Source organism: Marmota flaviventris, chromosome 19 (assembly GCF_047511675.1).
Source record: "Marmota flaviventris isolate mMarFla1 chromosome 19, mMarFla1.hap1, whole genome shotgun sequence".
Taxonomy (NCBI): Eukaryota; Metazoa; Chordata; class Mammalia; order Rodentia; family Sciuridae; genus Marmota; species Marmota flaviventris.
In genome coordinates, this window is record NC_092516.1 from 31,245,211 (window position 1) to 31,317,299 (window position 72,089).

A 72,089-nucleotide genomic window follows, 5' to 3' on the forward strand; every position below is an offset into this window, starting at 1 on the left:
GGCAAGGTGCTTCCTGCATGGGGCAGGAATATTGCTCACAGAGAAGCCATATTCTCACAACTTGAACCCCAGGTCACTGAGCAATGCAGAATTCTGCCTCCCTCTTGCCCACCATCTTGGAACCCCCCCCCCATCATCTTTTATCATCTAATCTTCACTCACTGCCATAATTTGTTCACTTATGTCTCTCTGTCTCTCTCTCTGTCTCTCTCTCTCTCTCTCTCTCTCTCTCTTTCTCTCCCTCTCTGAACTCTTTGAGCTCAGAGATGAGTCTCACTCACCCTAGTTTCCCTGACACAAGGGCAGCTGCCTCATAGCATGTGATGGGAGCAAGCACTAGCCACTTCATCAACAGATAATTCTGACAGTGTATGGATCTGTGCTGGTCCTACTTCTTGCTGCATGTATAGCAGAAGGAGGGAAGGTAAAATGGCAGAGATTTAAATATTCTGTGTTTTCTCTACTCAGAATCTTTGGGGCCTACAGCACAGACATAATCACTAGCACATCCTGGTACACAGAGGAAAGATGCCACACTATCTTCATTCACACTGAGTGGAAGAGGGGCTGGCAGGGGCATGACACAGGGCCAGCTACAGCCAGAGACAAAGTTAATGTTGATTCCTTCAATAATCCACAAGATTCCTTTGTGGAAAAAAAAAGTGAAGAACATCAGAGATTTAAATGTCCTTCATCCACTTTTTCCTTATTATTAGTATGTGGACTAGCATTTCTTTTTTCTCTTTTAAATAACAACTTTGTTAAGATATCATTTACATACTATACAATTAACCCTCTTAAAATCTAAAATTCCATAATTTTCAGTGTGTTAAATGATATATGCAGCCATCACCATTGTCAAAACTCAGAAAACTAATTATCTTTTAACTCAACTTCCAAAATCCTTCAACCTACACACACACTACTCTATTTTTCTGTCTCTTTAGCTTTGTATATTTGGGACACATCATAAAAATAGAGTCATATAATATGTAGACTTTTGTGATGTAAATGGCTATCATCTAGCATTTTGTTTTCAAGTGAAATATATATCAGTAACTCAGATTTTATGTCCAAATAATATTTCATTGTATTTATATATTACAATTTGGTTATCCATTCATCATTGATGGACATTTGGGTGAGTTCCACCTTTTGGCCATTGTGAATAGTGCTGTTATGAAAAACATTGTGAAACTTGTTTGTGAACTCTAGTTTTCAATTTCTTCTGGTATATACTCAGGAGTGAAATTTCTGGCTTATACAATAATTCTGTGTTTCACTTAATAAAGAACCACCAAAAATGTTTTCTATAATAGTTGTACCATTTTGCTTTCTCACCAAAAATGTATGAGAGTTCCAATTATTTCATATCTTTTCTAAGACTTTATGTTTCCACCTCTAATTTTAGACATTGTAGTGGATGTAAGATGGCATCTCGTGTGGTTTTGATTTGTATTTTCCTATTGGTTACTAGTACTGAGAAATGTTAGTTACTTTTTTATTTGTTCTGTTTAGGTGTACATGACAGGAGAGTATATTTTGACATATTTATACAAAAATGAAGTACATCTTATTCTAAATAGAATCCCAGTCTTGTGGATGAACATGATGTGGAAATTCACTGTGGTGTATTCATCTGTGTACATAGGAAAGTTAAGACAGATCCACTATTTTAAGGAAATATGTATCCATGGGCTGGGATTGTGGCTCAGTGGTAGAGCACTTGCTTGGCATGTGTGAGGCACTGGGTTCAACTCTCAGTACCACATAGAAGCGAATAAATAAAAGTCCATCCATAATTAATATTTTTTTAAAAAAATCTATCCACGTCTTTTGCCCCTGTATACCCCAAGCATTTGTCTTTTCATTTTGATGTTTAAAGAATCTTTATATATTCTTCACAGAGATCCTTATTAGATTATGATTTGCAACAGGTTTGTCCTATTCTATAGATGTCTTTTCCCTTTCTTGATATTTTTCTTTGAAGCACAAAGTTTTTAGTTTTTTTGCCATTTATTCCTTTCATGGAAGCTACTATATACCTCAACCATTCAAATGAATAAACCAGATTTCAAAATCTCAAATGTATTAATCTCAAAACTGTAAAGTTCATAAAAGAAAAGCAATTGACAGAAGATGCATGCAATATGATGCTATTTATAAAAATGTTAAAAACTCAACATGTCACGGAAACTTCCATTTGAATGATGTGTGATTTATGTGTTTTCCTTTTATTGTTTGTGCTGTAAGTGTCAAATCTCAGATTCCATTGAGGCCATATGGACTCACACAGTTGTAATTTCCTGTAAAGAATTGCATAGCTTTAACTCTTATACTTAGGTATTTCAACCATTTTAAGTTAAATTCTACATACAGAGTCAGGTTAGGACAATACTTTATTGTTTTGCATGTAGCTATTCAGTTGTTCCAGTTTTTTTGAAGAGTCTCTGCCCCATTCAATGGCAATGGCACCTTTCTCAAAATTCCACAGGTCATAGACAGGTGGGTTTCTGTCTGAACTTCAAATCATATTCCACTTATATATATCTTACCCATTTGCCAGTACCAATAATTCTGTGTTTCACTTAATAAAGAACCACCAAAACTCTTTTCTATAATAGTTATACCTTTTTGCTTTATCACCAAAAATGTATTTTTGCTTTGTGTTAAGTTTTGAAATCAAGAAATATGAATCCTACATTTTATTCTTGTTTTTCAAATAATTATGGCTATTTGGGGTTCCTTTAAATTCAATTTAAATTTTAAATCATTTTGTCAATTTCTACAAAGAAGTCAGCTAAGATTCTCTTGCAAAGGTCATTCAAACCTGCAAATTGATTTCAAGAGTACTGCCATTTTGCTGATATTAAGTTTTCTGATCCATGAACCTAGCGTGTTTTGTGATAGTCATGTAGATCCTTTTTAATTTATTTCAACAGTGTTTTATAGTTATTATTGTACCTGTTTTTCACTTTTTTTGGTTCTTTAAAATATTTTTATAATAGATGGACACAATATATTTTATTTTTATGTAGTGCTGAGCATCAAACTCAGTATTTCACATGTGCTAGGCTAGCACTCTACTAACTGAGCTACAGCCCCAGACCTGTTTTGCACTTTTGTGAATTTGATTCCTAAGTATTTGTTCTTTTCAATGATATCATAAATTGAATTATTTTCTTCATTTCTTAATTTCCCTTTTGGACTGTTTATCACAGTGTATAGAAACACAGATTGTTTTTGTATACTGATCTTGTATCCTTCAGTTCTCATTCTCAGACAAAATTGAGAATCGTTGATGTCAATAATTTCTTAACATTATGAAGGATTTATACAGTCCAGGGTAATCCTGATTGACCCCCAGGAGTCCTGTTACAGAAAAACTACTTCCTTTACATTTCAGTAATAACTCTTTCTGACTCTTATTTCCCCCTTCTTCTCATTCTTCAAATTCTAGTTCAATATACAAACTCTTCCAAGGAGTCCACCCCATCTAATGTAAGACTCATTCACTCCTCCATTTTGTTATTGGTTACTGCAAACTGTTTTCATCATCTAAGTTAATATTTTGTTCTTAAAGCATCCCATTTGTAGGCCTATATTTTATCTTTTTTTATCTTAGTTTTCTAAATGTGGTGCTGAGACTTGAACCCAGTGCCTCAAACAGGCTATGCAAGCCCTCTACCATTGAGCCACAACCACGGCCCCTGGAGGCCTATTTTTTATGTATCTTAGTACGTCATCCCACTTAACCACAACACCTTATTTATGCCTTTCATAAACTCCCAGTGGTGACTTGTAGGGAACCTCACCCATGGCAAGCATTCAGTAAACATTTAAGGAGAGACTTGTCATTGAATTATATTTCATGGCTGTCATTTTTTTTTTTGCTCTTTTTAATTTTAAAATTTTACAAATAACATTTCTCTCCCTCTTTCTGTGTGTGTGTGTGTGTGTGTGTGTGTGTGTGTGTGTGTGCAGGCACACACGTGTTTCTCAGTATGCAGAAAATATTTGCAAACTATTTGAAATTTAAAAATAGTAATTTGTTACACTTATGGAACAATGTGGAATCTCTTCTGTGAAAAATGAAAAGTTGTCATTGAGTCATAAAAAGCAAGGTCTTATATGGCTTATTTCTAGGGATTGTTCATTTAATATGCAAATCCTCCCCTATCAGTTAGTTTTGCATATGGGAAACGAGAGGAGAGATATGGTTATCATTTTCTTTAAGGATTCAGGGCAGCCGTGAAGCATAGCTTCACGTATGTACATATAGGGAACTTAGATCTGATAGAAAATAAGTCTCTAATACACCTAGGTGGGGTAGGTACCTTTGGCAAGCTCCTAGTCTTTCTCAGCTGGAATTTCTCAATCTCCATTGACAATTTTCTTCTCTTCCCTCTCCTGGAATCAGAAGATTACTCTGCTGGAGGTACCCTGACAGTAAAGAAACACCTTGGTGAGAATAGGGCAAAAGTGCTCCTCAAATCTCTGTAGGACTCAAATGTTCCCCATTTGCACTTCTCTTGGAAGTAAAGACAAGAGGAGCCTTGGAGGGGGTAAGCATAATATTCCCTGAAGGTATTTTCCATCTTTAAACTGCATTGGTTCAATCAAGAGGCATGACTGGACTCTTTTAGAAGGGAAGGACTACTCATATACTTCAAATTATAAAACCTTCTCAGGGTTTCCTGTGTAACCCATGCATGAAAGAACCTGAGCAAACATCCATGAAGTTCACTTTATTTAGCTTTACAGAGAGTTTGACTCTGGTTTAAATTTTTTAAATTCACCCATTTTTTTTTCTACCACCTCTTAGTAATGCTTTGTTTGGGACAAGCCTTCAATACATGGGACTCTGGAGGACTTATAAGATCCAAACCACAGATATAGTTCATTTTTCCCCTATGGAAATCCAACTACTCTGGTACCATTTGTTTAAAAAGACCATCTTTCCTCAATTAAATGATATTGTCATCTTGATAATCACTCAATCATATACATGTACATATGAATCTATTTTATACTTTCTGTTCTGTTTAATTAGTCTGTATCTATATGTCTCTCCTCATTAATACCACTATTTTTTTATTTTTATTTATTTTTATTTTTTATTGGTTGTTCAAAACATTACAAAACTCTTGACATCATATTTCATACATTAGATTCAAGTGGGTTATGAACTCCCATTTTTACCCCAAATACAAATTGCAGAATCACATCGGTTACACATCCACATTTTTACATAATGCCATATTAGTAACTGTTGTACATTTCCTATCCTCTACTATCCCCCCTCCCCTCTCCTCCCATCTTCTCTCTCTACCCCAACTACTGTAATTCATTTCTCTTCTTGTTTTTTTTCCCATTCCCCTCATATCCTCTTATATGTAATTTTGTATAACAATGAGGGTCTCCTTCCATTTCCATGCAATTTCCCTTTTCTCTGCCTTTACCTCCCACCTCATGTCTCTGTTTAATGTTAATCTTTTCCTCATGCTCTTCCTCCCTGCTCTGTTCCTAGTTGCTCTCATTATATCAAAGAATACATTTGGCATTTGTTTTTTAGGGATTGGCTAGCTTCACTTAGCATAATCTGCTCTAGTGCCATCCATTTCCCTGCAAATTCTATGATTTTGTCATTTTTTAGTGCTGCGTAATACTCCATTGTGTATAAATGCCACATTTTTTTTTTATCCATTCATCTATTGAAGGGCGTCTGGGTTGGTTCCACAGTCTAGCTATTGTGAATTGTGCTGCTATGAACATCGATGTGGTAGTATCCCTGTAGTACGCTCTTTTAAGGTCTTCAGGGAATAGTCTGAGAAGGGAAATAGCTGGGTCAAATGGTGGTTCCATTCCCAGCTTTCCCAGGAATCTCCATACTGCTTTCCAGATTGGCCGCACCAATTTGCAGTCCCACAAGCAATGTACAAGAGTACCCTTTTCCCCACATCCTCACCAGCACTTGTTGTTTGACTTCATAATGGCTGCCAATCTTACTGGAGTGAGATGGTAACTTAGGTGGTTTTGATTTGCATTTCTCTGACTGCTAGAGATGGTGAGCATTTTTTCATGTACTTGTTGATTGATTGTATGTCCTCCTCTGAGAAGTGTCTGTTCAGGTCCTTGGCCCTTTTGTTGATTGGGTTATTTGTTATCTTATTGTTTAGATTTTTGTGTTCTTTGTATACTCTGGATATTAGGGCTCTATCTGAAGTGTGAGGAGTAAAAATTTGTTCCCATGATGTAGGCTCCCTATTTACCTCTCTTATTGTTTCTCTTGCTGAGAAAAAACTTTTTAGTTTAAGTGAATCCCATCTGTTGATTCTTGTTATTAACTCTTGTGGTATGGGTGCCCTATTAAGGAATTTGGAGCCCGACCCCACAATATGTAGATCGGAGCCAACTTTTTTTTTTCTTTTTTTTTATTGGTTGTTCAAAACATTACAAAGCTCATGATATATCATCTTTCATACATTTGACTCAATTGGGTTATGAACTCCCATTTTTACCCCAAATACAAATTGCAGAATCACATCGGTTACACACTCACATTTTTACATAATGGCATATTAGTGACTGATGTATTCTGCTACCTTTCTTTTCCCCTATTATCCCCACTCCCCTCCCCTCCCATCATCCCTCTCTACCTCATCTGCTGTTGTTCAATTCTCTCCCTTGTTCCCCCCCCTTTCCCCTCACATCCTCTTCTATGTAATTTTGTGTAATATTGAGGTTCTCCTACCATTTCCATATGCTTTCCCTTCTCTCTCCCTTTCTCTCCCCCACTCGTCTTTGTTTAATGTTAATCTTTTCCTCATGCTTTTCCTCCCTGTTCTGTTCTTAGTTGCTCTCTTTATATCAAAGAAGACATTTGGCATTTGTTTTTTAAGGATTGGCTAGCTTCGCTTAGCATAATCTGCTCTAATGCCATCCATTTCCCTGCAAATTCTATGATTTTGTCATTTTTTAGGGCTGTATAATACTCCATTGTGTATAAATGCCACATTTTTTTTTATCCATTCATCTATTGAAGGGCATCTGGGTTGGTTCCACAGTCTAGCTATTGTGAATTGTGCCTCTATGATCATTGATGTGGCAGTATCCCTATAGTACGCTCTTTTAAGATCCTCATGGAATAGTCCGAGGAGGGCGATAGCTGGGTCAAATGGTGGATCCATTCCCAGCTTTCCCAGGTATCTCCATACTGCTTTCCAGATTGGCCTTACCAATTTGCAGTCCCACTTTTGTGTCTGATAGAAGAAAAAGTTGCTACGATCTACATACCGTGGGGTCAGGCTCCAAATTCCTTAATAGGACGCCCATAGCCCAAGAGTTAATAACAAGAATAAATAAATGGGACTTACTTAAACTAAAAAGTTTTTTCTCAGCAAGAGAAACAATAAGAGAGGTAAACAGAGAGTGTACATCCTGGGAACAATTTTTTACCCCTCACACTTCAGATAGAGCCCTAATATCCAGAATATACAAAGAACTCAAAAAATTAAACAACTTTTTCTTCTATCAGACACAGAGTCTCTGTTTTGATATAAAGCTCCTTGATCCATTTTGAGTTAACTTTTGTGCTTCGCAAGAGGAGGGGATTCAGTTTCATTTTGTTGCATATGGATTTCCAGTTTTCCCAACACCATTTGTTGAAGATGCTATCCTTCCTCCATTGCATGCTTTTAGACCCTTTATCAAATATAAGACAGTTGTAACTTTGTGGATTAGTCTCTGTGTCCTCTATTCTGTACCATTTGTCCACCCGCCTGTTTTGGTACCATGCTGTTTTTGTTACTATGGCTCTGTAATATAGTTTGAAATATAGTAATATAGTTTGAAATCTGGTATCGCTATACCGCCTGATTCACACTTCCTGCTTAGAGTTGCTTTTGCTATTCTGGGTCTTTTATTTTTCCATATGAATTTCATGATTGCTTTATCTATTTCTACAAGAAATGCCGTTGGGATTTTGATTGAAATTGCATTAAACCTATAGAGAACTTTTGGTAATATTGCCATTTTGATGATGTTAGTTCTGCCTATCCATGAACAGGGTATATTTTTCCATCTTCTAAGATCTTCTTCTGTTTGTCTCTTTAGGGTTCTGTAGTTTTCATTGTATAAATCTTTCACCTCTTTTGTTAGGTTGATTCCCAAGTATTTTATTTTTTTTGAGGATACTGTGAATGGGGTGTTTTTTCTCATTTCCGTTTCAGAAGTTTTGTCGCTGATATACAGGAATGCCTTTGATTTATGCGTGTTGATTTTATATCCTGCCACTTTGCTGAATTCATTTATTAACTCTAGCAGTTTCTTTGTAGACCCTTTTGGGTCTGTTAAATATATTATCATGTCATCCGCAATAGTGATAGTTTAAGTTCTTCTTTTCCTATTTTTATGCCTTTAATTTCTTTCATCTGTCTAATTGCTCTTGCCAGTGTTTTGAGAACTATATTGAATAGAAGTGGTGATAGAGGGCATCCCTGTCTTGTTCCATATTTAGAGGGAATGCCTTCAATTTTTCTCCATTCAGAATGATGCTAGCCTGAGGCTTAGCATAGATAGCTTTTAGAATGTTGAGGTAAGTTCCTGTTATCCCTAGTTTTTCTAATGTTTTGAACATAAAGGGATGCTGTACTTTGTGGAATGCTTTTTCTGCATCTATTGAGATTGTCATATGGTTCTTATCTTTAAGTCTATTGATGTGGTGAATAACATTTATTGATTTCCGTATATTGAACCATCCTTGCATCTCAGGGATGAATCCTACTTGATCATGGTGCACAATTTTTTTGATGTGTTTTTGTATCCGATTCACCAGAATTTTATTGAGGATTTTTGCATCTAGGTTCATTAGAGATATTGGTCTGTAGTTTTCTTTCTTTGAGGTGTCTTTTTCTGGTTTCGGAATCAGGGTGATGTTGGCCTCATAGAATGAATTTGAAAGCGCTCCCTCTTTTTCTATTTCCTGAAATAACTTGAAAAGTATTGGTATTAATTCTTCTTTAAAGGTTTTGTAAAACTCTGCTGTATACCCATCCAGTCCTGGGCTTTTCTTGGTTGGAAGTCTTTTGATTGCTTCTTCTATTTCATCCATTGATATTGGTCTGTTCAAATTGTGTGTATCCTCCTGACTCAGTCTGGGCAAATCATATGACTTAAGAAATTTATCGATGTCTTCACTATCTTCTATTTTATTGGAATATAGGTTTTCAAAATAATTCCTAATTTTCTTCTGTATTTCTCTAGTATCTGTTGTGATGTTGCCTTTTTCATCCCATATGTTAGTAATTTGAGTTCTCTCTCTTCTTCTCTTCGTTAGCATGGCTAAGGGTCTGTCGATCTTATTTATTTTTTCGAAGAACCAACTTTTAGTTTTGTCAATTTTTTCAATAGTTTCTTTTGTTTCCATTTCATTGATTTCTGCTCTGATTTTAATTATTTCTTGCCTTCTGCTACATTTGCTGTTGTTTTGCTCTTCCTTTTCTAGGGCTTTGAGATGAAGTGTGAGCTCATTTATTTGTTGTTCTTTTACTTTTTTTGAGGAATAACCTCCAGGTGATGAATTTCCCTCTTAAAACTGCTTTCATTGTGTCCCATAGATTCTGATATGTTGTGTCTGTATTTTCATTTATCTCTAAGAATTTTTTGATTTCCTCCTTTATGTCTTCTGTAACCCATTGATCATTCAGTAACATATTGTTCATTTTCCATGTGATTTAGGATTTTTCCTTACTTCTTTTATCATTGATTTCCAGTTTCATTCCATTATGATCAGATAAAATGCATGGTATTATCTCCACCCCTTTATATTTACTGAGGGTTGCCCTATGGCATAATATATGGTCTATTTTTGAGAACGATCCATGTGCTGCTGAGAAAAAAGTATATCCACTTGATGATGGTTGATATTCTATATATGTCAGTTAAGTCTAGGTTAATGATAGTGATATTGAGTTCTATAGTTTCTTTATTCAACTTTTGTTTGGAGGATCTGTCCAATGGTGAGGGAGGTGTGTTGAAGTCACCCATAATTATTGTATTGTGGTCTATTTGATTCTGGAACTTGAGGAGAATTTGTTTTATGAACGTTGCAGCACCATTATTTGGTGCATAAATATTGATAATTGTTATGTCTTGTTGGTGAATGGTTCCTTTTAACAGTATATAATGTCCTTCCTTATCCCTTTTGATTAACTTAGTCTTAAAGTCGATTTTATTCGATGTGAGGATGGCCACCCCTGCTTGCTTACGAGGACCATGTACGTGGTATATTTTTTCCTAACCTTTCACCTTCAGCCTGTGTATGTCTTTTCCAATCAGATGTGTCTCCTGGAGGCAGCATATTGTTGGATTTGTTTTTTTAATCCATGTTACCAGCCTATGTCGCTTTATTGGAGAGTTTAGGCCATTAACATTTAGAGTTACTGTTGATAGATGGTTTGTACTTCCAGCCATGTTTGATTATTTATCTTTTTTTTAAATTTAGTTTGTTTCTCCATGATTAGCTTTCCCCCTGCCCTCTGTCTTTACTGAGGCACTTCCCATTGACGGTTTTGGTTATTGTTTTTCATTTCTTCCTCGTGTAGTGTTTTGCTCAAGATACTTTGCAATGCTGGTTTTCTGGCTGCAAATTCTTTTAACTTTTGTATATCATGAAAGATTTTTATTTCGTTGTCGTACCTGAAGCTTAATTTTCCTGGATACAAAATTCTTGGTTGGCATCCATTGTCTTTCAGTGTTTGAAATACGTTGTTCCAGAATCTTCTCGCTTTCAGCGTCTGTGATGAAAAATCCGTTGTTAACCTTATTGGTTTACCCCTGAATGTAATCTGCCTCTTTTCTCTTGTAGCTTTTAATATTTTCTCTTTGTTCTGTATATTGGATATCTTCATAACTATGTGTCTTGGCATTGGTCTACTGTGATTTTGTATGCTTGGTGTCCTCTATGCATCTACAATTGGTATATCTGTTTCCTTTTTTATTTCTGGAAAGTTTTCTATAATTATTTCATTCAGCAGGTTGCTCATTCCCTTGGTTTGAACCTCTATACCTTCCTCTATCCCGATGACTCTTAAGTTTGGTTTTTTTATGCTATCCCATATCTCTTGGATGTTTTTCTCGTGATTTTTTACCAGCCTATCTGAGTTGGCTAGACTATTTTCAAGATGATATATTTTGTCTTCATTATCTGACATTCTGGCTTCTACTTGCTCCACTCTGTTAGTGATACTCTCATTTGAGTTTTTAATTTGGTTTATAGTTTCCTTCATTTCTAGAATTATTGCTTGATTTTTTTATAATCTCTATCTCCTGATAAAGATCCTTAATTTCTTCTTTTATCTGTTTATGTAATTCATTTTTAATGTGTTCTTTCACTGTTTGAATTTGCTGTCTCATATCCTCTTTGAGGTTCCATTCCATCTGCCTAAGGTAATCCTTGAGTTCTTTATTTGACCATTTTTCTGATGCCTCTAGGTCCTCCTGAATATTTAGGCTGTCCTGCATTGTTTGTACTCCTTTTCTTCCTTGCTTTTCATGTTGCTCATGTTATTTCTTGTTCTGTTTGACTGCTGAGTTACTGTTTACTCCTATAAATTTATTTGATGCTTGGGTGGAAAGGTATTAGAAGGGAAGGGAAGAAGTCACTAAAGAGAATGAGAGTAAGCAGGTAGAATTCAAGGAAGGGGGAATAAGGAAATTGAAAAGAAATGAAAAGACAAAAGAAAAAAATAGAAAATAAAAAAAGAAAAAATTTTTTAAAAATTAAAATTAAAATTTAAAAAATAATAAAAAATTTTAAAAAATGTAAAAAACGACAAAAAATGAAAATGAAAATAAAAACCCAAATTAGAAAAATTAATAATTGCAGTCTTAGAGTTTGATTAACTTCTCTTCCAGTAGGTGGAGCTGTTCCCACCGGGCCAAGCTTCTCCTCTCAATACACGGGAACCAATCACTGTGCAGCAGCTCCTCCTCCCAGACTAGGCAGGTCTCCAATCCTGAGTGCCTAGGGCCTTCTCTTGTGTCTAGTCACTTCCCCACTTTTCCTCAAGCCAGGCCCGGTGATGCTCACCACAATACTGGCTACACACCAGGTCTGCTGCTCTTGGGAGCCCTATTTTCAGGAACGACTGTGCACACTCTCCCTGTTTGCCATTCCCTCAGACCCTAAGTTTGTATAGCTTGGGGCTGAGAACCCTCAGCGAATTTTGCTTGCCCTCCAGTAGACACACCCCCAGTAGCTGGTGCAAGAGACCTCCGTTGTCAGCACTGGTGAGAGCGGTAGCCTGGAGTTCCACGCAGCGGGTCCCGCGCCACTCCTGATTCCCTCAGTCTGGCTATCGCGCTCATGGGAGAGCTGGGAGGGGCCCTTACGGGAGAGCTGGGAGGGGCCCTTAAGGTTTCCCCGCTGTTTGGAGAGGGAAGGCTAGGGTGTTACACACCTGTCGCCGCCGGTTTCAATGGAGTTATCTCCTCCACCGCATTCTGGTGACGTCAGTTCTCTGCCATGGTGGTATCCCATGCAAATGGCGACAGTTCGTTCCCTTTGCTGGGTGACCAATGCAATGGGTGGGTCCTGACTGGCTCTCCCAAGCCCTGTTTCAATCCTGTGGCCACTGCCTATGAAGGCTCAGTTGGCATTAACCTCCGTAGGTTCAGAAGGGCCGACCAGTTGTTTCAGCGGGATCGTTTAGTGCTGAGTCACAGCAGTTTGTCTGCAAGAAGCAGGCGAACAGGAGCTTGGATTCAGCTGATCCAGGCTCGGTGTGTGTTCTGAGAGGCCCAGACTGTTCGCCCCAGTTCCACATCAGCTCAGAATTGCCTAGTGATCCTGAGCAAACAGCATTTAGACGGTTTACATCTCCCTATGATCTCTCTGCGCCCGCCGCCATGTTGGATCTCTAAATTCACCCATTTTAATTAATTTTTTTTCTTTGTGGTACCAGGGAACAGAGGGCCTCATGGTTGCTAGGCAAGTGCTCAACCACTGAGTCTCATCCCCAGCTCTCTTGCTACAAATTTAAATTTTTAAAAAACCCACAAAAGCCAACATGATTTTATCCCAGGCATGACAGTGAATAGATGCTCATGAAATATTTTGTTGAATGGACAGATGTATATATAATTTCACTATCCAATCATGACACAGCTTATAAAATAAATGGAAGGAATCCCAGACAAACAAGGCTAAAAGTAGTTTTCATATATTTTTACAGCTTTATTATCTGAAATTTGCATTTTCTAATTGTTTTTGTTTTGGTGCTTCATTTACTACTTTTAAGTATGCTAGTTTTCAGATTCCTCTTAAATTCAGCATGGAATCATTACTTCAGCCATAAAAACCAATGTTCTAAAGACTGTGTCAAGAGAAAAGCCTTTAAAGTAGAATCTGAATCTCCCTAAAGATTTATGCTCTTTTCTTAAAGAAGGATGCATGTCAGAACAAAAGGGTATCTCTGGAGTGTAAAATTCTCTTCTCTGTGAATAAAAAAATTGAATTGAAGATAAATTGATGCTGCTCTTGAGTTACTAGTGATGCTGGACCTTCTCTGGGCTTGGTCAGTATCTCTACACAGAACTCTGTGTTGTGTAACAGAAAGGAGGTGACCACCTCATTGCCAAACATGAAGACTCATCCTCTCTTGTTTTCTTGGGACTCTCTCCACCACTCTCCATACCCTCACCTCTTTATTCCCTCCCTTATAAATTCATAAACACTGCATCAAGAACTAAAATGGTCTATGAGTATACATTTTGTATCATCTACCCTTTCTTTCAAAATACCCTTTACTTCCCATGACTCTGATGTTAAGCAACAAATTCTAATATTACACTTCATAAATACACTCTAGTGGCATGATTTACATATGTCTTGTTGATAACTAATAATAGAAAGTTCCTTATATATTTATCTTAATATGTTTAGAGTGTCACTGATCATTATATGTCTTCTTTTAATGGGATTTCTAAAGATATTTCTCTAATAATATGAATGACTGTAGTATTAGAGTATTAGAGAAATGTATGTGTATATATATACACACACACACACACACACACACACACACACACACACACACAATGCTGCTTGAATTCCTGCAAGTAAGTTAAAATAGTGAAGTTATATGTAAACTACTTTATTCTTGGAGGAGTCAGAGAACATCAGGTGTCTAGATTCTTGAAAATTCTTAGAGATTTACCCAGAATAACATCTACATTTGGGACTAACACGGGTATAGTCATTGGGAGATAAAATCTCTCCTCAACATTCTCCTCAGAGCCTTAGCTACATCCTTATTCTGGAGAGTATAAATCAGAGGATTCTGTGTGGGAGTAATGATGCTGTAGAACACAGAACCAACTTTGTCTTGCAGTGGAGTGCACTGGGACCTGGGCCTCATGTATGAGAAGATGCAGGAACCAAACCAGAGAGAGACCACAGTGATGTGGGAGCTGCAAGTGGCAAAGGCATTTCTCTTACTCCCACCTGAACGCATCTCAATGACACTGTGCAGGATGAAGCCATAGGATGTAGAAACCAGGATGATGGGGAGGAGAAGAAGCATGATGGTGCTGATGTACACTGTGGACTCATAGACACTTACATAAACACATACCAACTTCACGACAGCTGGATACTCAGTACAAATGGTGTATTTTCCGAATCTCACAGAAAGGAAAGTACATCAAGATGAAAGTGTGAATTAGAAAATTCAGAGATGCCCCCAACCATGATGTGAGGGCCATCATCATTGCCACCTTCCTGCTCATGAGCACAGTGTAATGCAGAGGATGACAGATGGCAACATACCTGTCATAGGACGTGAGAGCTAGCAGAAGACACTCAGCACCACCCAGAGACAAATAGAGGAAGTGCTGGGTGGCACAGCCCATGAAGGAGATGGACTTCCTGCCAGACAGGTAGTTGGTGGCGATCTTGGGGATGGTTGTGCAGACGGGCATCATGTCCATGAGGGAGAGCTGGCTGAGTAGGAAGTACATGGGGGTGTGAAGCCCACGATCCACACAGATGAGGATGATGATGAGGGAGTTGCCATTCAGTGCAACAAGGAAGACCACCATGGTCAGGCAGAAAAGGAAAAGGTGGGTCAAGGAGTCTTCAAAGAGCCCTTCAAGGATGAAGTCTGCCAGAGACATCTGATTCCTCAGCCACAACTCCCTTCTCAGTTCCTAGGGAAACAAAGAGTGGAGACAAAGTGTGATGCCAGAAATATGGGATCCTGTGTACAAGGCAATAAGCACTTTGATCCAATAAAACATTTGTGAAGAGATTTTTCTCTATTTGTAATTATCCAGGAGCTGAAATTATTGAAATTCAGTTTTTTCAAAGCAAGAGAAACCTAAAATTTGTCATCATGATCATGGTCATTTGAAATTCCCAGACTCTATTAAGAGCCAGAATTTATGACTCTTCTTACTAAATATAGGCATATGTGTGTGTAATCATATGTGTGATTTGTGTTAGTGTGTGTCTATGTTTGTATGGTTGTTGGATTATGTTTCTTATTTTACCAGGCAGGTTTTATCAAGAGCATCTGAACCACTAAGACATTTCTATTAATACATGTAATTGTTAAGGGTGGCGTTACAGAACTTTGGCCTTATTTCTATGTGGAAGCTGGTTAAGGAGTTAGTGTACTGCTGTCATGTTTAAGTCTGATGTGGGAACTTTAAGTCTACAGGACAAGCAGTAGAAAGGGAAGAGAGTACAAAGCAAAGCAGACAAGAGACAGATGAAATGCAAAAGCATGAGCTGTGACCCCACAAGAGAAAACAAACAAACAAAAAAGAGTCAGTTCTGCTTGCCTATGGAATTAGGCACTGGGGTTCTTTTTTTTTTTATATTGGCTCCTTTGAATTCTACAAAATATTTGGATTTCTTTTAACATGATTAAAAAGCATAAAATAGGCCTCAATTCAGTCCCCATGCTTCCCTTTTCCCTCTCCTCCTCCCTTCCTCTGATCCCTTCCCTCTACTCTGCTGATCTGCTATTTATTTAGAGTTTTTTTATTAGTTACTTGTGAATATACATCCAGATGAGATCCATATGGTATATTCATATAGGCACATGGGAAATTCAGATTTCTAATGAAGCTAAAAGCACACCCCTAGCCCAGAATTCCAAGAGCCTAAAGGAGAATCCTGGGGAAGGTAGAGCAACTGCAGGCCCAGCCACTGCTCCATACCAGTGAGGTGTGAGCCAGCAGACCAGCAACAATGTATTAATACTACAGGATGACTGCTTCCCTTCTGCCCTCTAATCTACCAGGAAGCTCCTCTAATACCCACCTTAACTAGAAATGACAAATTAGAGGGAATTTGGTGAGATGTAATTCATCCTAGCCAACTCACACATCACAAAGTCACTACAGTCCATCTTCTGTCATTTTGACAGACATATACATCTCCTTCAGTCAGGTTAACCTCCAAATACAAAAATGATACACGTGTAACTAAATACAATACATCCAGCATGAAGGCAAACATGTTAACTTTTTCTCCAGGAGAAAATCCAAAGTTCTTTATTTCGCCTAGGGGAGATATTCATTCCTCTGATACATGTGTCCCCTTTAATATTTTGGAACTTCAAACTTTTCTGGATTTTATATATGAAAAAGATTCCTATGGAAACTTTTGAGAGTTGCCCTGGCTCCAAAGATGGCACCAACCATGCTTCTCTTCCGGTACTAACTTCTTCATGCACCAAGAGAACAGCAGGAAGAGCTGACCCTCATGATCCTTACCCACCAATCAGAAAGTGCCCCGTGCCAATACCCTGCTCTGTTGAATGACCCCCGGCTCTATAAATGTGGAAACCTGTTCCTCAATAAACAGGTACTTCTCCAATGAGGAGCCTTATGCGGTCGTTCTTTCAGAAACAACATTATTACTACCCCCCACAGGATAGATCTTCATATCCAAACAAGGGTTAATCTGTACTTTGGATATCAACTCCTGTTTCCTCACTCAGTCCTGGCATCTGCCCAATAGATCCATGAACAAACTGGCATCAGGGGTAAAGATTATTCCTGGATTCAGCATGATGGACTTACACTCACCAAGGCCAATCTGTCTGAAGCACTGCTGAATACTTACTGCTAATAACAAAGACCACCCTGAGTTCCCAACATCGCACCATTTCCTGGGGTGATCAGCCAGCCCCTCCATAGCACACTGGTGATATTGGATCACATTCAACATTAAAGGAACACTCCTTTTTTTTTCCTGGACTGGACACTCACTCTGGGAATGGATTTTGCTTCATCACCTGAAGTGCTGCTGCCAGAACTAACATATCTGGACTCACAGGATGCTTTATTTGCCATAAGAGTATTCCATGCAGCATTGCTCCTGATCAAGGAGCTTGATTCACAGCAAACAATTGTGCAATATGGCCTGTGTTCATGGGATTTGTTATACTTAACATAGGTCCTCCATCTTCCTGAAACACAGAACTAATAGAATGGTGAAATACCCATGTAAGACTCTGACTCAAGCAACACCTAGTTGGAAACATCTCTCATTGCTGGGACAATGTGCTCCAAGGTGTGATACATGTTGGCGTCTGCATCTAATTTATGGTACTGCTTCTCTCACAGCAAGGATTCATAGGATCAGACCCCAAGCATTCAATGGATAGAAATGAGAGTGTATTCTCTCACTATAAGATTGATGTCTATGACCCACCAACATTATTTGTTCCTGTACTTTTCAGTTATGCTGCTTTAGAAAACTCTTAACTACAAAGCCAGAGATTCTTCTACCCAGACACAAAGTGATTCCATTTTATGAGAGTTGAGATTGCCCTACTGCCACTTTAGCATGCTCACTATAGCTGAATCAACAGGTGAAGAAGAAGGTCACTCTGTAGCATGGAGTGATTGATTCCTACTAGGAAGGGGAAACTCAGTTGCTACTACACAATACAGAGAGGAAGAGCAAGTGTGACACAGGACATTTTCTCGGTGCCTCTTGGAACTCCCAGGTCCTGGGAGAATTTGTATATTTATATTTATATTACACAAATTAAGTGTTTATTTCATTGTCATCCTCTCATCAAACATGAGGTGTGAATAATACCTAAAATCATATCTCAGTATTTAAGTAACTGGATATAAATGAAGGAGTATGAATCAGTAGAAACACAATAAATTTCACACAAAATACAAAAAAGGATTTTTTTTTCCTTAATGAGGAAAGGATTGTATATTTTATGTACTCTTCTTGGGAAAAGTTGACGACGTCTTAGGTTATACATAGAATAGTCATATCCAATTAGGTAGAAGGATATTTTATGTTGTCTTTATTTGAATATTGACCAAAATTTTTTAAAAATGCATGAGTGCTGTGTTGACACAAAACAAAGCAACCTGTGTCCTGGGTAGATTTGTGAGTTAACAGATTACATAAAATGCTGACAAAACTAGGTTTTTCACATTGATTCAGCCACACTTGCCAATCTGCCCTCTCTCCAGTTCTCTCACAAACACTAATCAGAATGAGAAGTTGATCTCCATGGGGAAATTAGACTCAAAAAAGTAATAAATTCATAGAGCCTTGTATAACTTCTTATGTATTACCTCCTAAATATCTTCCTATACTTTCACAGATTCGGAATCACTGATGTATATTAACAGGAAAGAATCACCACCATTGAAGTAAATGATCATGACAATTATAAGAGTGAATACCAGTAATTAAAAATAATTATGTGAATATAAAAAATAAACTTCAAAAATAAAAGCAAAAAACACAGGACTTAACGCATTCTGATCAAATTTCAACTCTACCAGTGAAAACGAGTTCACATTTATTTTTCTTGTGTCCCAAGGTAGCTCTAGGATTATGACAGTCGTGTCACACAATTACTTCCTACTCAGCTTCTGTGGACTAAGAGAACAATTTCAATCCTGGTTCCCCTGATTACTCCTGTTGGGAGTGGCCCAGGCTCCAAAGACTAACTTCCCCATCCCCCGAGAAGAGCTGTGCAAGGGTGAGCCCTGCTGGCTCACAAGATCCTTACCCACCAATCAGACTAGCCCTGCTGGCCAACATGATCCTTACCCTCCAATCAGACTAGTCCTGCTGACTCACATTATCTTTAACCACAATCAGAAAGCACCCCATGCTAACTGTCAAACCATTAAACTGTTAAACTGTCATAACTGTCAAACCACCCTTGGTTCTATAAATATGCAGAGCTGTTCCTCGATAAACGAGCATTTTCTCTGATGATGTGCCTTGTTCATTCTTTCATTGGTGCCAAAATCCAGGAGGGGGAATGTCTCACTGCTCGAAAGCCCCATCTCTCAAGGCTTGCCATTCTTGTCCACTCTTTTCTAGTGCTGCTACTACTCACACAACACTGGCTCTTCAATAGGTGAGTTTCCTTATCAGGTATCCAACTTCAGATGGGCTGTACACAGGGGCATTGACCATGATTGTCCGGCAAACCTCTGACACCCAATCTGGAGGAGAAAACACACCCCACCACCACCTTCACTGTCATGGTGGACTCTCTGGAGCCCGGTTCTTGAGCAGGAGGTATTGAGGGGTGGAAGAACAGGCACTCCTCTCTCTCTCTCTATCTCTCTCTCTATCTCTATCTCTATCTCTCTTAATCAACATTGTCCCTCTCCTGAACTATAGGGGCCTATTCTTCCCTCCCTGAAGACTCCCCCTTATTAAATTCTGCACACAAGATTGGCCTTACTATCAATTAGACAATCAAAGTCAATGGCCCCCAGGAGGATCCCTAGATCTTGCAATTCTCAGAGATCTCTGTTTAACTTCTGCAAGCTCTCAAAAAAGTGGAAGGAGATCCCTTATGTTGAGGCTTTTTCTCTTTTCTTCATTCTCACCCCGACCTATCTGGCAGATGAACCCCCTCCCTACCTACCTCCCCCATCAGCTCCGTCCAGCCCCTCAGGTGATCCCCCTGACTCAGCCGAAACCTTTATTCCCCCCAAACTAGGTCCCGCTCCATAGTCCCTCAAACCATGGCCCCCTTAAGAGAGATTGCTGGACCTGAGGGCAGTATCCAGGTACATGTCCTGTTCTCTATGAATGACCTCAAGCAACTCGAGCAAAGGTTGGGCTCATTCACCACAGAAGAGAGTTTCAATGGGTCCCCCAGGCTTATAGCCTCACTTATATGTTATTGGCTAATACTCTCCATCTTTAGGAACATACCAGTGTCTGGGATCTTGCCAGAGCCCATGCAGATGAAACTGAGAGTTAATCCCAATCACCCTCCAGGGCCACTTGCTGCCCCAGATAATACACAAGCTGGCATACAGAGTAGGGACTGATTCTCTGCATGTATTATTGCTGGGCTCTAAAAAGCAGCCTGTAAGGCTGTCAATTTCCAAAAATTACAAGAGACCCCATCGGAATTTCTGGATCAACTTATGAAAGCCCTTCAGCAGTAACCTAGATCCAAAAAACCCAGAAGGCCGTCATGTGCTTATGACATATTTCCTCTCGCAGAGCTACTCCAACATCTGGGCCAAACTAAAAAAGCTCAAACAAGGCCCTGCCACCCCCCAGACTGAGAAATTTCAGATGCTCACCCAGGCCCTGCAGGGTGCTTCCTTGGTTCGCTGCCCATCACCGAACCCCCCCCCCCCACCCACCGGGGCTCCTGCTTCAAGTGTGGCAAGGGGGGACATTGGGCCAGGGCATTCCCTGCACCATGCACTCCATGTACTCCTTGCCATAAATGTCAACAACAAGGTCTTTGGGGTTCTGACTGTCCTAGATCCTATAGGAGGCCTATGGACAGGGAACACTCTGACCTTCTTGGCATGGCAATCAAAGATTGATGGAGACTTGGGTCCTTGTCCCCAGCCATAATGATCAATAGACAGGAACCCAGGGTGCAGATTCAGGTGGATAGGCACAAGGTTGACTTTCTCCTTGACACCGGGGCTACCTTCTCAGTCCTGATAGAATTCTGGGGGCAAACAGTACCATCCAACTCTCCTATTGTCAGGGTAGGAGGAAAGATCATCTATCCAAAAAGGACTCCCCTATTACTCTGTTCCATAGACAAATTCCCATTCTCTCAGACATTCCTAGTTATTCCCCAATGTCCAGTTCCTTTGCTCAGTTGAGATATTCTCTCTAAATTCAATACAACAATCAACATCCAGGCTCCTGGAATCAGTCTGGCCCCATAATCAGCCTGTTCATCTTTTCTGGCCCTTTTGGCAGAAGATGGGCCATTCTGCTCCACTTGCGAGGCTGACATGAAACACCATACCTATGAACCTGGTTGACCCAATTGTATGGATTACCCACATCTCCTCCACAATTTCCTGCCCACCAGTAAAGATCCTAACATCTTCCCCAATCAGGCTTAATTCCCCCTGTCCACAAAAGCTCTTCTGGGCCTGAAATCTATTATTCAGGACCTTCTTAGCAAGGGGTACCTCTGTCCTGCTCATTCCCCTTACAATACTTCCATACTAATGGTAGAAAAGCCCAATGGGTCCTATCGCTTAGTTCAGGACCTATGATTCATCAACACCTCCATTAGGCCCATACATACTTTGGTTCCCAACCCATACATCCTGCTGTCTTAGATCCCCCACACTTCCATCCACTTCCTCGTCATAGATTTAAAGGATGCTTTCTTCTCCATTCCCCTTGCCCCTAAATCACAAGATCTTTTTGCCTTTACCTGGACAGATCCCACCACCATCACCCCCAGTGCCCTGAATCCACCCTCTTGCAATTGTCTGGCAAATCTCTTTGCCCACTTGCGGGGAGGAAAGCACCCCACCACAGCCTTTAAGGCTACTGTGGCCCTCATGGAATCCTTCCTTGGGCAGATCCAAAAGTCCTAGTCCTCTCACCTTTAAGACTCGGCTGCTAGAGAGACACTTACCCTCCCCTTCCTCTCTCTTGCCCTGCCTCTCCACTCTTTCCAGCCCTGGGAGTATCCGGCCTCTCCAGGAGAGGTCCCAAAAAGCCTTGGCCAAGGTCTCCCATGGCTCTGGCTCCAGCTGGGACGAGAGCTCCAACTGTCAGGATTCAGTGACAACCAATCTCTGCAGCTCGAACCTGCCACTTAGGCACTCCTGATTTTTTGGCTCTAGTGGGTATGCCCCTTTTGCCAATAAATCAGTTTCCTCCTTCTCTGCATCCTCTTCCGTCTTCCTTCCATAAATTATGTGTCCTCTCTGACGGTTGACTCTCCCCTACAATGCCTCGTAGATCAAATATAGCACCAAGGCCTGGCCCATGTATCCCTTAGACAACCAAAGCAGATGGTCCCTTTTTGGGTCCCTGGATCCCTCCATTCTAAGGGATCTCTACAATTACTGTGAGCATTCAAAAAAAATGGGTAGAGATCACTTATGCCCAGGCTTTCTTCTTGCTCTGATCCAATCCTGTTCTCTGCACCTCTTGTAAACCTCTATAAATTCTTCTAGCCCGTCCAAAGGGCACTCAACAGATGACACAGTTCTCCTACTTTCTTGGCCTTAAAGGGATATTGGGCCTCTCCACAAAAGGCCCAAATAGCATGTAAAGTGGTCACATATCTCTCAAGGGGAAAAGGCCATTACAGTAGACAGAAAACAGTTTATTGGGTCTATACCTACACCAAAGACCAAATATGACATACTCTTCTTCTTGAGTTTGGCTGGGTACTTCAGGGCCTGGATTCCTATCCCTCAGTTCGAAGGGATCTCTACAATTAATTTCTCCCTCCTCACCAGGCTACTATATAATCTGGCCAAGGGTCCCCAAGATGAACCCTTACCCTCAGTGGCAGGGAAGCCCTTTACAATCCTTAAAATGGCCCTCCTCCAGGCACCCACCCTGCATCTCCCCGACCTCTCCTGACCCTTCACCCTCTATCTACCTGAGAAACAGGGACAAAGTCTGGGCGTTCTGGGTCAGGAATATGGACCCACATTTACACCAGTGGCCTACATATCCGACCCCACCATCAGGGGCTGGCCCCCATGCCTCAGAGCCCTAGCAGTGGCCCATAACCTCCAGAAAGAAGCACACAAGATTACTTTGGTTCCCCGCTAACAATCTCTTCTCCTCACTATCTAAAAGATTTTCTCACTTACAAGGGGCTATAGTCACTTCCTCCTTCCAGGGTTCTATCCCTCCTTGTAAATCCCCCCATCTCTTTTCAGTCCTGCTCTCCATTAAATCCTGCCTCCCTCCTCCCATCTTCTCCCTCACAAGATCCCATCCACAAATGCCTGGAGGTATTATAGACAATTTTACCTTGCCCTACCACCATTTCTGAGGGACCCCTGCCCTCTTATACATGAAGGGGTTAAAGTGGCGGGGTGTGCTGTAATTTCCCTCTCATCCATCATAGAGTCAAAACCTCTCCCACCCAATACCACCAACCAACAAGCTGAACTCAGCTGCCACAAGGGCATTCCAGCTAGTGGAGGGAAAAACCCTCTCCCTAAAGAGGGCTATTGACCACCAGAGGGATGGCAGTCATTAATTCCACACTCATTTCTGGCCTACTATCCATTGCAAGGCCCATCAAACTAACTCCTCTCTTACTATTATGGGGAATTCCAAGGCCGAACAAGTGGCTCAATCAGCCACCCTACAGAGCTTTACCTCCTCTCCTCTACTCTTCGTAACCACTGGGGATCAGCCCAAGATCCCCAACAACTCTTCCAGTTTCTTCACTCTATTCCATTCTAGTCCACAGAGTCTGACTACTTTCCTTCACTCCTTTTTCACCCTTTCCCCACGCGATAAGACCCTCCTACAACAGATCACTTCCACTTGTCAGATCTGCCAGAGAACCAATACCAATACTCCATTAAAATCTAAACCTTTCCCTTCTCATCAGGCCCGCAGTCATACCCTGGCTGCAGACTGGCAGATTGATTTCACCAACATGCCCCCAGTAAAAAACATAAAATATCTTCTTGTATTGGTAGATACTTTTTCAGGATGAGTTGAAGCCTTTCCCACTTCTAACAAACAGGCCTCTACAGTAGTTGATCTGTTGCTTACTCACATAATCCCCCATTTCAGGATGCCCACTTCTATCCAATCAGACAATGGCCCAGAATTCACCTCTCAGATAATTCAGGGATTGGCTCATGCACTCTCACTCCCTTGGCGTTTCCATTGCCATTACCAACCCCAGGCTTCCGGAAAGGTAAAAAGCACCAATGGCTTCCTTAAAGAGACCCTCACCAAGCTCACCATTGAATTAAGCCTGGACTGAGTAAAAGTGCTCCCCTTGGCTTTATTGCACATTAGAGCCTTGCCAAAGAAGCCTTCTAATCTCTCACATTTTGAAATCCTGTAAGGCCGTTTCCTTGTTCCTCTCGGATTGTCTACAGAACCCCTACACATCTCTATAACCTTTGCCTTGCCCCTCCTCTTCCATCTATGCTCTGAACTCTGGCGCTATCAAGACTGGCTCATTCCTGACCCCTGGCTCATTCAAAACCCTACCTCCTTAACACCTGGTCAAATTGTTTACTATTTCTGACTGGGGGAAAAGCCCGCTCTAAAACCAAAATAGTAGGGTCCTGCTCAGGTGATTATGTGCACTCCCTTGGCGGCCAAACTCAAGCTGTTTAATAACCAACTTACCCTGTGGATTCACATTTCCAGGCTTAAGCCCGGTGCTCCTACACCTTCATCAGAAGAGCCAATGATCATCACCTGTCATCGAGTACTCTTGTCATCCCTCCCCACAAGAACCCCTCAAGCTCCGCCTCTCCCATGTCTCCATTCTTAGCCCAATACCTAAAGCTCCCCCTCATTTCTGGCCCCTCTTAGGTCCTCTCTTTTCCCTATGTCTGGAGATTCAAAGAAAGTGACTCTAAGGGCCCCCTCCAGCCAGATCCCCTTCTCCTCCTTACAGAACCCCTACTTGCTTGGATCTGGCCAGTAGTGGGACCGTTGTGTGTTGTCCTTCTGACAAACCACTTAGGTGTCCAGAGCATGGTGACCACTGAGTAAGTGTGAACTACTTTAATAATAAGAGAGCACTTTACCAGTTACCTTCTGTGCCTAAGGAGGAATATGTGTGTTTTTTTTAACCTCCCAGTTTCACAATAATTTTAAGTATCAGTATTTAAGGTTGAGGTGTTTCACATAAAACCTGGAGAGATCTGACTACTCTCAAAGGGAAATCTAGTAACAATGGGCCACCATCCCCCCTTGGCCACCTTGGTTCAGAACGTGGGAGAAGCTGCCTTCTTTATTACGAAGCCAGTGTTTTCTTGGTGTGACTAGGGAAAGCTGGGAACAGTGATAAGTGAGAGAAGCAAGCTGGTTTGGAAAGCTCGGATATTTCGAGAAAGGTAAAGAGAGAAGCAAGCTGGTTTCAGAGACACCCAGATAGGAGAGAGTTTGAATAGAGAGGGGAGGGAGCTAACCCAAACGCTCAAGCCCCCACTCAAGGCTGAACACTTAACCCCCTTGTACCAACAAGTCAACTTGCAGACCCAGAGACCCCATTAGATTTGGGCTATAAAAACTCCCTGTGCCTGTTCCTTCCCTTTGTCATAAAGTTCATTCAGACTCAGGTGGGTAAAAAATTTCTAATCAAGCTTTTAACCAGCTTCTCCTCAGGAATTATCAACTCCTGACAACTGATGATACCTACAGTAGAAACCTATGCTGAATGGACTGACATCATCATGGATCTGTGGTGCAAGAAACCTTCATTGATCTGGTTCCTGAATTTATACCGGTCCTCTCTGCCATCCTGTGGGGGCTCCTTACATCTCTCCTCTCTGATTATCCTACACCACCCCTCTCAGCAGGAATCAGCTAGAATGAGTCGATGCCCACTCTCATTTAATAACAAAGAGGGGGGAATATTGGGAGTTACCCCAGATCCAAAGACTAACTTCCCCATCCCCCCAAGAAGAACTATCCAATGGTGAGCCCTGCTGGCTCACATGATCCTTATCCACCAATCAGACTAGCCATGCTGGCTCACATGATCCTTACCAACCAATCAGAATGCACCCCATGGCAACTGTCAAACCATTAAACTGTTAAACTGTCGTAACTGTCAAACCATCCAAACCATCTTACTCATACCTGAGTAAGAGACTAAACATAATAGCAGGTTAATCCTCAATGCTCTGAGAGTCCAACAAAAATCCTCTTTGCAGTCTCTGTGGTTTTGGATCACTATAGCACCCTCATCATAGATTTACCCTCATTCCCTAGTAGTAACATATAAGTATGTGTGTGTTATACAGTTACTAAGCTCCTTCCATACCACAGAGATGTTTCCTCAACAGTAATCAAAGGGGTCAGAAGAGGCCAGACTGGACTGACCTGAGCCAGTCATGAGGGAAGAGGTGCATGCTCCATGAGGATGAAACATCTTCCAGGTCCTCAGGACCTCTGATATCAGCAGAGGTGAATAGAGATCTGAAGACCAATGGGATCAGGGATTCCCACTCAGAAGACATACCCTGGATCTCCTCTGGGCACCTTTACCCAAGATAGCAATTAACTTGGGCTATGTGCACTGAAGTGAGTATCCCATGGTGTGTACTTGAAGTTTGTTTGCAGTGGAGGGGGAACTGAGTAATTTGGGCAATCTGGTTTTGAAGATAACATGGGAATACTCTCTCTAGGAGCTAGTTAATAATACAGAGTTAATTCCTATAGTCCCTGATTTGTTCATTACAGAATCCAGGTTTCTGTAGCCCCTTTCTGTGCTACTCTTTTGAGAAGACAGTCTGAGTGTCTTCTTGCCCATTTGCCACTTTTCTGTCTTGTTCCCATGTGTCGTACTATAGAAATGATAGTAGGTAATTCCCACACTCAGTCTTGTTGGTGCTTCAATTCTATGAACCACACAAAATAGCATGTCAGGAGATTTTATATGGACCAATAGAAAGAACCGTGCACTTTCCCACATTTCATTTACTCCCATGTTTTATTCACTCACTGTCTTCCTCTCATCATGAGCATATTTGAGCTATTCCTGTTTATCTTTTTTCAACTCAGATATTAATATGCCTTGCTTCACTGCACTTGCCTTGACTCTATATCAAGGCTTGTTGTTTAAGTAGAGGAAACGTATTAATGTTTGCTTCAAAAGCTACAGGCTATTACTTTTATCTGGTACCTTCCTTCTATCAAAATTAAAGTGAGATAGGTGGACTAGATAAAGGGTAATGAGAAGCGGGAGATGGTACATGATAAGGGAAGAACAGCAGAGTGAATCTGAACGAACTTTCACATATATGAATATATGTAAAATACATATTTGATTATACCACATACATGGATATTTCCCAAGGAATCTCAACATAATGTATATCGACAAGTTTCTATTTAAAAACCCTAAAAGTAAATAGCAGAAAGATGAGTAAAGTAGAAGAAAGAAAAGGGAGAGGGAGGAAGGAAGGGAAAGGGAAATACTGCAGACTGAATTTGGACAAATTACATTCCATGCTTTGTAATTATGTCAAAATTAATCCTAATGTTAGACATAAATAAAAAGAAAAAAGATGCAACCCATTCTTTTTTATGTCACTTGCATTGGATATTGATTAATACAAATCCTAAACTCAAGTTGACATAGTTTTGTCTGTAACTCCTAAGGAGTAAAGACCCCTCATGCTTGTTATCACTATGTAATCAGTACACTTCTTGGAATGCAGCGGGCACTCATAAAATATATCTCAAACAATGAATAAATCATTATAAATGCCAAGACTGCCTAAATTAAAACTATATTCTGTCATAAAGGGAGGTACCAGATAAAAGTAATAGTCTGTAGGTTTTGAAGCAAGTGATAATATGTTTCCTCTACTTAAACAACAAGCCATGATATAGAGTCAAGGTAAGCTCAGTGAAGCAAGGCATTTTAATATCTGAGTTGAGAAAAGAGAAACAGTCTGAGTGTCTTCTTGGCTAGTTGCCACTTTTCTGGTTTTTTTCCCATGTGTGGTATTATAGAAATGATAGCAGGTAATTCCCACACTCAGTCTTGTTGGTGCTTCAAAACAAGAAACAAGAAGAGTTCAAATATGCTTATGATGAGAGGGCAGTGAGTGAATAAAATATGGGAGTAAATGAAATATAGAGAATGCACTTTTCTTTCTATTGGTCCATATAAAATCTCCTATCATGCTATTTTATGTGGTCCATAGAATTGAAGCACCAACAAGACTGAGCATGGGAATTACATGATGCCATTTCTATAATACGACACATGGTATAAAGCAGTAAAGTGGCCACTGAGCAAAAAGACACTCAGACTGTCTTCTCAAAAGAGTAGCATGTAAAGGGGCTACAGAGACCTGGATTCTGTAATGAACAAAACAAATCAGGGACTGTAGGAACAGTTACTCTGTATTATTAACTAGCACCTAGAGAGAGTATTCCCATGTTATATTCATAACCAGATCCCCCAAATTACCCAGTTCCCCCACCCCTGCAAACAAACTTCAAGTACAGCACCATGGGATACTCACTTCAGTGCACAGGGTACAGACTAATTGGTATCTTGGGTAATGGTGCCCAGAAGACATCCGGTGTGTCTTCTTAGTGGGAATCCCTTATGCCATCGGTCTTCAGATCTCTATTCACCTCTGCTGACATCAGAGATCCTGAGGACCTGGAGGATGTTTCATCCTCATGGAGCAAGCACCTCTTCCCTCATGACTGGCTCAGGTCAGGCCAGTCTGGCCTCTTCTGACCCCTTTGATACTGTTGAGGAAACATCTCTGTGGTGTGGAAGGAGCTTAGTAACTGCATAACACATACATACTTGTATGTTACTACTAGGGAATGAGGGTAAATCTATGATGAGGGTGCTATAGTGATCCAAAACCACAGAGACTGCAAAGAGGATTTTTGTTGGACTCTGGGAGCATTGAGGATTAAGCTTGTGTTATGTTTACTATCTTACTCAGGTAACATGAATGGCCATTCCTATTTCCCAGGTTCTTGATCTGGTAATGGAAGGAAGTTCAAATATAAGTTCAGAGTCAAGAAGAAACATATGCACCACAAGAGGTCCCAACTAGTAGGGGTCATATGTGTTCAGTTTTACTTAATCTGTCTGACAGGGCTCAAAATAATGAACACAGATTTTGAGAGGGTCCTAGAACACCATGTCCTATTGTTTGTGTGATGCTCCATCACTAGGATAATTAGTGCAAACCATGATGAGTGAGCTGGACAAATATTCTCTCTGGTATTCTGCTAGAAGATGCAGCTTCCAGGGTTAGAGGAGGAGTCTGAGGAGTACTTCAGCAAGTGCTTGTGTGGAAGACCTATAACCAATGTGTGGCTGGGAGGATGTTCTTCTCTCTCCATTTCACTTCTGTACACAAATCTCTGCAGAGCAAATTGCAAGTAAGATAGTGTTGGTGCTTGAGGTGTTCAGAAGCCTTTATTAGAAACTAGGGCATTGTGAGGTTATCCTTTAGTCAATGGTGTTATTTCATCAGCACATGAGGATGCTTCCTGAGAAGATAGAGAAAAACATAATTTAAGGGATACAAGAATGGGTTGCCTAAGGAAGGAAGAGAGAAGAGAGCCAGATCATGGAAAACTTGTGCCAAGGAGGTTCATAGAAATAGTCAGAAACTAATGAAGAAAGAGATGTGTGTGGATAATTAGGTAGAAAAGATGTGTGCAGATCATGTTGACTGGGTTGGAGTAATCAGGGGAACCAGGGTTGAAATTGTTCTCTTAGTCCACAGAAGCTGAGCAGGAAGTAACAGTGTGACACGATGTCAGTATCATCCTACAGCGACCCTAGGACAGAAGAAAAATAAATGTGAACTCGTTTTTACTGGTAGAGTTGAAATTTGATTAGAATGCATTAAGTCCTGTGTTTTTTGCTTTTATTTTTGAAGTTTATTTTTTATACTTACATAATTATTTTTAATTACTGGTATTTACTCTTATAATTGTCATGAGCACTTTCCTTCATTGGTGGTGGTTCTTTCCTGTTAATGAACATCAATGATTCAGAATCTGTGAAAGTATAGGAAGATATTTAGGAGGTAAGACACAAGAAGTAATGGAAGGCTCTACTTAGTTTATGACTTTTTTTGAGTCTAATTTCCCCATGGAGATCAACTTCTCATTCTGATTAGTGTTTGTGGGAGAACTGGAGAGAGGGCAGATTGGCAAGTGTGGCTGAAACAATGTGAAAAACCTAGGTTTGTCAGCATTTTATGTAATCTGTTAACTCACAAATCTACCCAGGACATAGGTATGTTTGCTTTGTTTTGTGTCAGCACAGCACTCAGGCATTTTTAAAAAATTTTGCTCAATGTTCAAATAAAGACACATAATATATCCTTCTACCTAATATGATATGACTATTCTATGTATAATCTAAGATGTCGTCAACTTTTCCCAAGTAGAGAATATAAAATATACAACCCTTTCCTCATTAAGGGAAAAAAATCCTTATTGTGTACTTCGTGTGCTATTTTTTCTATTTCTAAGAATTCATACTCCTTCATTTATATCTAGTTATTTAAATACTGAGGTATGATTTTAGGAATTATTCACACCTCATATTTGATAAGAGGATGACAATGAAATCAACACTTAATTTGTGTAATATAAATATACAAATTCTTATCACCATTAAGAATAAATGCACAAAGTATGGCAGTCTGTGTTCCTGAGGGTTGTCCACATGGTCATTACTGGTCTTTATAACTATCCCATTTCACTCCACAGTCCAAACTGCCTTGGTTCACATCTGGTTATTATTCCTGGTCAGGTGGGTGACCCAAACCTTCATCTCTGAAGGATCTGAGCCCTTATCAGTGTGACCTCACTTGGGATTTAGTTTCTTATTGCCCTCCATCACAGGACCGGGGAGTTTGAAGAGACACCGAGATAATGTTCTATGTCACACTTGCTCTTCCTCTCTGTATTGTGTAGTAGCAACTGAGTTTCTCCTTCCTAGTAGGAATCAATCACTCCATGCTACAGAGTGACCTTCTCCTTCACCTGATTCAGATATAATGAGCATCCTAAAGTGGCAGCAGGGCAACCTCAACTCTCAGAAAATGGAATCACTTTGTGTCTGGGTAGAAGAATCTCTGGCTTTGTAGCTAAGAGTTTTCTAAAGCAGCAGAACTGAAAAGTACAGGAACAAATAATGTTGGTGGGTCATAGACATCAATGTTATAGGGAGAGAACACACTCTCATTTCTATCCATCGAATTCCTGGGTTCTGATCCTATGAATCCTTGCTGTGAGGGAAGTAGTAACATAAATTAGATGCAGACATTGAGCATGTATCACACCCTGGAGGACATTGGCCCAGCAATGAGAGGTGTTGCCACCTAGGTTTTGCTTGAGACAGAGTCTTACCAGGGTATTTCACCATTCTATCAGGTTCTGTGTTTCAGGAAGATGGAGGACCTATGTTAAGTATAGCAAATCCCATAAACACAGGCCATATTTCACAATTGTTTGCTGTGAATCCATCTCCTTGATCAGGAGCAATGCTGCATGGAATACTCTTATGGTGAATAAAGCATTCTGTGAGTCCAGAGATGTTAGTTCTGGCAGCAGCACTTCAAGTGAGGAAGCAAAATCCATACCCAGAGTGAGTGTCCAGTCCAGGAAAAAAAAGGAGTGTCCCTTCCATGTTGAATGTGGTCCAATGTCATCAATGTGCTATGGAGGTGCTGGCTGATCACCCCAGGGACTGGTGTGATGTGGGGAACTCATGATGGTCTTTGCTGTTAGCCATGAGTATTCAGCAGTGGCTTCAGACAGATTAGCCTTGGTGAGTGTAAGTCCATCATGCTGAATCCAGGGATTAACTTTACCCCTGATGCTATGTCCAGTTTGTTCCTGGATCTATTGAGCAGATGTCAGGACTGAGTGAGGAAACAGGGGTTGATATCCAAACTACTGGTTAACCAATTTTTGGATAAGAATCTCTATCCCATGGGTGGTAGTGATGAGTATTTCTTTCTTGTTGCCATAAAAATATTTTTCATATATATCATTCAGAAAATTTTGAAGTTCCAGGATATTAAAGGGGACACATGTATCAGAGAAATGAATATCTCCCCTAGGCAAAATAAAAAACTTTGGATTTTCTCCTGGAGAAAGGGTTAATGTGTTTTCCTTCATGCTGGATGTATTGTATTTAGTTACACAGGTATCGTTTTTGTATTTGGAGGTTAACTTGACTGGTGGAGGTTGTGAATGTGTGCCAAAAGATGGACTGTAGTGATTTTGTGATGGGTGAGGTTGTCTAGGATGAACTACATTTCCCAAAATTCTCTCTAATTTCTCAATTCTAGTTAAGTTGGATCTTAGAAGAGCTTCCTGGAAGATTAGAGGGCAGAAGGGGAGCAGCCATCCTGTAGTACTAATATGTTGTTGCTGGTCTGCTGGCTCACACATCACTGGTATGGAGCAGTGGCTCGGCCTGCAGTTGCTCTACCTTCCCAGGATTCTCCTTTAGGCTCTTGGAATTCTGGGCTAGGGGTGTGCATTCAGCTTCACTGGAAATCTGATCTAAATTTCCCATGTGCCTATATGAACATACCATATGGATCTCATCTGGATGTACATCCACAAGTAACTAATAAAAAACTCTAAATAAATAGCAACAGAGTATAGGGAAGGGATCAGATGAAGGGAGGAGGAGAGGGAAAAGGGAAGTATGGGGACTGAATTGAGGCCTATTTTATGCTTTTTAATCATGTTAAAAGAAGTCCAAATATTTTGTAGAATTCAAAGGAGCCAATACAGAAAAAAAAGAACCCCAGTGCCTAATTCCATAGGCCAGAAGAACTGACTCTTTTTTGTTTGTTTGTTTTCTCTTGTGGGGTCACAGCTCATGCTTTTGTTTGTCTGTATCTTGTATGCCCTGCTTTGTACTATTTTCCCTTTCTACTGCTTGTCGTGTAGACTTAAAGTTTCTATATCAGACTTAAACATGACAGCAGTACACTAACTCCTTAACCAGCTTCCACAAAAAAATAAGGCCAAAGTTCTGTAACACAACCCCGAACAATTACATGTATTAATAGAAATGTCTTAGTGGTTCAGATGCTCTTGATAAAACCTGCCTGGTAAAATAAGAAACATAATCCAACAACCATACAAACATAGACACACACTAACACAAATCACACATATGATTACACACACATATGCCTATATTTAGTAAGAAGAGTCATAAATTTTGGCCCTTAGTAGAGTCTTGGAATTTCAAATGACCATGATTGTGATAACAAATATTAGGTTTCTCTTGTTTTGAAAAAAACTGAATTTGAATAATTTCAGCTGCAGGATAATTACAAATAGAGAAAAAAATCTCTTCACAAAAGTTTCATTGGATCAAAAGAGCTGATCTCCATGTACAAAGGATCCCATATTTCTGGCATCACACTTTGTCTCCACTCCCTGTTTTCCTAGGGACTGAGAAGGGACCGTGTGGCTGAGGAATCAGATGTCTCTGGCAGACTTCATCCTTGAAGGGCTCTTCTATGACACCCCGACCCACCTTTTCCTTTTCTGCCTGACCATGATGGTCTACCTTGTTGCACTGAGTAGCAACACCCTCACCATTCTCCTCATCTGTGTGGATCATGGGCTTCACACACCCATGTACTTCCTGCTTAGCCAGCTCTCCCTCATGGACCTGATGCACATCTGCACAACCATCCCCAAGATGGCTACCAACTACCTGTCTGGCAGGAAGTCCATCTCCTTCCTGGGATGTGCCATCCAGCACTTCCTCTATTTGTCTCTGGGTGGTGCTGAGTGTCTTCTGCTAGCTCTCATGTCCTATGACAGGTATATTGCCATCTGTCATCCTCTGCGTTACACTGTGCTCATGAGCAGGAAGGTGGCAGTGATTATGGCCCTCACATCATGGTTGGGGGCATCTCTGAACTCCCTAATTCACACTTTCATCTTGATGCACATTCCTTTCTGTGGGACTCGGAAAATACACCACTTGTACTGTGAGTATCCAGCTGTTGTGAAGTTGGTATGTGTTAACATCACTGTCTATGAGTCCACAGTGTACATCAGCACCATCGTACTTCTCCTCCTCCCCATCATCCTGGTTTCTACATCCTATGGCTTCATCCTGCACAGTGTCATTGAGATGCGTTCACCTGGGAGTAAGAGAAATGTCTTTGCCACTTGCAGCTCCCACCTCATTGTGGTGTCTCTCTGGTTTGGTACCTGCATCTTCTCATGCATGAGGCCCAGGTCCCAGTGCACTCCACTGCAAGACAAAGTTGGTTCTGTGTTATATAGCATCATTAATCCCACTCTGAATCCTCTGATTTATGCTCTCTGGAATAATGATGTAGCTAAGTCTCTTAGGAGAGTGTTAGGGATACAGATCACCCAGTGATTGCACTCGCAGTTGTCCCAAACAGAGAATGGAATAGAATAAGCTCCTTATGTTGATCTGAATAAACCTTTCAAGAATCCAGGTCTCTGATTCTCTTTGTATACTGCAAGAAATAGGTGGCTTATGTATAAATTCACTGTTTTAACTTGGTCTCAGGCATCTAAGCATCATGGGGCACATTTCACACCCACAAGAGAACTAGGGAATAAGATTAAAAATCTCTCCAAAGAAGACTTGCAAAGTTCAGTGACACTAAAACAAATATAAAATAAAGATCTAAGGGCTTTTCCCATTAATATTTTCATCCACAAAATAGATAAAAATAATGCCACTCAAGAGTATTTATGAAATATAAAATAAGAAGACCTTGCTTAATATCAGAAGCATGGGACATGAAGTGAAGTGTTTCTTGAAAGGAAGGGTGAGAGATAAGTTATGTTGTGAGACTTGTAGAGTTTCCTGAATCAGTAAGTTTTTAGAAGGGAAGTATTATTACATAAAAAGTAATAGTGCCTGTATACTTTTTGTAAAATATGTATATATTTTTAAATTTGTTTTTATTGGTTCTAAATGACAGTAGAATGTGTTTATGCACTTTGATATGTCATACATAGATGGGATAAAATTTCTCATTTTTATGAGTGTACCTGTTGCGGAATCATATTGGTCATGTAGTCACATATATACATACAGTAATAATGTCTGTTTTTTCTACTGCCTTTCCTATCACTACATTCGCTTTCCTCCCCTCCCATAACTTCCCTCTACCTAATATAAGGTAATGCTATTCTTCCCTAGTGTCCCCTGCCTTATTGTGAATTAGCATCTGCATATTAGGGAGAACATTTGTCCTTTGGTTTTGTGAGATTGGCTTATTTCACTTAGTATGACTTTCTCCAACTTCAACCATTTACTAATAAATGGCATAGTTTCACTCTTCTTTAAAGCCGAGTAATATTCCATTGAGTATATATACCACATTTTCTTAATCCATTCATCTATTGCGGGACACCTAGTTTGGTTCCACAGTTTAGCTATTGTGAATTGAGCTACTATAAACATTGATGTGGCTGCATCACTATAGTATGCTGATTTTGAGTCTTTTGGGTATAAACCAGGGAGTGGAATAGCTGGGTGAAATGGTGGTAAAATACATATATTTGACAAATATTTACTGAGTCCTTTTTATGGCTATTATCTAAGTACTCAGTCATATATTTGGAATTTGCATCTATGAAATTTTTCATTCATTTTTAATATATATTTTTAGTGGTTGATGGACCTTTATTGTATTCATTTATTTATATGCAGTTCTGAGAATCAAACCCATTGCTTCACACATGCTAGGTAAGTGCTCTACCACTAAGCCACATCCCTATCTCCAAAAATTTAACATTCTTTAAACATAAATTTATGATTTATTTTGTCTGTATTGGTCCTGCCTTATCAATTCGTGATATTATTATTTTTTTTAATTTCAAAGGTTGAAAATACTTTTCTGTTTTCTGAGAGTTTCTAGTCTCACTATTTGGAATCATAACTCTGTGGATTAGAGTCTGTCACTTGCTACCACTGTGATGTATTGTAAATTAGTCTCTCTAGTCACATTAATCTCAGGTCTTTATCTAGAACACTTGAGATTATGAGTTGAGAATATTAGTTCTGAGCAGATAGATGGATTCTGGGTGATATTAGCAGGAAATAACTGTGTTGAAGTGATGTTGGAATGATGAGAATATAGCGGGGGAGCCCATCTTGAAGTCTATGTCCCCATATTCACCTACTATAAATTGTGGGGAGCCACAATGAATGACCACACCTTCCAGTCATGATGCCTCAGATTCTGACCAATTACTGCATTCACTGTGGCTTGCGCGGGGTCTAGCTCAAAGCAAGTGTTCTTCTTTGTGGGATGTTCCCCTAGGGTTGAGTTTCAATCACCTTTCCCTTGTATTCCTGCACCTTCTGAAGGTTTTTGGATAGAACTTTCTAAACAAGAGTCCCCCAATGAAAGATCACCTCTGAACCTGTTCCCTCTCTCTCCTCAGCCTCTCCTGACTTTCTCTTGCTCTCCCTTTTGGAGATCCTGAGGCTGAGGACTGGGGAAGCCATCATGAAGATTATGTAAAAGTAAATTGTGTCTATGTTTTATTTGGCGTCCCTGCAAATTCACATCAGTGATCTTAAGTTCAGCTGCCCACGCTGATGGGGGCACCAGGTGGCGCCCGGAATCAGGGACTGCTCAGAGTGAATTTCCAGGTAGACTGAGTGAATGTACTTTAGAAATTCATTGAACTGTGTTTTGGGGTTGTAGAAGAAGAAAGCATTCTGAGAGTCAGAGATGTTAAAGAAATAATGGGCAGTTCCATGTTTTCAGAAAAAGAAATTTACTTAATGATCCTGGAGATTCTAATCAACTGGAGAGGAAAACAAGTCAGGAGGGCCCAGCTGGCTCAATTCCTGAAACAGTTAATGACATATGCCTGTGGCTTAGTGATGAAGAGTCACCAGATTTGCGTACTTGGGAAAGGATAGGTAGAAAAGTTCTAAAGGCTGCCTCTCTGCCAAGCTATCTAAGAGTACAATAGAAAATATTCAAAAGGTCTGAACTGCTTTAAGAATGTTTCATTTTGAATATGGAGAGGAGGGGCAGTGGTCTTCAGAAGACTTGTTAAAAGGGCTCCAGAAAGCAATTAGAAGTTTGGAGTCAGAGAAGTGGCCCACGGCTGCTCCCAGGTGGTTTTCTCTATCTGTAGTGGGACTGAGGGCCGAGTCAATTCTCACCCAGTCTGTAGCTCACGTACCACAGACAGATGACCTTAGGGCAAGACCTAAAACCAAACATTCATTCACAGCTGTACCAGACAGAACCAGTGATTTAGAAGTGTGCCAACTGAACTGGATGGTAGGGGTGTGTGCTAGAGAGGAAACTAGCCCTGATGGGGTCTCTGTGAGGCTGACTCAAGATGGAGGAGAAGAAAATGGACAGAAAGATACTGGTGAAGGTGAGCCACAATATGAGGAAACTCAGAGGGTGAGAATGATCTAGAGGAGGTTTTGGTAGATTATGTCTGACTGTCGCCACACCCACCATTTGGATCTGTCCACTCTCCTCTGGGAGAACAAGGTTTAATAACTACTCTGAATTGGCAGTAGCCATGCTTACACCCCTCCACCATTGCCTTAGAACAGCACAGGAAGCAGGGGAGGACATTACAGGTTTTCAGCTTTTTCCAATCTTTGAGCAGATTAACTAGTAAAATCAGTGTGTCTGTATTCATGCTGCAGTTTCTTTTAAGACTCTAAAGGAGCTCAAAAAATGCTTGCTGTCCAAATTCAACTTTGTTCAAAGTCAACTTGATTCCTTATGCAAAGAGCCTTTACCCCCACATGACTGGATTTCTATGGCCAAATTTTTTTATGGAGGAGGGGGCAACTACTTCCATTGGTGATCTCACTGAACTGATTATTGCACTGAACAGGCTGAGAGACACTGGAGACAAGGCTGTGATGCCCCCTTGGAGATGTTAACTGGAACTGGAGAATTTACAGATCTGGAAAGGCAATTAAATTATTATCTTGCCATAAATGGTCAAATTACTGCATGTGCCAAAAGGACATGGAGAGAGCTACCTAATTGGGGTGAATCAACTTTGAATTTTAGTCAGATCAAACAGGGGTCAGAGGAGCCATTTTCAGATTTGGAGGAATATCTATACCAGGCAGCAAAGAGATCAATAGGAGACTTGGATGCCTCTGAGTACCTAGTCAAGCAGCTAGCATTTGAGAATGCTAACAAAGTATGCAAAAAAGTGGATGTGTAACCGATGTGAATCTGCAATATGTATATGGGGTAAAAATGGGAGTTCATAATCTGCTTGAATCAAATGTATGAAATATGATATGTCAAGAGCTTTGTAATGTTTTGAACAACTAATAAAAAAATAAAATAAAAATAAAAATAAATAAATAAATAAAGTTTGTCAAGAAATCCTTCAACCCCATTGAAAAAGGGGGATGGTCTCCAAGTTCATTGCCTTTGTGTGGATGTGGGTCACACACAGCTACAGGGCGTAATGCTCGCCGCAGCTTTAAAGCGGGTATTACAACCTCAGTCTCAGAGGTGCCATTCTCATGAGTGCTGTTCCAATTTTGGTAGAACTGGGCAAATGGCTTGGGACTATGGATCTCTGCACAATAGGGCAGAGACCTCTCCCATTTGCACAGGTGGCACTAACAGGTAGATGACTGCATGGCATGGGAAGTTTTGGATAGATATGGCAGCGGTGGTTCACAGCCAATTCAGCCTTCACCTCTGCCTTCTTTGGGGCCAGAAAACTGAGAGCTGGGCCTGCTCTGGGCCCACCAAACTGTAGGGGCACTGCAATATACACTGGAAGAGGAGTTGCAGACTCTGACGTCATCAGGACTGGCCATGCCAGCTCATCAGTATTAGCAGCCAACTCCACCTAGACTGTACACTATGATCAACCTTGGGAGTTACTTTAATGCCTGAAATGTGGCTAAACGAGTCCCTACTGGGGTTCATGGACTATTACCCCAAATAGCATAGGCTGAGTTTGGGGGTGAAACTACTTTAAAATGGGAATTCAGGTGCTGCCAGGAGTGATTGATTCAAACTTTAGAGATAAAATTGAAATTATTGTGCAGTCAGAGCCCGCTACTTAGCTCTCTTTAAGAGATGATTGGCACAGCTAATACTCCTGCCTTGTCACTCCATGGATGGCCCAGAGTAGACCTCAACTTCTGGGTCCCCAGACCAAGTGTACTGGGCTCAATTAGTTCAGCAAGAATGCCCTCTACTGGATCTTAAAGTTAATCATAAAAAATTCAGGTACCATAGATACTGGGGATGATAGCTCTGTTCTATCTAGTAGATTATGGCCTAAGAGGTGGCCTTTACATATTGCGCCTGCCAACATGGAGGGGATAGGTCAGATCTCTCAGCCTGCACAAAGTGCTCAATATCTTCACTGGGACAATAAAGATGGTAACTCTGGAATTTTCAAGGCTTATGTTTTAGACTTCTTGGAAGTAAATTTGTGGGGCTATGATATTCTGAGCAGCTTAGGTTTGTTAATAGTAACTTCAAATTTTATCATGTTTTGGGGGGGACTTAATCAAACATTTTTTCCCTAGGGAAATAGAGGAAAATTTACAAGGGTATTTACCTACAACTCAATCTTCCCAAGAGAGACTAACTAATGCACCCAGCCAAAACTTTTGATAGTTCCCCTAACTTTATCCCCAACGCAGAGAACAGCAGAAAAAAATTCATTGGCTCATAGAAGAGCCAATCTGGGTTAGTCAGTGGCCCTTGGCAGGGGAAAAACTTTAAATACCCACATGTTAGTTCAGGAACAACTTCAGGCAGGCCATTTACAACCTATGCTCAGTCCTTGGAACAACTTTGTAATTAAGAAAAAAATCTGGCAACTGGAGATTATTACAAGATCTCAGGGTAATTAATTGTGTTATCAAGCCCACGGAGCCTTACAACCAGGGCTTCTTTCTCCTACAGCTATCCCTTTGGATTATCTTTTAATAGTAGTAGATTTAAAAGATTGTTTCTTTTCTATACCATTATGGCCAGATGACTGCAAAAGATTTGTCTTTAGTGTCCAAGCAATAAATTTTTAAAAAACCAGTTAAAAGATATTGCTGGAAAGTGTTGCCTCAGAGAATGTGTAACAGTCCTACCCTTTGTCAAAATTTTGTGGCATACACCATCATGCCTGTGAGGGAGAAATTTCCTGATGCATATATTATTTACTTTATGGATTATATACTTTGAGCTCATGTTAATTAGATGTACTCCTAAATTTCTTTGCCCAGTTAGAGACCTCACTCACAGCAATGTGTTTGTGCATGGCACCTCAAAATGTACAGAGGATATCTCCTTTTCAATATCTAGGTCATGTGATTGAAGGGCGTAAATTCTGTCCTCAAAACATACAAATTAGAGTCAAGGAGTTGACATTCTTAAGGATTTTCAAAAACTATTAGGTGATATAAATTGGCTGAGGCCATCTTTAAATCCAACTCCTTCAGATTTAAGTCCTTTATTCCAGATATTACAGGGAGAGCCTTCTCCAGCTTTTCATCAGCTCAGAGCAGAAGTAAGAATGGCTTTGAGGAAAGTTGAAATTGCTATTAAAAACGCTCACTTTATTAGAATTAACCCACAAGGGCCTTCATATTTATTGATATCACCACTACTTAATCTCCTACAGGAGCAATATGGGAGTTATTGAGTGGATTCATTTAGCTTACTCTTCTCAAAGGTCTTTAACTCCTTTTCATGATTTTGTTGCTCAATTAGTTATCAAGGGCAGAGTTTTATAGCTGGTTGGATCAGAACTTAATATTATAATCATTCCATTTTCTGCCCAACAGAATGATTGGCTTTTCCAAACTTCTAATAATTGGCAAGTAGCTTTTGCTAATTTTCCTGCTCAGATAGAAAGTCATTATTCTTGTGATAAAATTATTCAATTTGCCTTTGTAACTACACTTATTTTTCCAAAGATTGTGTATGCTCATCCAATAGATGGAGCACTACTGGTATTCACTGATGGCTCAAGCTCAGGGAAAGCAGGTTTTATAGTCATGCTCATAGAGAGGTGGTACAAACCTTATCTTCTTCTGCCCAATGAGCAGAACTTCAAGCTCTCATTTGTGCTTTATGTCTTTTTTGCAAATGAGTCCATCAATATTTATCCTGACAGTTTATATGCAGTTTGAGTTGCAAAAAATATTGAAACTTCAACTATTGGGTATACACCATCACAAGAATTATTTAATTTGTTTCATACCCTCCAAAGGACAGTACAAATGCAAAAACACCCATGTTTTATAGGCCCCATATGGCCCCACACTAATCTTCCAGGGCCTTTAACATCATGTAATGATAAGACTGATAAATTGGTTGCTGTTTGTCAGCAAATATCTTCATATGACTGTGCAGAAGCATTGCATTCTTTGCATCATCAAAATGCTCCTAGCTTACATAAAAAATTTAATATTACTAGAGAGCAACTTTGTCAATTTGTATGTCACTGCCCCCAATGTGTTATACACACTCAATTTTTACCATCTGTGGTAAGTACCCATGGATTAAAACCAAATCAGTTATGGAAAATGGATGTAACTCACATTCCTCAATTTAGTAAGCAATTTTATGTACATGTAATTGTAGACATTTATTCAAGATTTATCTTTGCCACAGCTCATGCAAAAGAAAATACTCAACATGCTATTTCTCATTGCTAGCTGCTTTGGCAGTATTAGGATGTTCTTTACAAATTAAAACATAATGCACCAGCTTATGTTAGCTCCTCTTTTCAACAATTTTGCCAAGAGTTTCATGTTGACCATAAAACACGTATTCCTTACAACACTCAAGGTCAAGTTATTGTAAATCGAGGTTGTTTATCTATTAAGCTACAATTACAAAAATTAAAAGGGGGAGATAGGACTAAGACCCCCCCAAATAACCTCAATCATACTCTGTTCAATTTTTAATTTTTAAAACTGTGACTCAGAGTGTCACACTGCAGCAGAGCAACACAGGTCTTTCACAACAACAGGCCCTTTAGGCCAAGTTTGGTGGAAAGATTTACAAACTTGTCAATGGAGAGGACCAGATCCAGTCATAATGTGGGTCAGAGGTCATGCTTGTATTTTCCCAGAAGGAGCTTTTCTTCCTCTTTGGGTACTTGAATGTGCCATCAGGCATGGAGGACCTAGAACCAAGGTTCAGATGACTGAGTATTGACCCAGAAATGCCAGACGTGATTCTCCACCAAGAGAAACTCTTGAAGGAAGAGGGGAAAGAAGATGGCCCAGAGAGACCCAATGGTGAAGCTACCCTCATGGAAAGAGCTAAAGAATCTGATGCTGCAGGCTGAGCAAATGATTCAGCAGCAAGGAAAAACTCAGTCTCCAACAATGATGGTTGCCACAATACTAGCTCTATTGAGCTAGGTTTCCAAGAACTGTTGAGTTTTTAACATTTATATAAATGGCATCAGTATGCATGCATCTACTGTCAATTGCTTTCTTTTGTGAACACTACAGCTTTGAGATTAATACATTTTAAGATTTTGAAATCCAATTCATTCATTTTAATGGTTGGGATATGTAGTACCTCCCATGATATGAATAAACTGCAAAAAACTAAAAATTTTGTGCTTCAAAGGACACTATCAAGAAAGTGAAAAGATATCTACAGAAAAGAACAAACATGTTACAAAGCATAATCTGATAAGAAACTGTGTAAAGAATATATGAATAATTATTTTTCACTTAGTTTATTTAAAAATTCTTTTTTTCTTTTATTTTTAATTTGTTCCAATTAGTTACACATGACAGTAGAATGCATTTTGACACATTGTACACAAGTGGAGCACAAGATGTCCTTCCTCTGGTTGTATATGGTACAGACTCACACCAGTAAAATTCTTAAGCCTCAAAACAAAAATACAAATGCTTCAGGTAATTGTGGGCAAAAGACATGGATAGATATTTCTTCAAAAGAGTGAATCTGACTTTTCATTCCTATGTACATAGTTGAATACCTAATAGTGAATTTCCGTATCATGTACATCCACAAGCCTGGGATCCTAATTAGAATAAGGTATGCTTCATGCTTTTATAAACATATCATGCATAACTAAAAAGAATAAATAAAAAAGTGATTAACATTGCTCAGTATCAGTAACCAACAGGAAAATGCAAATAAAAACCACGTAAGATGCCATCTTGCATCCACTACAATGTCTAAAATAAGAGATGGAAACATGAAGTGTTAGGAAATAAATGAAGTAATTGGAATTTTCACACATTTTTGGAAAGTATATAAATGATACAGCTATTATGGAAAACACTGACAGAAGTACTTTGTAAAGCAGCAATTTCACTCCTGAGTATACACTCAGATAAAATTGAAAACTAGGAAAAAAAGAAAAAAAATGAAAACTAGAGTTCACAAACAAGTTTCACACTAATGTTCATAATGGCATCAATCACAATAGCCAAAAGGTGTAAATAACACAAATGTCCATCAACTGATGAAAAGATAACTAAATTGTAGTATATCTATACAATGGAATATTATATGGCCATAAACATGAAGTACTGATATATATTTCACTTGGAAACAGAATGCTAAATGAAATCACTTTGCATCACAAAAGACCACATATTACATGTCTCCATTTTTATAATGTATACATCATATGCAAAGCTAAAGAGATAGAAAATAGAGTAGTGTTTGTTTAGGGTAAATGATTTTGAAAGCTGACAGTTAAAAGATAATGAGATTTCTGAGTTTTGAAAATGGTGATGGCTGCATGTATCATTTAACATGCTAAAAATTATGGAATTTTACATTTTAAGGAATCAAAAGTATGTAAATAATATCTTAATGAAGTTGTTATTTTAAAAGAAACGGTAATCCACATACTAAATTGAGAAAAATTGGAAGGAGGACATCTGAACCAAGGATGTTCTTGGCTTTTTTTCACAAATGGATCTTGTGGATTGTTGAGGGAATTGACATTAATTCCAAAGGATGTGCTAATGATCGCAACTATGTTGTAGCTCCCCAAAATTCTGAGTAGAGAAAGAAATGTAAAATTTTAATCTGTACTGCTTTACTCTCCTACTACACATGCTGGAAGAAGTGCGACCAGCACATTCACACACTGTCAGAAATATCTGTTGAACAAATGACTAGTCCACGCTCCTATCAAATGCCATGAGGCACCTGCCCCTGTTCCAGGGGAGTTAGGGACACTAGGGTAGTGAGCTCAAGGAGTTCAGTCACAGAGAGACAGACACCCATAATCAGATAAATTACATCAGAGAGTGGAATGTAGATGATAAAAGATGATTAAGTACAGAGCTTCAGCAGGACCAGGGTGTTATAATAGACTCCTGCTAGGGGATCCAAGATAGGTGACCTTGACCTAGGTCCTGCCTAAGCACAGTCTGTGCCCAGAGCTGATTCCTCTCTAGCACATCACATAACAGCAACACCCTGTTCTGAGAGGCAGAAACTTGTCCCCCCTTCTCTGCACCCACTGCTACAGCTTCTGAGAGGTCCTGCACTCCAAGACCCAAGATGGCCCCAAGGACAGAATCTCCCAAAAGGGAATGAGTAAGAATATCCTCAATTAAAACATTGAAAATCTCCTCAAAATGTACTTGGATGGTCTCACAACTTGGTGAACATATTCTCTCAGATTTCCCAAGACAGTATCAGTGGTTGTTCATGGGTCAAAATAACCCATTTTATAAAACAAATGATATGGTAGTTGTAATCCGTATTCTTTCAGGACCTTATCTCCGTTGAGACTGGAGGAAGAAGTGGTGGAAATATTTCATATTTTGTATTTTGCTGATATTCTCAGTACAACCATGAAGAGATTTGTTGTTCCATAGCCTGCATTGTATCTTTCTTTTTAAAATTTTTTTTAAATAATTTTTTTTAGTTGGACAGCATGACTTTATTTTATCAGTTTATTTTTATGTGGTGCTGAGGATAGAACTCAGTGCCTTACACATTCTGGGCAAGCACTCTACCACTGAGCTACAATCCTAGCCCTGCATTGTATCTTTCTATCCCTGCTCAATAGGTACCAGAAACTTCCCATAACCAACATTCCCTATGCTCCACCCTCAACTTCTGAGTGATCACGTTCTTCATTGGAAAACAAGTTTTGACTTACATAATATTCACATTGACGATCAAGCAGATAAACTAATTCTGTTTTCTGTACACAGATGTCCCAGCACCCTCCCTCATCCTAGGAGCCTCTCCTCCTTGGGTGGCCCATTGTGGTTGTGACTCCACACAATTGCTTTTGTCTGTTCAGGGGAGTAGCTCAACAGTGGTAATTTCAGTTCCCTGGCAGGCTACTGGAAGGTCTTAAAATAGCTCAGAACCCCAGAGCTGCCTGCTACTTACTCCTTCACAGTGACAGTCTCGCCTTTCTTCACTTCCTGACTCAGGTACTTCACCAATGCGTCTCCATATTGGTTAATGATGGGGAACATCTAAGCACAAAACACAACTCCACCCACAGTTAGAGGAGAATCGAATCCCTGAGGCTCTGGTTTTCCCAGGATTATAAAGTATGAGATATTTATAATGAATCAAAAAATATCTCTTCTAGGACATAAAGACAAAAGGTCATTTGAAATTTGTCATTAGTTCTTTTTATTTATCCATATAATAAGTTTCACTTTGACATAATTATAAAAGCATGGAAAATAATTTTGCACTTCTCCAATTGCTTGACATGTTGAACATTTTTTCTTATATTCATTGGTCATTCTTGTATTTCTTCTTTTGAGAAGGGTCTGCTCAGTTCTTTTGCCCATTTATTGATTGGGTTATTTGGTTTTTTGGTGTTAAAATCATTGAGTTCTTTTTATATCATGAATATTAACACTGTAAATGAAGTGCAGGGGACAAAGATTTTATACCCTTCTGAAGGTTCTCTGTTTATGCTTTCAATTATTTCTTCTGATGTGAAAGGTTATTAGATTAGAGAAAAATTAATGACAAGTAAATTATTAAGTTCTTACAAATGCGTAAGATGCAAGAGACAGCTGGGGGTGTATCAGTGGAGACTCAGCCCTGCGTGCTCTTTCCACTCAACCATATGGCCTTTATGGGCCATGCCAGTTAGGCAGGATGATGTGGCCAGCTCTGCAGTTTTGAGGACTTGATGAGAGAAGATGAAGAGGGAGGAAGAGGCAAAGCCTTCTCCCACTTGCTTATAGAACACAAGAACTACAATAATACCTCTGGAGCTGCTTTCACCAAGCATTATTAAGAAAATGGCTGCTGAAATTAGCTGATATCACCCTAGCAGATTATGAAGTACACAAGGTCATGGAAACACAGTGGTTTAAAAATGTACTTGACATCCATTCATCAAAGTCAGTAGAATGGGGTAGGCAGAGAAATCCCTGTGTACACTTCTATTGAAAACTCCTAATTGACAGTTAAAAACAAATGAAATCCCCAAGATTTTACATTTGCAGAGAAAGTTAAAATAAAGGAGAGCAGAGATTATATCATTTCCTAATCTGTTCATCTCTCTCTCATCTTTTCTTTTAAATGTACATAATAACCCTCAAATTTATATAAAGGTCACTTTTAATAAAGTGATAAACTTGAAAGGAGATAAAGCTAGGCATGGTGCACATTTTAGAAAGGTCTGACTTAATACCTCCTATGTAGTTTTAAAGGCTCCTAATGAAGAAAAATGGAAAAGGGGGTAGAGGCTGGGCACTGGAGAGAAGGTGAGGCCAAGAGTTTTTGGGTCATCAGAGACTGAGAAAAGTCAGAAGTGACTTTTTGGCCATGAATCTTGACACTTGGTGAAATATGGGACCCTTGGCAGGAGGAGGAGCCCCTAAGAGCTTTATGATAATTAATTCCTAGTAATAGCTCTGGGATGGCATTGTCCTCTTGCCCTGGAGTGCCACATCCAACAAGTCTACCCAAGGGAAGTTTCCAAAATACTCACCCCCACATTTTCCCATACTTTTCATGACATTGGATGTCATACTGCCAAAAACCCTGGGTGGAGAAACAAGAGAATTTATATTGTTATTTTGAAAATATTGAACCCTGCTTCTAATTGAGGAACCAATGATTCCAATCCCTTGAAATCAGACTGGAATATGGTCCATAACTGGCAGTTAGAGGGAAGCCCTTAATTCTAAGACATCCAAAGGCAAAGAAGAGGAAAATAAATGGGATACTAGAAAAGGGAATTTAGAGACCATCTTGAATTTTCTTTAAGTATTGTACATATTGAAGAAATTATCCTCTTTTTTTAGACAAGGTATTGCCATGTTTTCTATAATGACCTTGAATTTGTGATTCTCCTGCCTCAGCCTCCAGAGTGGTTGGGACTACCGGTGTGTGCCACAGTTTCACTAATTATCCTTGAGTATGAATATGAAGTATGAATATGAAATCTACCTTTCTGTATCATTTTCTCATGTGCAAGGACTGTTTCTGAAATCCTGCCAACTTTGAATCATTCCCTCCACCTGGATGTGAAAAAAACCAAAGCTGAGAGAAAGTGAGTGCATTTCCCAGGGACATTCGCAAGGACACTTCACTCATTATTTTTTCCCAGATCTTTTTCATTTCTCTCATGAATCTCCCTAGAATACTGGGGAAATTAGGAAGTTCAAGGCACCAGTCACCTTTAAGTTAACCATGTTGATGTGATTAGTTTAGCTGGCTTTTTCACTACTGTGACCCTGACAAGAAACATGTAGAAAACTAAGATTTACTGGGCTCACAGTTTCAGAGGTCTCAGTTCATACATCTCTGTTGCTGTGGTCTGAGGTGAGGCAGAATAACATGGCAGAAGAGTGTGACAGAATAAAGCAGCTCAGGACGTGGCATCAGGAAGCAGACAGAGACTCCACTAACCAGGGACAAAATGCATACCCTGAGGCCAGGCCCCCAGTGACCCACCTCTTCCACCAACACCCTACCTGCTTACAGTTGCCCCCAGTTAATCCTTATTGAGGAACTCCAACTCACAGTGAGAGAAAGTGAGCACATTCGTTTCTTCCCAACTCCATTTAGAGAGCCCCCCTTACCCCAAAGTCATAATGGTGAGCTAAGAGAAGTTGAGACTCCATGCTCCAATTCTTAGGTTTATACTCAATACACATTCCCAGACTTGAGTGCTCCTGCAAGGTCCAGCCTGGCATTCTGCCAGGGCATTTCATTTGCATGGCTCTTTGGTATGTTGGCCCTTCCTTAATGTAGTATTTCCCAGTCTAAAAAGGGTGTGTGTGTGATATTTTGATGTTACTTTGATGAAGATATTTTGCTTAACACAGTCTATTCAATCACAGAAGGGCCCACTTGGAGCCTCTGGTGACATTTTTTCTTACAACTTGGTAATAAAACTTTTGGGCTTTTCCTTCTTTGCATGCCATGCTCCCAGTTCAACATCCAGCCATTCTTTAAAATTGACTTCATATGGATCCTTGGAAGCAGTAATAATATTCTTCTGTTGAATGGCAAATGTACCATTTTGAAACAATGAGACTTCCCACTACCTCACACAAATATGAGCCATGTTGAGTGTCACCCAAGTCTGTTGTCAGACAATCTGGTTGAGTTGAGCCAGAGGGAAGACTGAGTTCCCTATGTCCTCTGAGTGCCACAGCAAGGAATGAATGACTGAGGAATCATCTCCAGGCCATTCTCCCTCTCATTGAGTCTGTTCTGCCAACTGGTGATGCTCAGACAGCAGCGCAGAGCCAGGCATGCTCATGTTCACCAAGGTGGCCAGTCACAGCACAGTTTGTTTATTGACCCCCATGCATCAACTCCCTTTGTATGAAAACCCACAAAGGCTGGTGATCCTTTGGCCTGGCTGGCCAGCAACTCAGATGTGTCATACTCACAGCCCCATGCCAGAGTGTTCTATGTCATACAACCCCTGCCCCACCATCCCAAAAGATGAGAGAAATATGGAAAAAATAAATGGTGTACAAGAGAGTCCTGGCAGCTATTTTAACCATGAAACAGCTAGTTCTGCAAAAGTGGCCACGTAGTGGCAGAGGAGAAAACTGTGGCATGGACAAATGGCCCAGCACGCTCTGTAATTCCTCTCATCTACATGGAGGGGGACCCTCCAAAGTTCAGGAACTGTCCTGTTGACTGAGAAGAAAATATGCAATATAAAATAAGAACCCATAATGTGTTCCAGACAGTTTCAATAAGAACTTGCTGCTGCTTTTTAGAGGAGAATGTTTCAGGCAGTGTAGTTTTCATATATTCTGTACAAATCCTGCCATTAAATACAATAAAATTCAATTACATCAACTCATTAGAAAATGTTATCAGAGAGGATTATGTTGCCACAACACCCTGAATTAGTACTTTTCTTTTAGAGACTCAAAGCCATATCTCTATTTTCCTTTTTCATGCTATTGTGATTCATTATTCTTAAGAGTGAAATTGGGACAGAAGTCACACATGGCCTGTGTGGAATCTCTCCTACCCACACATCAAAATATCCTCTTTCCTTCTGTTACATGATGCCAGCATCCCATTAAGAGCAATTTCCCTACTAGATGGTATAGATTCATGCTTTCATGCTGGAGTGTAGATGGAAAGAAAAAAGAAAAGCCCAGTTGGGTTTGGGGTGTTTTTCAGGCTTCTAGTAGATTTTTATATGGGGGGTAAATAAGTCTCTTTATGATGCTAATCTCCCAGAGAAAGGAAAGATAATACAAAAGGAAAGAATAAAATTTCTTAAAATTTCTGTCAGTTTTTTCTGTTCTAGACACTCATGATTTAGATGTAAAAAGGTCTATGAATTTCAGGGTGGAAAAATTGAGTTTTAGGAGGGAGTGATGTGCTAGGAAAGGTTCACAGAAAAGAGGGAATTGTTCAGTCAGCCTCCCAGGGAGTCTGAGGGGCTATGGTGCATTGTACAAATTGTTCTACAGCCAGGAGGGTGCAGGAATCACCATATTAACAGGTATAGTCCTTCAGAATGTCTTTTTCCAGAAAGCCTAGAAGATGAAGAGACAAAAATCCAAGCAAACTGGTTTTCCCCAGAATTCTCAAAGCTTAAAAGGGCGAGGTTCCCACTGCATGTGATAAGAACTTACCCATTAGCTGTATATGGTGAATTCTGGTTCATCACTCTAGGTGCAAACTCAGAGCCAATCAGATTATTCCTGGGAACACACCTCACCATAAATCCCTAAACCCACAGGAATATGGATTTCAGGACAGGGAGGAGCTCGAGCAGTCTGCCTAAGATCAATAGAAAATTCTTAAGGGTTTATAGCAATTTCAATTCCATCATCTATTTTGATCTTCCAAATAGTAAAGGAAAACAGGAACCTGATTAGGCCACCAACTCCAGGCTTCTGGAGGAGAAAAGGCTGGACAGTGACTCACAGATAGAAAGCATAAGGCTGATAGCCAGGAGGACCCGGGTCTCTACAGAAGAATTCAGGGTCAAGTTCTTCACCACTTTCCTTCATCAGTTTTGAATTCTGTATCTTTCTTTCAGCCATATGGGCTGCCCTTTGCAGAAATGTGCCTGCACAGTGTCCCTTCTGTGACAAGCTATGATTCAGTGAGGCCAGTTTTGTGCTGGGGAAGGAGGTGAGGCCAGAGATGAATCCAGTGGAAAAGCCACCTTTGCATCTCCTGGAATTAGAGGGGTCAAGTGTCTTCTTTGCAGTTGGCAAAGAATCATGCACTCTCCTACTTTGACCTTTGTTTGAAAACAGGGACTTAAAGATGCTGCCTTCGGTAAAGACAAGGACTCTGGGGCCTGCAGCTGTACAATGAGTAACTAAAAGCAAGATAAAGCTTGGCATTCTGCCTTCATTCCATATCCTTTTCTAAATATTTGTGACTGCTCAGCTCTGCACATAAACATGTTAATAATTTAAGGAGTGCTCAGTTAAAAACTAGCAATAGATTACAAATTTATCTAATCTATCTTATCCCCCTTGAAGATTGAGGCAAGACTGAAGGGGCATTCAACTCTCCGCTTTTTAAAAAATATTCTTTTTAGTTGTAGATGAACAAAACACCTTTGTTTAATTTATTTATTTTTATGCAGTGCTGAGGGTCAGACCCAGTGCCTCACACATGCCAGTCAAGTGATCTACCACTGAGCCACAACCCCAGCCCCTCAACTGTCAGCTTTAACAGTATATTGTTTCAGAACCCCAGGGTGGTTCCCAGAAGTCTTCAGTCATTGTTCATTTCCTTCCAGGAAAGTCAGAGACTTTTAGACAGATAAACAAAAGGAGTTTATTCCCTTAACAGGAGCAATCATCTCATGGGACCACACTGCCTCTTTTAGGATTCCAGGTCTGGTAGATAAACATCCTGAACAATAAATAAAATTTATTCCTTTCAAGTGATAAGGACTTCTCAGGAGCCACCTAACAGTGCTAGAAGTGAGATAGTTTGGACAAGACTGCTTAACAATGCATACCTCTTCCCCACTGTCCCGATTCTGTTTCTATTTAAACCTTCGGGTCATGCCAGCACCTGAAAGACATGACTTAAAACATGGATCCCCTTGTCTTTCTGGTGTAGCTAAATTGACTAAAGTTCTTTTCTTGATTTTTGCGATTACTCTTTGGATTTTGGGGGATGTGGTGAGTGGCTAGACCTGGATTTTGTATCTGGCATGGGACTCCTGTAATTCTTTCAATTTTTATTTTGTGGAAAATTAAGAAATCACTGTGTAATCAATAGTGCCAAAGGTTATGTGATATTATGAGAAACTCAAGTGAAGCCACTGGCATTAATCTCCTGTTGCTGTATTTTTGTTTTTGTTGTTGTTATAGGTGGACACAATATCATTATTTTATTTTTCTGTGATGCTGAGGATCAAACCCAGAGTCTCATGTATGGTAGGTGAGCATTCTATCTCTGAGCACAACCCCAGTCCCATACCTGTGTATTTACAAAACATGAGAACTTTGTCAACACAAGCTCCATCCATATATCTTTGCCCACACAGGTTCCTCTGCCTAGAATATTTTTGTGCCTCATAAAAGACTCCTGCTGAGCCTCCAAAATCCAGCTCTTATAGCACCTATTTTGGTAGAGTCTTTCCTTACTAATCTCAAAGAGTAGGACAACTTATTCTTTGTCTGTAATCCTCAAGACTCTATATGCTGAGGTAGGAGGATCATGCGTTCAAAACTAGTGTCAAAACTCAATGATACCATGAGCATCATAGCTAAAACCTGTATCAATAAATATATATCATATATCATATAACATATAATATATAATATATATGTGGAATGTAGTAGAAAGAATTGGTCATTACCCTATGTGTATATATAGTTACATGACTGGTGTATGTCTACATCATGTACAACCAGAAGGATAAGAAGTTGTACTCCATTTTTGTATAATGTGACAAAATGTGTTCTTCTGTCATGTATAAATAATTAGAACAAACAGTAAAGTGTTGGGGATGTGGCTCAGTGGTTAAAAACCTCTGGATTCAATCCCTGGTAGCAAAACAAATAAATAATTAAATAAATGAATAAAGGCTGCACCATTAGGAGTTGAAGATGGACTACAAATATGTTTCTTGCTTTCCAGAATCAATAAGGGAGATAGGGTGGGAATATGAAATCTAAACTAGAGATACAGTAATAACTACCTCAGTAGAGTGTTACAAATTATGTGCTTCAAAAATTGCAGAAGGACACTATGAATATACTTTTCCAACAATGCAAAAAATCACAGTGGGTTAACTGTATCTATCTTACTATTTAATTTGAATTTCTGAAAAAGCTCCATGTATTCAGTGATTGTGATGATCAAAAGATTGAGCTTTGACTTTCACTGATTCAGTACTATATATCCCCTTAAATGGGCATAGAGGCTTCAGATAAATTTTATAAGGATATGTTTATTGACTTTCTCATTATAAAACTTATCACAGCATATTTCAAAGAACGCATCATATATCAATGTCACTACAAAAGCCACCACAACCACCCTCATTTTCCTTAAAAATTGTTGACAAATTTGGTGATAATTATTGATTCTCTGATCAGAGCTCAAGAGGAGCTGCCAGGACTAACTGGCAGTGAGAGGAGAGAGACCATTAGACCCAGAAAGGGTGAGTCTTTACATCTGGCACTGAGGTGGGCACCTCCTTTCCATCACAAAATAGATAATACTCTGCAAAGACCTTGAGCAAGCTCAGCAAAGGTCCAGCATCTCTTATCATTCATCAATTGAGGAATATAGAGTCAATCTTCATTTTGAGTTTTCTTCACAAAATACATTTTTGTTCTCTGATGTTATGGGTCCCAGGCTCTGAGGATAACAATGCACAAATCCTTAGGGAAGTTCAGGCTCCCCTTATTGTTACATCTCTACACACAGCCTTCAGAATAATGGGCTTTTGAGGTTGAAGAAGTCCTTGTTCGGCTAATTTCAGGGGAATCTGTAACATATAGACAAGCATTTGGAGAAGCAATGAATGAAACACCAGGAACCAAAACAGCAAAGTAGAGAAGATACATTATGCCCAGAAATGCTCCACAAACATAAAACTACTTTTAGTATCATGTACTTTGAATTCATCCTACTCATTCTCTAAGGTGTGTCATGATTGGATAGTAAAATTATTCATTTATCTGAAAAATTATTTCATAAACATTTATCCTGTACAAGGCCTGAGACAGGGAGGTTCTATAGGTTCCGGTGAGGAGATCTTCTCTCAAACATCAGAACCCTGTGGTCACCACACCTCACGACTGTGCACAGGGTCTCTCCAGGAGACTTGGAGATGAATTTACACTGTGCTCAAGTTCACTGTCCACACACTTTGGTCTTCATAAAGCCATAGACTTAGAGCCCCCATGGTGATGAACTCTAAAAATCTCAAAGATGGTGCAAAAGTGACTCACTGGACTATAAATCTAATAATTTAATGATGAATAAGCATATATTTTTCTGTGACTAGGCCCCTCTGTTTGGAAAAACATCTTGAAATAAAACATTATTTATATGAAAATCTACTGACCTGGGTTTCCTTACAAGTTTGGAAGGAGAAGTTCTGCATTACTTTGACAAGAGCAACTTTCATGTTCATGAGAGCAAACCTCATGCCAATGCAGTTTCGAGGGCCATTTCCAAAGGGCATGTATATGTACGGATCAATGCTGTCCTTGTTTTTCTTACTGAACCTGGTTCCACAATAGATGACAAGTCAACAAAACATTAAAACCACAACAGTTACTTGTTTCAGTTGTGCCTTAGACACCCACAAGCAGTGGTGTAAAAGATGATTTCTGGGCTGGTCATTGAAATCCAGCTGTGGTTTTGCTATGAGAATTGTTAAGCTATGGAGTTTTTCCACCTTTCTCCCCCTTAGCCTATAGGAGTTTCTCCACCTTTTTCCCCCTTAGCCTATAGGATCTTTGGGTCTTTTTGAGATGAGATAAATGCTATTTCAAAGGAAATCATGGTAAATTGAGACAGTAAAGGAAACTAAACACACATAAAATATAAGGAGTATAAGAGTGAATACATAAAATGAAATGAGACAGTGGTTATGTAGGTTATGGCACATGCTATAAAATTTGAAAACACAGACACACACACACACACACACACACACACATGCATACACACAGAGTCATGGTGCCATATCTGAGGAGAATTAGTTTTAGCATCGGAATAAACAAAATCCTGCATGATCAAGTCTCTTATAAAAACAATGGGGAACTACTTGTATAACCTATGCACATCCTGAAATATATTTTAAATCATCTCTGGATTGCTTATAATAACTAATAATATTTAAATACTACATAAATACTTATTGTATTAGACTGTTTAGGGGAAACTGACAAGAATAAAAGTTTATTTAATAAGTTGAAATTATAGATGCAAAAACCATACATACAGGGTGAGCACAGTGGCACACGCCTGTAATCCCAGTGACTTGGGAGACGGAGACAGTAGGATCCCAAGTTCAAAGACAGCTTCAGCAATTTAGCGAGGCATTAAACAACTCAAACCCTGTCTCTAATAAAATACAAAATAGGGCTATGGATGTGGCTCAGTGGTCGACTGCCCATGAGTTCAATTACTGGTACCACCCCAAAAATCATACATACAGAAGTTGAATGCATATATTATCAAGTGCTAACAAAAATCAAATAAAATATCATACAATCTAATTTTGCAAAAATATCTATATATACATAGAAATATGTTTATGAGAACATGATCATATTATTAATTCATGATTATTTAAAGAATTTAACAAACTAAAACGTTTATTCTCAGCAAAAGAAATAATTTGTGAGGTGAATAAAGAGCCTACAGCTTGGGTAGAACATCAATCTCTAGGGTATATAAAGAACTCAAAAGCGAAGCACCAAAAAAAAAAAAATAACCTAATCAATAAATGGGGCAAGAACCTTAACAGACACTTCTCAGAAGAGGATATACAATCAATCAACAAATATATGAGAAATGCAAATCAAAACTACTCTAAGATATAATCTCACTCCAGTCAGAATGGCAGCTATTATGAAGACAACAATAAGAGTTGGCAAGGATGTAGGGAAAAAAGTACACTCATACATTGCTTGTGGGACTGTAAATTGGTGCAGCCAATATGGAAAGCAGTATGGAGATTCCTTGGAAATCTGGGAATGGAACCATCATTTGACCCAGCTATTCCTCTCCTCGGTTTATACCCAAAAGACTTAAAAACAGCATGCTACAGGGACACAGCCACATCAATGTTTATAGCAGCACAATTCACAATAAACTGTGAAGCTAATCTAGATGCCCTTCAGTAGATGAATGGATTTAAAAATGTGGCATATATACACAATGGAATTTTACTCAGCATTAAAAGAGAATAAAATCATGGCCATTTGCAAAGTAAATGGATGGTGTTGGAGAAGATAATGCTAAGTGAAGTTAGCCAATTCCAAAAAAACAAATGCCAAATGTTTTCTCTGATATAAGGAAGCTGACTCATAGTGGGGTAGGAACGGGGAGCATGGGAGGAACAGATGAACTCTAGATAGAGCAGAGGGTGGAAGGGTAAGGGAGGGGGCAGGGGGTTAGCATGGGTGGTGGAATGTGATGAACATCATTATCCAAAGTACATGTATGAAGACACAAATTGGTGTCAACATACTTTATATACAAACAGAGTTATGAGAAATTGTGTTATATATGTGTAATAAGAATTGTAATGCATTCTGTTGTCATTTATTTTTTTAAAAATCAACTAAAATTTTTAAAAAAAGAATTCAGGATAGTGAATGGACATAGCATTCGTTTTGTTCCTTGTCACAAATTCATATCATTTTGCAAGAAAATGTTATATTTATAACAGGAAAACTGCTTAAAATACAAAGACATATATAAAAATGATTACATAGCTACCTGTATGTCATCTATGATAAGAAATACAAGGACATGCTTGGACAACCCTAGCCCAGGGCGGTTCCCTTTCCCAGAGGCCCTGTACCTTTCAGGGCGGAACTCCTCAGGCTCTGGCCAGTACTGTGGGTCTCGATGAAGAACATAGTTTGGCATCATCACCACTGTTCCCTTCCTAATGGGCACTCCATTGATTTCAACATCTTTCTTACAGACCCTCTCAAGTCTGCCAGCAATTGGGAACAACCTGAGAGTTTCATTCACCACCATGTCCAGGTACTCCATCTGTAACACGGTATCATAGGTAGCAGGTGCCTGAAGAGAAAAAAAGAGATTTTTTGAAATTCATGTTTAGAACTAACTTTAAACACAATCTGCGTAGTTTTATTAAAGTGTTAGGAGGTCTCAAGAATAACAGAATGGTGAAGGAGAGTAGTACTTACAATTGCCTAAGCATTATAATAACAATCATGTCCATTTGACAACCATGTCCATGGCCCATTGAGAAGTACAGAGTAGTTATGTACATAAGAGACCTTTGGGACAATCCCAAATTCAGTGTGTAATATCCTCAGCATCATCATGTACTACTTTTTCTCATGTGAGGAAAAGTAACTAATAGAATATGACAATTACACTCAGGTAAAATATGTGAAAGTCACTGTAACCTTTCACTACAAAAATCATGTCTATTTCAAGGAAATAGAACATAGAAAAGAGGAAATAACCCATTATACATCCGGTTTTTTCTTGAATAATCCTGCTTTGAATATATATATACACACACACACTATATCATGTAAAAAATGTTGGGAAAAATGGTAACTTCTACCCTAATACCACCAAAAGAAGGCTAAGATTGGATGGCACCATGTCACACAGTTTCAGTTCCAGAAAACGTTCTAAGGAGAACAGGAAGCCACTCTCAGCCCGACCCTCTGTTGCTGGACCCGTCTTCGGGTTGTTCTTCAGGGCTTCATTGTGATCTCTGAAGAAGCTTTGTGCCCACTTCACTCCAAACCAGCCATGCCAGCCCCAGAGACCAGGTGTCTTGATATCTGATAGACTCCCTGTTTAGGCAGAGGTGTGAGGACAGCAGGCACAACATGTGGCTAATGCCTGGTGTGACATTGGAGAGGACACAAGGTAGAAGTAAAGTGTTTGGCTCAGGAGCCAGAAAACCTGACTCATCCCTTGGCAGCTTCTCTCTAATACATGACTAGAGTGTGAAGATGTGTGAAGCAGAGCAGAGTTGGCCTGCCCACCAAGCCCAGGCTCACTCAGCAGACAGCCAGGAAGGAGCTCATGCCACAGCTCAGCAGAGCCAATGATCTGGACACTTGAGTGACACATGCTTACACTTCCTAGGTATCATCATGGTAACTGGTAATGGGTACAACTGAAATTTCACTCTTAAAAATTCCTTGTAGTTTTGGAAATAGCATTTTCTCCAAAATACTGTTTTCTCCTTCATTTGTCTCTTCAGATCTTTTCCAAACAGAGCTGGTGAAAAGAATCAGTGACTATATTTTGGACAAAGCCTCCTAGGAAGTGAAAAGGAGGGAGTCTTGCTGAGGCTCCGCCTCTCTCCTCCCTCTCCAGGTACCATCTTCTCACCTTATTGGGCAAAGCCGCATCAATCTCCTGCTGCAGTTTGGTCTGGGCATCAGGATGGGTGGCCAGTTCATACAAAATGAAGGAAAGAGCACTGCTAGTGGTCTCATAGCCAGCAAAAATGAAGATAATTGATTGGGCCACAAGCTCCAGGTCAGACAGGGCTAATGGAAGAGGAAACACAATTCAGGTAAATCCAGCAAATCACAACATCAGGGTTTGGATTAATAGAAATCACATTAAAACCCACAATCACCAGGCAGGACCATGGAAAAGCAGTTCAGGGTCATTCTCAGAGTGGTTTTCCCTCTCGTGTTTATCTGATAGAGGAGACAATGGAAAACTTTTTTTAATCCAGTTTTCCTGAGGTCTGTACCACACTTGGACTTGGCTTCTAGCTGTGCCATTCTCAGCACCACCAAAGATAGGTAATTTCAAGAGACACCATTTCTATCTAAGATACACAGTATGATCAATATGTCCCTTAAATTTTGTGTAAGTAAAAAAGGGGATGATATTCTCATCCAGGAAAATTTTAAATTATTCTAGGTAACATATAGCTTGAAACACTGATTTGATTGTTTATAATACTAAGGTTTCAGTGTGTGGTCAACTGAAGAATCTTTCATCTAAGCATGTTGGAGGAAATGTAAGGAAATATTGGGCAGCAAAGAGACTGTTGCTACTCAAAGCCTGGTCCATGGACAAGCAGCATCAACAGCATTTGGGAAATTATTAGAAACACAGAATCTCAAACCCACCCTACAACTACCAAGTCAAAATGTGAACTTCCATGAAATGTGATGATTCTTGTGCATATCTTCCCTTGAGAAGTAGGGCTCATGCCAGTGAGAGGCATCAGGTAATAGAAGACCTGGGGCACCTGTCTTCAAAATGGATGATCTCAGAATACACAGAAACTACACAGTAACACACAATGTTATAAGAGTAGTCACTGACACTGATATAATGAATGTCATTAAAGTAGCAAAAGAAAACTGTCAATAGAGAAACAGTAAACATGACACGTGGGGAAAAAGTTGGGTGTATTTTAGTAAAACACAACACTATTCAGACACGAGTGAATGTCACCTTCCCTAGAACATGCCCTCTCTCTGCTCTACTTCATGCACACCAAACAGCTCTTCTCATAGAAGCTGACCTCCGTCTTGATTTTTCTCTTGACAGAAGCTAAGCACAATCATGAAATTAACTCATGTATCTTGGAATGCATCAGGACTTTTAGATACCTGGGGCCCTGAAATAAACATGGTCCCTATGCCAAACATGCAATTTGGGATAAAAAAATAATACACAAAACAAGTGTTTGAAAGGTCTACAGAGTTCAGATTTACTGATGTTTTTTCCTATGATGTTTTTCTATGATGATGCCTTGGGAACATCTAATTATGAAATCTTTTATCCCAATGAGTTTGAACCCCATGAAATAGGACTAAAGTCAAGGTTTGGGCCAGGTGCAGTGGCACACACCTGTAATCCCAGTGGGAGGATAAGGCAAGAGGATCACAAGTCCAAAGCTAACTTCAGCAAGGTGCTATACAACTCAACAAGACCCTATCTCTAAATAAAATGTGAAGTAGGGCTGGAAATGTGGCTCAGTGGTTGAGTGCCCCTGAGTTCAATCCCTGATACCCCACTCCCCAACGCCAAAAAAAGGTCAAGGTTTGAAGCTTGGATGTTTGCATTCGTAGCTACCAGCCATATGTGAATGTTTAAATTTTAATTAATTAAAAATCAATACACTTCAGTTCCTCGGTGGCACTAGCCACATGTCAAATAGACTGTTTCCATCATCACAGAAAGCTGAATAGAACTGGGTAGATACATATAGGATAGATGGATGGATGGTGATTTTCTATGATAATGTTATGGGAACATTTAATTATCAAATCTTTTATCCCAGTGAGTATGAACCCCATGAAATAGGACTATAAAGTCAAGGTTTGGGCCAGGTGCAGTGGCACACACAGGTAATCCCTATGGGAGGCTGAGGAGTGGATCACGAGTTCAAAGCCAATCTCAGCAACAGCGAGGCACTATGCAACACAATGAGACCCCCGTCTCTAAATAAAATACAAAGTAGGGCTGAGGATGTGGCTCAGTGGTTGAGTGCCCCTGAGTTTAATTCCTGGTAACCCTGTCCCCTGCACCAAAAAAATAAGTCAAGGTTTGGATCTCAGATGTTTGCATTCATAGGTACTAGCCACGTGTGGGTGTTTAAATTAAGTCAATACACTTCAGTTCCTCAGTGGCACTAACTACATATCAAGTGCTCAGTAGGCACATGTGTTTGGTGGTTATTTTATTGATGAGTTAAATTATAGACTGTTTCCTTCATCATAGAAAGCTAAATAGAACTGGGTAATACCTACAGGATAGATGGATATATGAATGGATAGATAGATAGATAGATAGATAGGTAGATAGATAGATAGATAACATGTACATGTGAACATAAAAATATGTACACTGGGGCTGGGGTTGTGGCTAGTGGTAGAGAACTCACCTAGCACATGTGAGGCACTGGGTTTGGTCCTCAGCACTACATAAAAATAAAGGTATTGTGTGTACCTACAACTAAAAAATAAATTTTTTTAAAAAAAAATGCATACACTGGCAGGCTGTAGTAAGCCCAGTCCTCATCTCTAGAATTAATTGCTCAACATTCAGGAATTTTTTCAGATGGTTGTCAAGGCACTGGGTACCATGAATTAGAACTGCAATGGGAGTATTTGTGTATTACAGAAATAAGCTGTAAATTAGGGAAAAAATTTTGAAGGAGAGAGAAAAATAGTTTATATCATTGGATGGGAGTAGATACAGAAATATTTCTTTCCTCTACTCCATGTAGAAGTATTTCATGTTAAAAATCTTGTCTGCTGAAAGTATCTAAAAGCAAAAATCCACAAGATGATCACAAATTTTGATTTCTAAATTCCATTAATTGCAAAAACAGAAACAAAGCTGTCAGGAGAAACAGAGCAGAAACCTGTAATATCTTAAATCAGAAAGCAAAAAAACACTTGGAAAATAAATAAAAAGGGCACAGAATACACTGTATGCTACTATAATGTGGATACATGTCATAGAATGTACAAGACCAAGAGCAAACCCTAAGGAAATCTGTGAATTTTGAATGATAGAAGTGTGTCAATACAGGTTCCTGAACTGTGATAAATATAACTCTCTGGTGGTGGATATTAAGAGTGAAGCATGACACATGGAGAATCTCTATGTTTTCAGTTCAATATTGCTATGGCCAGAATAAACAGAAGCTACTTTTAAAACAATCATTAAAAAGGTGACAAGAATAATAGAGGACTCAGGAGCTTACATGAAAGGGATTCCAGTGGACAAATATGGGAGAAATTGAGCATCAAAATAAAAATAGTAAGAAAATAAGTTGAATAAAAATACCATGCTGGTAAAAGAAATATTTGTTTATATCAGCTTCAACATTTGAACATGGTTTTAGATGTGTTTCTCTAGGAAGTTCCTCAGGCTACTGTATATAATATCCAAGCATGGCCTTTCTGCAACTTGGTAGAAATGCTCTTCTTCCTCGAGAATCTCCTGCACATTTCCAGAACACACTTCCCTCTGAGTTTCCCCATCAGTAGATGAGATAACAACCTTGTTTACCTTTATGAGACTCCACATCTTTGGAATTCTGAGAATTTATCATAAGCTGAAGAAAATCCACCCGATACTAGAAACAGAGAGATTTCAAAGATAGAAGGTTAATTATGAAGTCAGAAAAAAATTAAGAGTGCAGAACTTATCTTCCCTTCTGAGACTATGACTTCTTTAAATTCAGAAGTCTAGCTGGAGTTTCCTAAGTCATCAGTGAAGAAAAGCATCCATCTATAAACTTTGGTGAGTAGGACATTTCCCTGAGTGAAAACAGGCTATGGTGTCCAACAGCTACTGGTCTTTGCTCTCCCTGCTTGTGAGCTTCTGTGGATTCTGAACACAGCCTCCTGGCCAGAGAGTGGCAAGCTTTGTCTCCTGTTACATTTGTTTGCTCAGGGAAGAGTCCTGGACTGCAATATTTTGTTTCACTGCCTTAATTCTTCACCAAAGATGCCACAGATTAATCTCCTGCCATTTTTAGAGCTCATCATCAGATTTTGGGCAAGCTTCTTGAAAGATCCCACCATGCTTGAAGCTATGAACTTTGTCCTGACACCTGGAGGGCCCTTCCTGGCTCCCTGGCCTGCACACATCCTTGTGCTGGGCTTCATACATGAGACAAAACCTTCACCTAAAGAACCCATGCCTGCTCCATGAGGGGCCAGACACTACCAGCTACCCTGAGGATGCCTTCTGTGGAGAGTTTTGTAAAGTGAGAGGTTTGGAAATGCAATGATTCTTTGCCAATATAAAATCTGATGAAATTAAAGCATCAAAAAAATAATTTTTATGTTGAAATTTTATCTATTGAAGAAAAGGGATATGATAAAATGTTTTTCTTCTATTAAAAAATCATTTCAACTGATATATAAAACATTAAGCTGTACATATTAACTAGGTAACCTGATTACTTTGATATATGTATATTCTGTTTGATGTTTATGTCAGTTTAAATACATCTTTAATTGCATTTATCATTTCCTGATGATGGATGTTTTCAAAATCTATTTGGCTCAATTAATAGGAACAATTTTAAAATAGTGCAGCAATAAACATGGGAGTACATATCTCTCTTTGACATTCTGATTTCACTTCCTGTGGCTAGATACCCAGTATTGAGATTGCTGGATCATACGGTGGGTCTGTATTTGATTTCTGAGGGCCCTCCACACAGTTTTCCATAAAGGCTGTCCTAATTTACATTCTATTCAACAATGTACAAGGACTCCTTTTTAGAGTACTTGGGACTTTTTCTATCAGCAATATTTATGCCTTGACAAACTAAATTCCAAGCCCATCATTTAACTGTAAATGCTTTCTCTTTGGTTCACTATTTTTTCAGTATTTGGAATATAGAATTTTATTTATTTAAGTCTTTTTATTGGTTCTTTTTAGTTATATGAGAGTAGAGTCCACTTTGACATAATTATAAAAAGCATGGAATACATCTTACACTAATTCAGTTCCCTCTCTGATTCATTCTTGTATCTCAATTACCAGATGCTAAATTCTTTATTCTCTCCAAATGGAAACCCTATACTATTCTCAACCAAGAGTTCTTCACCCACCTTTTAAAAATATACAAAGAAGCATGGAAGTCATTCACCCATAGCAAATAAGTTATCGAAAATGAACCTCCTCTGTAGCCACCACCAGATTTTACCTGTTGTTTCTCTTGGAGGCGACTTTCTTTCATTCTGTTTACAGCTTTCTTAAAAAAATTTGTGACATCCTTTGGAAACATAGAGATATTCATTGCCTCAAAAATTGGAGTAAGGAATGGAAATATTGCTGCAGGAGAAAGAAAAAACAAAGGACACTTCAGTGAAAAATGTAAAATTTACCTGGAGCAATTACATCTTTTCTACCAATCAGAAAAGTGGAAGTCATAAGGGTACCTAAAGAGGAACTGTTCCTTCTGAGACTGCTGATTGGGCTCCAGGCCACTGGCTGAGCAAGAGGATGTCATATATAGGGCCACCATCATAGTAGTGAGATCAGTGGCCCCTTCTGCCTCTGTGGCGTGACCAAAGGAGAAAGATGAAAACCCTGACCCCTTTCCCCTTCATGTACTGGAATAGAGTGTCTTTGGATAAAACTAGGCTTCAGTCTGAGGCTGCAGTTAATCATGCTCTTCAAGAAAGAGTAGTCAGGATGGGACCAACAGAGCATGTGTTCCTCAAGCACCACAGGAGGAATCCAGAAGGCATAATTAGAAAGAAAATTGGGAAACTCAAAGTATGGGCAAATTGATCAATATACACCTAAATAAACACTGGATGAAAGAAGAAATATAGTGAAAGAAATAAAGTATTGAAAGGGAAAAAAGGAGGCATAATATATCAAACTTGTGGAATGGAGAAAAAGCCATCATTGTGCAGAGGGAAATTCTTATCTATTACATAAAATAAAGAGCACAAATGAATGATCAAATTTTATACAATAAATCATGAAAAAAGAAGAGCAAATTAAACTTAAAGGAAGAAAATATTAAGGACCAAAGTGGAAACTAATCAAATAAAAAAATAAAATCAATAGAAGTAATTAGTGAAAACAAATGCAATTCTTTGGAAAAAAACATAACAAAATTGGCAAAATAATAGCTACACTGACCAGAAATAGAAAGGCTACAGTTACTAGCATTCAAAATAAAAACTAGGGAAATACGTAGAAAGAAATATAAAGACATTGTAACAATCAGATTATCGCAACAATTAACAAATTACATAAACGAAATGGACAAATTCCTAAAAAGACACAAAAAACAGAAACTGACACAAAAAGTAATACAAAATATATATTTACATACATCAGGTGATGAGACTAAATTAGAAACTAAGAACTTTTGTACAAAGTGAAGCTCAGGTCCAGATGTTTCATGGACATTTCTACCAAACATTAAAAGAACTAATACCGATTCTTTACCTCTTTACAAACATTCATAGAAATATCTAGTATTTTTTAAATATAGAGTACAGTGAACACTTGTAAAAGATTGTAAAATACACATATTAACCTAATCCTAAGACTTAACACAAAGATAACACAGGAGAACTACAAACTGACATATCTTATAATTATGGATGCAAAATCTCAACAGAATATTAGCAAATGGAATAATTTGTTGTTCTCTACCTCCACCTCTCTCTCTCTCTCTCTCTGTTTCCCACTTATCTGTCTCCCAAAGTCTCTTTCTCTCTTTTCTCCTGCTACTAGCCAACATCTTTTGATTTCTCTTTTATGTTTCCTAAGATCTAATAACTCTATATCCTCATCTCCTACCTCCTTAACATCTCATCCTAACCCCTCCCCCAAGTTCTCTCTTTGTCCACCATTATAAACTGTAGATCCTTTTGCAACCTACCTCTACATTGTTGATAATAATTAAACTCACCATTTCTGTCTATTGTGACAAAACTGTAAACATCTCAATAGAAGCTATTTGGTTTAATTAAGCCTGCATATTGTTTGCATTGGGATATGTTAATATTGATCTCTTCCTTAAAGGAGAGGTAATGGAATCCTTCAGGGACACTATAAATCTATTGATAAAAACTCTAATACATTGTATCTACACTGCTAAAGGGAAAGACACACAAACAATATGAAAAAACAAGGGAAGAAAGTGCCCCAAACAAACCAAGATACATTACTAGAACCAATGGCCAGCACAGCAGAAGAGATGTCCAAGAAGGAGTTCAGGATGTATGTAATTAAAATGTTCTGTGAATTAAAGGATGATATAAAAGCAAACACAGGTAACAAAAGGTCATTTCAATAAAGAGCTACACAGGCAAACACAGGAAGCAAAAGATTACTTCAATAAGGAGATAGAGATTCTACAAAAAAGAAAAAAAGGAAAAGAAATCCTTGAAATGAAGAAAACGATAAAGCAAATTAAAAACTCAATAGAAATCATCACAAACATACTAGATCACTTGAAAGATAGGACCTCAGACAATAAAGACAAAATATATAATCTTGAAAGTAAAGTTGACCACACAGTGAAGATGATAAGAAACCATGAGCAGAACATTCATGAATTATGGAATAACATGAACAGGCCAAATGTGAGAATTATTGACAAAGAGGAAGGCATAGAGTTCCAAAACAAAGGAATGAACAATTTATCTAATGAAATAATATCAGTATCTTTTCCAAACGTGAATAATGAATTGGAAAATCAAAAGGCTTATAGGACACCAAGTGTACAAAATCACAACAGATCTACAAGGGGAATAACAATGAAAATGCCTAACATACAGAATAAGGAAAGAAATTTAAAAGCCACAAGAGAAAGGAATCAGATTACATATAGGAGGAAATCAATTAGTATCTCTGCAGATTTCTAAACCCAGACCTTCAAAGCTAGAGGGTCCAGGAACAATATATACCAAACTCTGAAAGAAAATGGATGCCAATAAAGAATCCTATATCCAGCAAAATTAAGCTTTAGATTTCATGATAAAATTAAAACCTTCCATGATAAACAAAAATTAAAAGAATTTACAACTAGAAAGTCTGGACTAGAGAACATCATTAGCAAAATATTCCATGAAGAAAAAATGAAAAACAACAATGAAAATCAGCAAATGGAGGAAATACACTAAAGGAAAAGCCAATCAAAGGAGAAACCAAGTCAAGTTAAAAACCAAAAATAAAGCAAAATGACTGGAAATATGAACCATATTTCCCTGAATGTTAATGGTCTAAACTCATCAATCAAAAGACATAGACTGGCAGATTGGATTTTTTACAAAACCAACAATATGCTGCCTTCAAGAGACTTATCTCATAGGAAAAGACATCCACAAACTGAAGGTGAAAGGTTGGGAATAAATATACCACTCACATGAACTTTGTAAACAAGCACAGGTTTCCATCCTCATATCAAATAAAGTAGACATCAAGCCAAAGTTAATCAAAAGGAATAAGGAAGGACATTTCATACTGCTTAAAAAAAACATTCATCAACAAGAAATAACAATTATAAATACTTATGCCCCAAACAATGAATTATGGGATAACATGAAAAGGCCAAATGGAAAGGCCATCTACATTCATCAAACTCTTCTCAATTTCAAGAGTAAAATGGACCACAATACAATAATACTGGGTGACTTTAACACACCTTATTCACCACTGGATAGATCTTCCAAACAAAGAAACTATAGAACTCAATAATACAATCAATAACTTAGATTTAACAGACACATAGAAAACATTTCATCCATCAATGAGTGAATACACTTTCTTCTCAGCAGCACATGGATCCTCCTCTAAAATAGACCATATATTATGCCACAAAGCAACTCTTAGCAAATACAAAGAGAGATACTATCCTGCATGCCATCAGATTAAAATGGAATGAAATTAGAAATTAATGATAAATGAAAAATAGAAGCTACTCCAACACCTGGAGACTAAATAGTATGCTACTGACTGAGCAAGAGATAGCAGAAAACATCAGAGAGGAGATTAAAAAATTCTTAGAGGTAAAAGAGAACACTGATACAACATATTGAAATCTCTGGGACACTATGAAGGCACTACTAAGAGAAAAGTTCATTGCATGGAGTTCATTCCTTAAAAGAAGAAAAAGTCAATAAATAAAGGACCTAACATTACATCTCAAAGCCCCCCCCCCAAAAAAGAACAATCAACACCAAAAATAGTAGAAGACAGGAAATAATTAAAATCAGAGCTGAAATCAATGACTGAAACAAAAGAAACAATTGAAAAAATTGTCAAATCAAAAAGCTGGTTCTTTGAAAAACTAAACAAAATTTATAAACCCTTAGCCACACGAATAAAGAGAGAGAAAACTTAATTAATAAAATTTGTGATAATGATGGAAATATCATGATGGACACATCTGAAATACAGAAGATAATTAGAAGCTATTTTGAAAATTTATACTCCAATTAAATAGAAAATATCAAAGACAATGACAAATTTCTAGAGTCATGATCTACCCAAACTGAATCAAAATAATATACACAAATTAAACACATCAATTTCAAGCAAGGAAATAGAAGACACCATCTAAAGCCTACATACAAAGAAGAGCTCTGACCAGACAGATTTTCATAAGACCTTCAAACAAGACCTAATACCAATACTCCTCAAATTATTCCATGAAATAGCAAAAGAGGGAACACTTCCAAACTCATTCTATAAAGCCAGTACCACCCTGATCCCTAAACCAGCCAAACACACATCAACAAAAGAAAATTTCAGACGAATATCTTTAATGAACATAGATGCAAAATGTCTCAATTAAATTCTGGCAAATCCATACTACAAAAGTGTTATACACATTTAATGCAATCCCTATTAAAATCCCAATGATGTTCTTCAAGAAATAGAAAAGGCAATCATAAAATTTATTTAGAAAAATAAGAGACCCAGAATAGCTATCACATCACTATAACAGACCTTAAACTATACCACAGAGCTATAGTAACAAAAACAGCATGGTATCTGCACCAAAATAGACTTGTTGACCAATGGTACAGAATAGAGGACACAGAGACAAACACACATGAATATCATACTAGACAAAGGTGCCAAAAACATTCACTGGGGAAAAGAGCCTATTCAACAAATGGTGCTGGCAAAACTGGAAATCCATATTGTCCCCAAAACAGACATGTAGAACAATAGTAAAGAACAGAAGATACAGAGACAAACCTACACAAAATCAGTTTCTCATACTAGACAAAAGTGCCAAAAACATTCACTGGAAAAAAAACCTCTTCAACAATGATTCTGGGAAAACTCAAAATCCATAAGTAGCAAAATGAAATTAAGTCCCTATCTCTCACCATACACAAAACTTAAGTCACAGTGAATCAAGGACCTAGGAATTAGGCCAGGGACACTGCACCTAATAGAAGAAAAAGTAGACTCAGACTTTCATTATGTCAGATTAGACTCTGACTTCCTTAACAAGACTCCTAAAGGGCAAGAAATAAAATCAAGAAACAATAAATGGGGTGGATTCAAACTGAAAAGTTTCTTATCAACAAAAGCAACAATCAATAAGGTGAAGAGAGAGCCTAAAGAATGGAAGCAATTTTTTACAACATGCACATCATATAGAGCACTAATCTCCAGGATATATAAAGAATTCAAAAAACTTAACACAAAAAAAAACTGCACAACAAATAACCCTATCAATAAATGGGCTAAGGAATTGAACAGACATTTCTCAGAAGAAGATATACAATTGATCAACAAATATATGAAAAAAAATGTTCAACATCTCTAGTAATTAGAGAAATGCAAATCAAAACTACTCTAAGATTTCATTTCACTCCAGTCAGAATGGCAGTTATGAAGAATACAAACAAAAATATATGTTGGTGAGAATTTGCGGGGGAAGGCACTTACATTGCTGGTGTGCCTGTAAATTGGTGCAATCACTTTGGAAAGCAGTATGGAGATTCCTCAGAGAACTTGGAATGGAACCACCATTTGACCCAGCTATCTCACTTCTCTGTTTATACCCAAAGGACTTAAAATCAGCATACTACATTGATGCAGCCACATCAATGTTTATAGCAGCTCAATTCACAATAACTAAACTGCAGAACCAACCTAGATGCCCATCAACAGATGAATGGATAAAGAAAATGTGGTTCATATATACAATGAAATCTTATTCAGCATTAAAAGAGAATAAAATCATGGAATTTTTCAGATAAATGGATGGAGTTGGAGAATATCATGCTAAGTGAAGTAAGCCAATCCCAAAACAACAAAAGCCAAATATTTTCTCTCATAAGTGGATGCTGATCCCTAATGGGTGGGAGGGTCATCTGAGGAATGAAGGATGTTTGGATAGGGCAAGGGAAACGGAGGGGGGATGAGTGTAGGAAAGATGGTGGAATAAGATGGACATCATTACCCTAGGAACATGTATGATGACACAAATGCTGTGAATCTACTTCATGTACAAGTACAGAAGTGAAAATTTGTGCTCCATTTGTGTTTTATGTAGTGAGATGCATTCTGCTGTCATGTATAATTCATTAGAACAAATAAATAAATAATTTCATTCAAAAAAGAAATGAAGTACTCAGATGATTCAGGATGGAAGAATTTGAAAACACAATGATAAATGAAAGAAGTCAGATATGCAAAGCCACATACTGTGGGATTCATTAATAGACAATTCACAGTATCAGCAAATCTATAGAGTCAGAAAAAAGATCCATGGTTGCTTAGGCTTGGGGAATAGAGAGTTGATAATGAAATGGTAGCCTGCTTCTGAGTTGACAAATGGTCACTAGTGATGGCTGAGTATATCTTTGTACTGAAAACCATATAATTGTATAAATTAAGTGGGGTAATTAAAAGGTATGTTAATTATGTATCAATAATAATCATTTGAATAGAGAGAGGGAACAAATAACATGGTAGTCCACATACTTATTGAGAGGAGCAAAGGGTCAAAGAAATCAAATTTTAAGAGCTTCTTGACTTTCTCCACAAAGGGATCTTGTGGGTTGTTCAGGGAATCGATGTTCACTCCAAATGATGTAGCAGTGATCACATCCATGCTGTAGGCCCCAAAGATGCTGAATAGAGAAAGACATGGAAAGTTAAAATCAGTGCCTCTTCCCAATCCTTCCACTACACATGCAGCAAGAAGTAGGAGTAAGTTCACATACCCAGGCAAGACAAGCAATGAGCCACACACTGTCACAGTTATCTGCTGGACTATGAGTCCATGATCCCTTCATACTGACTATGAGACCTTTATGAGTTGCAAATAAGGTACTTCCCTTGTGCCAGGACTGATGGGGACAGTGAGGTGAGTTAGACTCACCTCTGAACTCAAGAAGCTCACCCACACAGGAATCAGATCCATAATCAGACACACTACAGTAGCACAAATAGAATGTGGATGATGACAGTTGTGTACAAACTGAGCTTCAGCAGGACAAGGGTAGAATAACTGAGTCTTCCTATAGGGCTCAAAAAAGGTGACCTGGACAGTACTTTGTCTTCTAGTATATCGAAAGTCATAAATAGCAGCCAAACAAACCTTGATGGATACAAGAGAGATCCTTTCTCCCCCAGTTGCCCTGTCTCCTCCTGGGAGTAGCACCTTCTTGGATGAACAGTTAGAGTTGTGACTCCAAACTCTTGCTTTGTCTGCTCATTGCACTAGCTCAACATTTGGAATTCAGTTCAGTGGCAGGCAGTTGGAGGGGCTCCTGGTGGAGCTTGGAATGCCGGAGCTGCCCTGCTACTTACTCTTTCAAGTTGATAAACTTGCCCTTCTCTGATTCCAGTCTCATGTTTTTCACCAACATATCTCCATACTGGTTAATGATGGGGAACATCTAAGCACAAAACACAAGATCACCCATAGTTCAGTGAGGAGACTCAGTCCCCAAGGCTATGGTTTTCCCAGGATGAAGAAGTATGAGACATTTATAATGAATTTTACTATATCTCTTCTAAAATATAAAGACAAAAGAACATTTTTAGTAAGTTCAAATTCAGAGGACTATCCCTTGGAAAGGGACTGTGATCTATATCACTTTCTACCCACACCCAGATTTATTCTTTAAGTTTCCAGTGAAAAGCCCTCCTATTTTATTACCTCCTTGAGTTTTCCACTGGTGAAGGTTGGAGACAGCAGTGTTCTTATTCTCTTCCATTCTTCATCCTCAGACAAAGAGATGGCTTTTTTCATAAATCCCACTGGACCAAAATCCTAGAGCCCAGAGGAAAAGAGATTTTGTCCTACATAAATTTGGAGGTCTCAACAGTGGCAAAAGTTTGTTAAACAAGCATGATTTACTTAAAAAAATGTTTAGTGACTGCCTACTAGGTAGCTAGACCTATGTCAGACACTCATCAGTATTTATTCCAAGTGCCTAGCCTCCTGTGAGTTTGGAAGAGACACCCAGGCACCTCACACCATTTTTGGACTTTATATTGCAACCTTTGTTTAGATGTAAAATTCCCCTTGGTTTGAAGCTTTTTCCAGGGGAATAGACTGGAAGAAGACCTAAGAAGACCTAGTACAACCTCCAGGGCTATGCAGAGCAGAAATGGGTTGGTGACAGATATCAGGTGTTCTTGGTCAACTGTATGTTACCTAAGATCAATTGTGTCTTTACATGAATTTACAGCATAAGTATCTTGATAAAGGGGTGCTTAGATACAATAATTTTTAAAATAATAATATTTGAAACTTAAAGGATTTGGAATATAAGTGTAATACAGGAAAAACACAAGTTATTAATGGAAGTTCTTCCAATATTTTCTACAAGGACCGAGGGGGAAAGGAAGATAATTCTATTTTTCACCTGGGTGCTAGCCCACCAAAGCAAAACCCTTGAAATTTAGTTCCATCATCTAAAATACATTTTTGTATTAAAATGTATGCTTCC

The 72,089-nt window shown here is 39.1% G+C and overlaps 2 protein-coding genes and 1 pseudogene across 2 annotated transcripts in view; 1 reads left to right on the top strand and 2 right to left on the bottom strand.

The window, feature by feature from the left end:
- Window positions 1-14,258: 14,258 nt before the first annotated feature.
- Window positions 14,259-19,168, bottom strand: LOC114106116 (olfactory receptor 2AE1-like; annotated as a pseudogene).
- Window positions 19,169-19,478: 310 nt separating this feature from the next.
- On the top strand, window positions 19,479-34,403 carry LOC114106115 (olfactory receptor 2AE1-like). The gene is made up of 4 exons (XM_071605441.1): window positions 19,479-19,585; window positions 20,016-20,132; window positions 20,226-20,341; window positions 33,463-34,403. The coding sequence occupies exons 1-4, from the start codon at window positions 19,479-19,481 to the stop codon at window positions 34,401-34,403; spliced, it is 1,281 nt and encodes a 426-aa protein (XP_071461542.1).
- Window positions 34,404-53,341: 18,938 nt separating this feature from the next.
- LOC139702936 (cytochrome P450 3A9-like) overlaps window positions 53,342-72,089 on the bottom strand; it is a 24,901-nt gene continuing 6,153 nt past the window's right edge. The window contains exons 5-13 of the mRNA XM_071605608.1: window positions 71,294-71,407; window positions 70,942-71,030; window positions 70,111-70,259; window positions 63,338-63,465; window positions 61,684-61,750; window positions 58,024-58,184; window positions 56,495-56,721; window positions 54,020-54,182; window positions 53,342-53,437 (exon numbers count right to left, since the gene is read on the bottom strand). Of these exons, the coding sequence (XP_071461709.1) occupies window positions 53,342-53,437; window positions 54,020-54,182; window positions 56,495-56,721; window positions 58,024-58,184; window positions 61,684-61,750; window positions 63,338-63,465; window positions 70,111-70,259; window positions 70,942-71,030; window positions 71,294-71,407 (1,194 nt within the window). The remainder of the gene's footprint in view (window positions 53,438-54,019; window positions 54,183-56,494; window positions 56,722-58,023; window positions 58,185-61,683; window positions 61,751-63,337; window positions 63,466-70,110; window positions 70,260-70,941; window positions 71,031-71,293; window positions 71,408-72,089) is intronic.

What these genes read in the sequence shown, in the direction of transcription:
- LOC114106115 (XM_071605441.1), top strand. Translation starts at nt 19,479, where the DNA reads ATGATTGTCCGGCAAACCTCTGACACCCAATCTGGAGGAGAAAACACA. An exon ending in CTCAAGCAACTCGAGCAAAG is followed by an intron (nt 20,133 to 20,225) that starts GTTGGGCTCATT and finishes CTCCATCTTTAG; the next exon opens with GAACATACCAGTGTCTGGGA. An exon ending in TACACAAGCTGGCATACAGA is followed by an intron (nt 20,342 to 33,462) that starts GTAGGGACTGAT and finishes GGGACTGAGAAG; the next exon opens with GGACCGTGTGGCTGAGGAAT.